This window comes from Eurypyga helias, unplaced genomic scaffold, assembly GCF_000690775.1.
Source record: "Eurypyga helias isolate BGI_N326 unplaced genomic scaffold, ASM69077v1 scaffold12490, whole genome shotgun sequence".
NCBI lineage: Eukaryota > Metazoa > Chordata > Aves > Eurypygiformes > Eurypygidae > Eurypyga > Eurypyga helias.
Genome location: NW_010223821.1, coordinates 1 through 71,882, shown reverse-complemented (window position 1 = coordinate 71,882; position 71,882 = coordinate 1). Strand labels below are relative to the sequence as shown.

The 71,882-nt window shown below is 42.5% G+C and overlaps 1 protein-coding gene across 1 annotated transcript; it reads left to right on the top strand.

The window, feature by feature from the left end:
* Nucleotides 1-15,358: 15,358 nt before the first annotated feature.
* LOC104511237 (neurexin-3-like) lies at nucleotides 15,359-64,452 on the top strand (the record flags this gene model as incomplete). Its single annotated transcript, XM_010153801.1, has 6 exons — nucleotides 15,359-15,660; nucleotides 22,665-22,826; nucleotides 55,348-55,415; nucleotides 56,523-56,802; nucleotides 58,541-58,979; nucleotides 64,003-64,452. Coding segments are annotated over 6 exons (1,673 nt in total), but the record flags the coding sequence as incomplete, so codon positions are not given.
* Nucleotides 64,453-71,882: the final 7,430 nt, after the last annotated feature.

The following is a 71,882-nucleotide window of genomic DNA, read 5'->3' as shown; positions in this document are numbered from 1 at the left end:
AATAACTGTGATCTTCTGTGGGCTGCAGGTGAGGGAGCTTAATGTTGTAAGTTGTCATGCAACCGTGCAAAAGCTTTCGGTATTGGTATGTACTATTTTCAGTGAGTTCTCTGGCTCTTTTGTTCTCCCAGAGTTGTTAAGTCATAGTTTCCTTTTGTTCATGTTGTTGAAGTATAGTTACAAGCAAGAAAAAGTTGTGTAAAATTGGGAAAAAGTATTTAATGGAGCTTCTTTTTTGAGTGCAGTTGCCTGAATGAAGGATAAAGCTGTACATGTAGATAGATCAATTATAAAAATTAATATGATTATATATAATATCCAGCCCTGTATTTTTTACCTCTGCAGAACAAACACAGTTCTGAGAAAATAAATTACACCTTGTTCTTGACATATGTATTAACAGAATAGTTTTTTAAAATGACAATGTCAAGGCCAAATTCTGCCAACAGTCCTCTCTTAGCAGCCCTGTAAGAGATCATGGCAGTACAAAGGTAAGAGTAGAACTTGGTCTGCCAAAATTCTGTTGCTGGAGATAGCATGCAAAAAGATCCGAGCTTTTCCGTGACTCCATACGGCAGTGTCTGACCTAGCAGTCACAGGGAAAAAACCCTCTTAGTTTTATTGGAACTGAGCACATTTGACCAGATAGCTGACAAGAAACAATTAACCTGGAGACTCTGGAGTTTGCTTTGGCAAAGTCTGTTTTCAGAATTGTCTTGTATTTTTAAAATAGATATCCTTTCCGCATAGCAGGGACTTCAGTGATCCCTCAGCCTGGCTGTGTAAAAGGATACACAAGATCCCTGTGGGTCTTGACCAAAACTGCCATCCTCCTTCCCAAAACCTCTGACCAACTTTCAGTTCCTGAATGGCAAGGCACCAGTGGCAGTGGAGTGATGAAGCTGTTCAAGTGTGGGGAACAGCTCGAAGAGGGACAACACATTGGTAAAACAGGGGTTGGAAAATACTTCAAAAGTATGTAAGTCCCCCTGGAATTTAGATTAAGACAAGAGTCTTTGCTACTTAAAGCAAAACAAACCCCAGAACACAAACCCACAGATATCAAGACCCTCCAGGAAAATAACAGCAGCACCTTTTTGAACTGAAAGAGAAACATACATTTTTCAGCAGTAGTTGCAACACGAGGGCTCAGTCGCATTTCCTGCAGGGGGATTTGAGAAGTCGCTTTTACAGCGGCTGGGCTTCACTTGTAAGAGTAAGCCTTACAGCAGTTCTCACCTTCTAGCAGCAGGCTTAGGAAGAACAACGTGAACACGGATACCACATGGCTGCTGTCTTACATCCAGCAGTACACCTTCACTGGTTACCCTAAAATTACTGATTTTTATCAGGGCCAGTGGCTACAGTTTGGCTTACAGCACTGAAGAGAAGCGCCGATTTGGCTAGTTCTTTTTTGTTTTTTTTTTTTAAAGTTGATATCCAGTGTTGATAACTTGTACACAGTTTTAATATGTTTGTGCTACCCAGTAGCTTGAAAAAATGAGAAGTGCTGGGCATATAATAGGTATATGTCAAAGTACCACATGGAAATGGCCAAGAAAAAATTACAGTCATGATACAACTTTGTTAGTTGAATGCAAAAAACAACTCCACCATAATGAAATATGTATTTTCAAGTTCTTTTTGGTTTTGTGAGGTTTGAAGAGATCTTGTATACTTTCAGTGATTAGCTGGAATACTTTTGCCTAAGTAACTTTTCTGTTCATCAGCCTCTTTACCAGATAGAGATGCTGAACTGAAACACTGCACAGCTGTTGAGCCTTCAGGTGACATTCTGTACCTCTTAACCCACGCCTGTTTCTCAGTCTTGTCTCGATTGCATGTAAAACCTTCAAAAGCATGCTTGGTTTTCCACAAGTGTGCAGATTAATTAGATGCAGTGTCCAGATGACTTGTGTTGGAACTTCTGGCAAACTTTTATTCTGTGAATTTCCTTGGTGTCATCTAGCTCCTATTCCGTACATATAGGGAGTTACCAAAGTGGAAGAGCATATCCCTTTTAGGGTCTCTTCATCTAGCTCCTATTCCGTACATATCTCTTTTAGGGTCTCCCTTACTGCAATGCAATAATAGTAAAAGGCCCAAACATTTGATAATAACAGGCTGTGCTTTTGCATATACAGGGAGATTAGTGCACAAAAGATTGATGTCTACTTTTTCAAATTAGCATGTGAATTCTGTGTGCCTAGGATATGCTCTTTAAATTTGAAATATGTTGGTCTTGATCTTCAGGCAGGTTGGTGGCATGCAGCTATTACAGAAAGTTATGCTAATGAAGAGAGATTTCAGAAAATGCAATGGGTATGACGTTCCCAAGTCTCACACTGAGCTGGCAGCAGAGCTGAGAACAGGCAGATTTTTGCTGAGCCTTTCCTGGGCAGCAAATCCTTTGGACAACTGACTACACCATCCACTTTATGTTTAGGTGTTTGTGCCTCCTGAGAGAGGCAGTTTCCTGCTCACTTGGAACTGGAGTTGCACTCTTTGTGGGATGAGCCTTGTCATTATTAGAAGAGACTATTTGATAGGGTTTTTTTAATTTTATTTTTGAGGTTCTTAACTCAGGTGTATGCAGTTTGGTCCTTTAATGAATGTATGTATCTGTGTACTGCTAGGAGCTAGTCCCCCCAACAGAAAAGATAGAGGATGGCAGGGTGATATTTGTTGCCTCTGCTCTGTGTGCTTTTGTTATACAGTAAGGAACTATGCTCCTTCTATCAGCTTTGTGTGTCATTTATACAGATATGTATTTATTTGTGCGTGGTCTTAATGTCATTATATACCTTACGGGGGTGTTCCCTGTCCTCTTTGTTTTCCTTTCTTCTTTAACATGAGCCTTGTTTTTGCTACAGCCAAGCTGTAGAGAAGGTAATAAAGTATGTGAGTGGCAAAATAAGATGGAATGACACCCTTGTATAGCTGCTCTCTGTCATTTTTATATGTATCACTCTCTCCCTTCTGTCTGTAGTTCTGTCTGCAGTGGTCTAGAGTCTTCCCTTCCTTCAGCTTTATGTTTTCAGCATTGTGTTAATTGTTTGTGGTGCATGGGTTTTTCAGCGGCGTGCAGTGGGAAAGGTCAGCTGTCAGAAATGGGCTTGTCCACAACTGATAAGGCATTCGAGAGATTGGATTTGACTCATTAAGCACCTTCCCTGTAGACATGGAGTCTGCTCTGCCGCAGAAAAAAACCTAAAGCGGGAAGGGAAAAAGCCCAGGCTGAAGTTGGAGCATGCGCCAGAAACACTGGCACGCCCTCCCTCTCACCCCCTCATGCACAGTGCCGGAGCTCGGTACGTTTCCACCACGCTTACATCCTCACGCACCGTGGGTGTCTGTGCTTACACCTCGAGAAGGTGTGTGTTCACTCTGGGTACCCCTGGTCAAGATGCGTATTCCTTTCTCTGCGCACACCCAAGTGTGTGTAAGTCTTCACGTGTGGGTGCCCTGAGGTTACATGGGTGAGATGTTTCATTCCTGCCTTCATGTACACGTACATTCTCCCACGTTTCACACACAGCCACTCCAAGCTGCTTTTGTGTATTTCTTGCTCTCTACCTCTCTTCACACTGACTGCTTCCTTTCATGCTCTAACAAAGGACACGTGTCCTCCCTACGTGTATATATTATGTTGGTACACATGCACTTTATCTGCCTTTCCACAGAAATACGCTGTGTAGCTGTACTGCCTATACCTGCGTGCATCCGTCCGCTGCCCTGGAAAACACACAGGAACTTGCCGCTGTGTAGACGTAGCAGAAGTGTAGCCTGTTTCTCATTGCATACAAATGCACACATTTTTGCCCCTAGGTAATTACTGGCCAAAGCTGCTCTGCCAGCTTGTAACGGTTCCTTGCCTGTGGCTTTGTTTTGAGAAGAATTGTTGTGCCTCAAATTGGATTTGGATACTGCTACTTCCATAAATGGTCTTAATGGTGCCTCACAACGAGCACAAATGAAGGGCAGCAGTAGTGTCTGGCAGTGTATTTTGATACCGTGGCAGCACTGGGATTCCACAAGTACACGCTCTCCAATAATACTGACGCTGTGAGGAGCTGACATGACGGCACTCTCTGTGGTACCGGTCTCGTGTGCTGCATCTCTCTTCCCTCTCCCTTTTGCTTTTCACCTTCCCTCGCATCTCCCCTTTCCCATGGGCATGGTGTTCTATGCCGCTCGCTGGTATCGAAAAGGATAATTTTGTGGATCATTATTGTGTTATTACAGTGATTAGCATTAACTATATTTCTATTCACACTTCACGCTGGAAGGATGCCCGAAGGGCTCCCTGCTCAGCAGCAAGCGTGATGCCCGCTGGGAGGCTGCTGCGGACACAAACACGTGTGCGTGTGCACAAGGGCATGCGCACACTCCTTGCAGAGCTGCCGACCTGCTCCTGTCCTTCCAGACCCTTTCTTGCAGAGCATCCAGTAGTTTTCTAAAATAGTGCCCTTCAGCCAAAGCAGGAGTTTCTCCTCCTGCTGGGCTCCTTAATGTACTTTTGTTCTGAATGTGCTTTTCAACTTTCTCTCAGTGTTGGCGTACATCTTTTTTGTCCATTCCTGCAGTCGGTGTTGGAAGACTCCCACCAACAGTCCCCATGCTTGTTCCCAAGCAGGACAAATCCTACCACACATGCAGGGAAGACTGCTATAGGTACCTAACGTTCTTCTCCCTGATGCTGTGGCTGTTTACTAAGGTCAGAAAATTTGGGGGAAACCTTGTCTTTCGGTACGATAAGGAACAAAAATGCCACAGGTGCATCCTGCTTTATTATGTTAGTGCTCTTGAATCTACACCCAGTAACAAACAGGTCTGAATACTTGGCATCAGGGTTAGTATTTGGTGTCTGACTGCTGTTTTTTAATAGGCTAGAAGTGTAAGGGTAGTGTGAAACTGGGGATTGCAACTGGATACAGATGGCTGCTGAAGAGTAGTAAATCTGTCTTAGGTGGTGAAATGTTACTTGTTGGCGTGCAAGTTGCTTCAGTTCTTTTAAAAAAGCACGGTCCGTGTAAAACAACAGCACTTTTGTTCAACAGAGCACATCAGGTAAAAAGCTGGTGAATTAAGAGCTTAGCTTTACCGTGCACGCTCGTGCCCTGCTGTGCTCTCGTGTATGTTCTACACGGAAGGGCAAGGAGCTGGCTAACAACGCGACAGTGGAGCTGTCTGTACGAGAGTGGGGCTGGTGGGTATGGTAAACCTTGGGTTTTACGTTCACAGTGCTGTGAGGCTCTCTCTTTGGTGAGTGAACCAGAAGAAATGCAGAGCAAAATAAAAACATAAGAAAAAGTAAACGTGGCAGCAATGGGAATTGTCCTAGCCCGTGCTCAGGTGTGAGGAGTCTGGAGGAGTTGTTATGCCAAGCACATCACTCCGATATCTTAGCTTTTGACAAAATTAGTAGCCACACCTTGCCTTTCCCACACCTTCTGGAGCTGGGAGTAAGGGTAACAAAATTGTTCAGAGAAATGGAAATAAAACAACATTCTTTATTCAAGCAAAACAAATGGCGGTTTTATATGAATATATTACATTGTTTCAGGCAAATTATTTTTTAAAGTTGAATTATTCGGCATCATTCATTCAAAAATAAACTTGTTTCATGCTTTTATTTTAAAGTGGAGCTCAAAGTTTTTTTTAGAAATGTATTTTTCAGGAATTGTAAATTAAAATTGTTGAATTTAATTTTTCGTTAATCAAGACACTGTCACAGCATTGTTTTCTGTTCCTTTGGACCGTCAATCAGAATATAAATCATGTACACAGATTGATACTTGGATTTTGTGGCTTCTTTGCAAATAGCAGACCATGCAACATCACGCACTGACAGCAAACAGTTGTCTGTACTTCGCAAACAATGGAAAACAGGAGAGAGAGGGATGCCCAGGATGCTCTGTCAAGTTCTTATTCTGTGGTGGACACGTGGCTTCTCCTCATGGCTGGGGAACATTTCTCCTCTTGCAGAGACGTTTCATTAAACTCCTAGCATGTTCTTTTCCCATAGGTCTCAAGGACTTAACCTATATTTTTGTTATCTTGGTAGTACAGATGGAGGCAGCTGAGGTTAATTAAGTGCCTCAGGTTGCACAGTAAATCAGTGGCAAAGTTGAGGATAAAATGCTCAGGTTCTGACTTCTACACCTGTAGTTTGTCATTTAGATCAATTTTGGTGGGCAATTTAAAAAGTGATGTTACCAGCCATATGCTGTAATCTTTTGTAGGCATATGCCATCGTATTTACTCATTTTCATTATTGTAGAACTTACACTTCTGTCACAAAAGCATTTTAGCTAAAAGATTTTATGAATGTGTTTTTCAGCTATTTTGTGTGAAATTGGACCAAATGATGCCGGTGGGTGGTTTCTGTAGTAAATGCTTCATTCACACAGATTCAGGTTCTTTTTCAGACCCTTCTGTTTTCTGCTTCCCTTCAGAAAAAGATGGTTTAGAGTGTCAGTAGGGGATCTGTGGGTCATATGATTAATGAACTGAGGTTTAGATAATCTCTCCTATGCAGAATATTCTGACGAACTAGACTTTCTGACGTGCATCTGAATTTTTTTTTTTCTTCTTAGAAGAGGTTTGATTGAAAGGACTGCAATATATTGTTGAGTGAAAAAGAGCCTTCCAGGGTTGAGAAGCAAAGTAGCCTTTCATTTGTGTGAATTTTCAGCTGTTTAGATGGTACTAACTTCAGCTGTACATTGAATAGGTGCGTTCTCCAGAAATGTAAAGCGGTCATCCTTCTATGGGACTGTTTAGCTCTACCGTTGGTACGTGGAAGTGATATATGGAAACTGCATTATCCATTTTCCATTAGACAGTACAACTGTTTGAGGATGAGGAGCATAGGTGATATTGCTCCTTTTTTTGGATTAAACATTCAGGCACTGTCATGCCTGTTCTCTCCTGTTACTCGCAGTCTTTGATGTGCAGTGGCCCCAACTCACCAGGAGAGCTAAGTTGCTTTGCAGGGCTGGTTGTGGACCTCTTAGGCATGGTTTGCAGCCCAGAGGTTCAGAGCCTCCTCTGTGTTGGAGTCAGCCCAAAGAGCATTGTCCAGGGATGAAGGCAGAAGCAAGTGGATACGGAACCTGTGGCTCTGGAGCTCTTGTGCCGTATTTTTAGAGAAAGCAGCTCTTCCTCCTGTTTTCATTAGAGCTTTGGAACCTAGAGAAGTAATAGAGGCATCTGGTTTGACAAAAAGATGAGCATTGATGGTATTTCCAAGCCTACTTGATCTCTTCTGGGCTGAAATTTGGGGACTTTAACAAGCATTTTCCTTTAGACTCGAAAGGTAACGTGTAAAGCAGCTGATAACGGAGGAGAGGACATGATTCATGCTAGGCACTTGGCATTCTGTGCTATAACATAATGCTTCCTTTGCTCTTACTGGTGAGATGAAAGAGCTTTTTGGGTAAGATCGGAGCTGCTACACTATGTGCAGAATTTGAGTTCAGCACTGAAAGAGTACTGACTGTTGAGTGCACCTCCCCGTTGCTTTGGCTCCTAGGCTAACATTGCTCTTCACATCTCCTGAACAGGATGAGAGACGTTGTCCTCCATTGATTCTTACCTACACAGTTTATGATTCTGTTGCTGTGTTTCTTTGCTTCCAAGTTACAAATTATATAGATACAGTAAGTGAGAATCAGGGTCCTGAGGAAACAATAAATGACACTATTTCTGGAAAAATGTAGAATGTTTTAAAGCTAGTAAGCATTTGGGAAACTACTCTTTTTATGGTAGGACTCTAGCTCAGCCCTTAATCTTCTCCTTTATAACCTCTTTCTGTGATTCTACAGATAATTTTTTTTTCCCAACAGCAAAAATTCTTTTACTTCTGAAAATTTATTCCCATAATTTCCGTGAAGTTACAAGTAATATTCTTTCTTATTCAGTTCAGTCAGCTCATTATGACGTGAAGATGATTTAGATCTTCTTACTTTCCGGTTTGTGGAGTATGGATGCAGTATGTATGACATGACTCTCAAAGTTTCCACACAGCAGTATCACTGTTGGTGATTCTTACAAGATGCTTCATGCATAAAGGAATGTTTTGCACACTTTTTTTTCCGTATCTAAATAAATAAACAAGCTCTGTAAGACTTCTGAAACAAATATTTGCTTTTCCTCTTGAGAGCACAGAAGTGTGTATGTGAGGGAGAGAGCAGGGGAGGATTTGATTAGTGGTGTCACCGATTCAGTCAGGTGGTATGAAGAATGATCAGACTGGAAAAACCAGAACTCTCGGGATGTATTACTTCTCCTGCGCACAGGCTAGGAAGGAGGAATGCAGTAAGAGGGTTTGGAGGGTTAATGGCGGATGCAGTAGACTGCTGTTCAGCTATTACTGGAGTCTGTCACCTTTAAAGCCACAGCCTGATTGTTACTAAACTATCCAGCTTTGTTTCAGTAACGTGAGTCTGGGTGAGCTGTTTTGACTGCTTCTGAGGGCTTTCATTAGGGTTTCAGCATTCAGTTGCTGGACAGCTCTTTCAGATGGCGTTGCGAGTTGCTCACTGCTTTTGTCCTTCAGAGGTGCTGTGGCTGACTTACGTTCTGTGACATTTGATGTACAGTTTCTCCTCCCCTAAACTCTGAGGGAACATCGGATACATGTGAAAGTAACTCACGGAACATAAATCATTTATTGTTCTGTAATGTGTTTGAGGATCATAGCTATTATAGGTGACTCAGGACAACACTTCTGTCCAGAACAGAATTACCTCCTAGCAGAGTTCATGGCGGGGTTTGCCAACTAATGTTCTGCCCCATCCTTCAGGAGGTGATGCCTTGATTTCTCATGGCTCATCATCTAGAACAGCTTCTATTTTCCCCTTAGTTCTCATGGTTTTCATGTAGAATTTATTCTTTCCTGACTTCCTTATGACTGAGGTCAAAAGATTACCTGCGCCTCAGTTAAAATTTTAAAACTTTAGGTCTGTTGTTTATGGTGTAAGAATTAGTATAGAAAGGAGGCCAAAGATGTATGTGCTGGCAGTAAGACATTCAGTCATGACCATACCCAGCTATACAGTGACAAAGCAGGAATATCTGTTATTTTCAGTAGTACAGGAAGAGTGCCACAAAATTTTTCTTGGAAACACAGAGTTCAGTTGTGCTTGCTAGGATCATCTTCTTAGCCAGTCATCCCACCAGAATTAAATTAGGTAGTTTCTTTGTGCTAAGTTTATTTGTGTTAAATGTCATGCTGCTGAAGGCATAGCTGGTGCCCAAGTACAGTAAGTCCATAGCCACTGTATACCATGGCCCTACTGTAGTACTCTGCTGATTCCATTAGCATTCCTCAGTTGAGGAAGACCCATCGCTCAAGCAGCGGGACCAATGCCAACAGTGAGAACTTCTGCCTTTTTTTACCTCCTCACACTTAAGCGTTCCACGTAGCTGAATTTTTTAATGCTGTGTTATGTCTTTATTGCATGGACCTAATTAACTAACCACAATACCTTTTGAGTACACTACTATTTTTTTCTTTTGTGTTCATGGTGAGATTGGTTGGTTTGACACTTTGTTTTTCTGTCATGGTGGATGGCAGACTTCTGCTTTAATAAGAGCGCTGTGGCTAGTTGCCAACTTTGGAAGCAATTCTCTCTCTGTAGGATTTTCTGAAGTTACAGATAACTGTTAAATAGTAGGGAAAAAAGGTTACTGTAAATACTATTTTCCTTGTTGACCTCTGTTCAACAGAAGGTCACGGGAGTACCTGGCTGTTCTGCTGCCTCCATCATTAATGTACTCTGCTTCGGCAGAGAAGCCTGACGCTTGACAGTATTAGACCATTCCTAGATTATCAGACAGCACCAGCTCTTCTGTGCAAAGCATAGCAAACCACACAGATAAGGTAAATCCCACCGAACGCTGGAGTGGTTATTAATTCTGAAGCAGTACAGAGAGTTTGCTTTTCTTAGTGACGGAAGACGTGCTCCAATATTGGCTGTAAACCAAACCCCAGTGAGATAGGGACTGTCTGAGAGTACACCTGTAATGCAGTGGGTTCTGACAGCAGGTAAGCAGGTGAGCCAGCTGACTTGTGTTTTTAAGAGAACTACTTGAAGTTTTGTTCGGGAGACTTCAGGAAAGTCACTCTCGATTTTATATTTTTTCTAAATATTTCCTAATTGTGTCTGAGGCTAGAAATCCTTTGACATTAGACGCTGCCTTGTGTTGAGTATTAAACTTCCTGTCCTTGGGCAGAATTGGTGCTTCTAGGATTTGTTGTTTTCAGCATCACAGACATGAAGTATTTAGTGTTATGCATTATCCAGAACTTCGGAGGCTCCTCTATTCCATGATGTTTTGCTGCATTGATTTCCTGACAGGACTCAAAAAAAAAAAACCCTGGGGGTTGGTTTTCCTCCCCAGATGTATGAGATCTTGTAGAATAAGCCCAGGATTGAGAGCTAAGAGCTCCTGAACTCCAATGCTTCCTCTACTATTCATTTTCTTGGTGGTCCTGAGTAAATCCATTAAAATGTCTCTGCATTGGTTTCCTCATAGGTAAATCAAAATGCCAATGTTTCTCTAGCTCCTAATGATGTTGTGAATTCTGAATATCTGAGAAGCCCTTTGTAGAAAGAGTTCTGACACAACACATAGCAACAACTTTGCACATAAAAACTGAAATTAAAATTACCATCTGGCTTTCCTGAATGGTTAGTACAGCCATATACAACATGGGAAGATGCCTAGTCTTTACTTGTCTTGGGAACCTGAGATTTGGCCAGCTCTGGGGTTTCTTCAGGGATGAGAAGAGCCAGGAACGTGGCTCAGGTAGTTGTTGGCTGTGCTTTTGTTTCTGTTCTTCTTATCAGTCTGCAGTATGTTCTGATAGCTGACTCGGGGTTTTGAACAGGTATAAGTGAGACTTGCAAAACAGGCTTTGCAGGGGGGTGGAGATGGCAAGTGCTTAATGTGCTAGCTGTGGCGGTTGGTGCTTAGTCAGAAAAGCATAACGTTCTCCTGCTTCTTGAAGTGAAGGAATGACTGTTCAAGGAAAAGGTCTGTGATGAGCACTTTGAAGATCCTGAGTTTCACTTCTACTCCGGTGATTTCTCTGAGGTTTTGAATACGTCAGGAGTTAAATCTCTGGAGTTCTGTACATGTCTCAGATCTCTGCAAATCCCAGCTGTTCTAGAGAAGTTAGTTATGTGAATGTGTTATACAATAAATAATGGGTTTAGAATAATATTAACAAGTGAAATTGAAGATCCAACTGTTTACATGTTTTAAGTAACCTACTTACAGATTTAGATTTTTTTAAATCTTACTATTAACTTAGTTAAAAATTAAATCTTGCAAATCATGTACAAATTAAGTTCCCAAACTGATTCTAAATGCTGATGTAAGTAAGCTTTATTTTATGCTGTTGCATTGCCACACTTGGACAGCTAGATTATAACTTCAAATTAGTATCACTTATATGCATGGTTTGATCTATTGCTCCGTGTGACATAAACCAAGGATTTCTAGTTGACTTGGAGTTGGTCCTTAAGTTTAGCTATTTTAGGTCAGTTGTGTTGCTATGTAGAAACTCCTTAGTACACTACCACTGTTTAAAGGATACAGAAGCCATAAACATCACAGTGCAATTTCTGGAGCCTTCAGAACTGTACAGCACAAGGGTCACCAGCTAACGAATAATAAGGGTTCACCACTCTCAGCTATTCCAGATGTCACCAGACTGTGCCTAAAAGCATATGGAAATACTGTTAGACCTGCAGCCTGTTCAGGGCTTTTTCTTTACTACATCATACATTGTGGAGAGAATCTGTATCCCTTATTCCTCTCCAAGCTCTCTGGTGATTCTCACATGCTTTGTGGTCGTAGCCATCACATCTGTCAGAGCGTCCTAACAGGCAGGCCAGCATGGAAAGGCTGTGCTTGGTAAGAAGCCTTTCATGTGACCTGACACAGGTGACTGTGTTGTAGCTTGGGGGGACACAGAGTCAAGCTCTTCAGTGATTGGAGGCTAATCTGCACACTAAAGACTTTAATGAGACTGACAAACCGGTCATCCACGTGGCCACTAGTAAACTGTTAAGGGATTAGTGGTTTGGAGAATATAGTTGCAGACAGAGTATGTTGACCTTGGGAGTTGTGCTTATGAAACATGGGGTGGACAGGGGTGAATTTGGATTGTCCATTGAACCCCAAAGAGATTTCACTGTGTGATGATCTGAAGATTGGAATGTATATCCAAAGCAGCAAGAGGAGGAAAGAAAAAACAACCAACCAAACAAACAAAACCAACCCAAAACCAAACAAACAAAACCACCAAAAAAATCCCAGACAACACCTGAAACAGAAATAGGTGACGTTGTTCCCAGAACAGGAGGGATACAAAGACGGATCAGGTCCAGAATCCTATCTAAGACAAGGGTCAGCAGCAGATGACTGGAAGAAACAGATGATGTAGTTGCATGCAGGGGCGGGTTGATAGCACCTTATATTAAAACTAGTGGTAAAAGTAAGAGTAAAATCTGTCTAAATTCTCTGTTCTGTCTTGGTAAGTCTACAGTGGTTGCCCTAAGTTACCGTTTGGATTTCTGATCTACTCTTTGCCTTCTCCTTTGGACTGAGAACACCAGTGAGATTTTGTCTAAGTGGTTGGGAAAGTGTAGATGAGCCCTATTAATATGTCTTGTACTGAGTGCACAGTCAAGCCCCTGTGCCCCCCTTCCCAAAGATGCCATATGTGTATTCAGTGCTTCCTACATCCACGGCTGTAGGAAAATGGCTCCGTCATCACGATCGTGTCTGACTCCTGCCCTCAGATGCCGGCTGCTTGATCGGCATTACCCACGGGTACATAGAGCGTGTGTCCAACTTGATTGTAACATGTTGCCTTCGAGTGGATCAGGCAGGGGAATTATCATGGTGGAGAGGGTTGTTAAGTGCTCAGCTTTGACTTCCAGAACTGCAATCAAGATCAGCCCTCTGTGCTTAAGCTGGTTGAACACCGACATAAGCATATGCGCTCCTTGATGCTAGTTAAATGTATTCGGAATAAAATCACAGAACCAAGTAATTTGGAAGGGACCTCCAGAGGCCATGTAGTCCAGCCACTATCTCAGAGCAGGTCCAGTTAGAACAGATTGCTCAGGGCTGTGCATAGTCAGTTTTTATTATTTCTGAGGATGGAGATATTGCAGCTTCTCTAGGCCCTTCCTAGTGTTTGACCATCTTCAGGATGAAACATTTTTTGGTATAGAAAGAGAATTCTTGTGTTTCAGCTGTCTGTGCCTCTCGTCCTCCTTCTGCACATCTCTGAGAAGAATTTAGCCCTGTCTGCTCTATGTTCTCCCACTAAGTAGTTGAAAAGAGCAATAAGGCTTCCATAGAGCCCTCTCTCCTTGAAGCCAGACAAGCCCAACTCTCACAGCCACCCCAGACACCAGCATCTTGAGCGTGGTAGTAGCTCTTTGCTGGGCTTGCTCCAGTATGTTGAGGCCATTTTTATCGTGGGGGAGCTCAATACTGGAGACAGTGCTCCAGATGTCATCTTGCAAGCGTCCATGACGGGAGGAATAGCTTCCCTTGGCCTGCTGGCTGTGTTCCTGCCAACACAATCCAGGATGTGGCTGGCCTTTGCTGAAAGGGCAGGCATGCCTGACTCATCCTCAGCTTGTCTGCTGGGACCCCCAGGTCTTTTTCTGTAGAGCTGCTTTTGAGCCAGTTGGCTCCCAACCTGTACCGTGGCATGGAGTAATTTGTCTTACTGTTTGCTCGCAGGGGTAGATAGGCACACAGTGCGCTTTCATAAGCACAAAACCACATTACTGCTGCCTTCAAAGTGCTCAGATTTTTTAATGAGTTCACTCTGTGATACCCTCAGTCGAGACTGCAAAAGTCTGCTTAAAGCAGACCTATCACTTGAGGATGATGTACGTTCATGTGGCAACGCGGTGCTGTTTTGTCACCACTGTTTCATGCTGTGAGGGCACAGACTTCACCACGTAGTTGTTTTTCAAGAACGGCTATGACAACAAGTATTTTGCCTTCAGTCTTGTAGTAACAAATTCTGGCTAATCTGTAAGAGGATTATTAAATGAGACAAAATGAACCAGAAAAATGCTGTTAATGTCAGTGGCAATAGCACCAGCACTTGCTTTATGTGGCGGATTGTAAGCAGTGATAGCTTGACTGCTTGGGCCATCAAGTTATTGTTCATGCTCAGACTTCCTTTCACAGGGGGGAGTCAGAAAGGTGCTACAAGACAGAGTGGGGAATGTCTGTCTATCTGTGTAGACTCCCTTGTAAGTACCATTTTCCTCCAGATTGCACTGGTAGGAATGGTCTCCAGACAGCCCTCCTACAAGCTTTACCATCACCACCCGGCCTGTATTCCTTTCACTGGGCAAAACTGGGATACAGAGCTGGCTCAAGCCATGTGAGCGCAGTGTGGGAGCAGAGCTGTCTCTGAGTGACTGTGGAAGCCCAGGTACTGTGAATCAGACTTCCAGCTCACACGGAGGATTGCTGTCGTATTCAAATGCTGCTCTCCAGTTGCTAAGAAGTTTGGTGGTTTTCCCTACTGTACGTAAGAGGGATATTTTCTTGATAAGGAAATGTTTCATGTCACTCCCCCATGTTGATTTTTGCATAGGAAAAGGGTATACTTGTGTAGTACAGATTTTTTGGATAAGGTGATCAAACAGCTAACATGGAGATGTGTTTAGCAGCAACATCACCTCTGTGAACAAAATGCTGAATGTGGACTTCCCTCGTGGTCTCAGAGAAGGAAACTATAAGACACTTCATGTGGGTCTCTTGTCTGCTTCGACTCTCACTCAGTTGAAAGAAAGGGGCAGCTCTGTCAGGATTATATTCTGATGCCTGTCTTAGATTGCCTGGCAGATGGGTTAAGATAAGTTCAGATGACATTAGTGACAAATCTAAATACTGATCTTTGGGAAATGTTGGTTTCTTATGGAACAACGTATATGTGATCGTCATGTTGTGACTAGTAGAATTTTCCATCATTCTCCCAAAAAGGATGTGAATTTTCTTATACCAGTGTCTTCAAATGTACTTTTTCTAGGCTCCACTGCATATTTTTGAACAGTCCCTATGGTGACAGTGCTGCAGTGAAACTGAAAACTCAGCGCTGAAATTCTTTGGTACCGAGGACCCTGCCGTTAATTCTCTTAATAGCCGTACTAGAAAAGGAGCTGCACAGGGATTAGCATGCCGTGACATATAGCTGTATAGAACACTAACAGTGCTGTGGGATTGCTCAACCATTTAATGATGATCTTGAATCTCTTCTTGGCTGACTGCTGAATTGTTCTTCTGTTTCCTTTTTTTCCAGCACGAGATGAGAATATGGCCACTTTCCGTGGTTCCGAATACCTTTGCTATGATCTGTCGCAAAATCCCATCCAGAGCAGCAGCGATGAGATCACTCTCTCCTTCAAGACGTGGCAACGCAACGGGCTCATCCTACACACCGGCAAGTCAGCTGATTACGTCAACCTGGCCCTGAAAGACGGTGCGGTCTCGTTGGTCATTAACCTGGGGTCTGGGGCCTTCGAGGCCATTGTGGAGCCCGTCAATGGCAAGTTCAATGACAACGCGTGGCACGACGTTAAGGTGACACGCAACCTGCGGCAGGTAATGGTGGAGGGGATAAAATCCTGGGTGAAATTTTGTTCTGTTTTATTGGGACAGACAGTTGGGAGACAGTAATGGAGATATGGGGATGCTCAATGGAATTGCTAGAGTTTCTCCATCTTTTCTGGATCTCGGTATCTAAAGGACAGTGGGAAAAAAAAAAAGAGTTGATGGGAATTTATCCCTCTTGCGATATCTTCATTTCCACTTCGTTAATTTTCTGTTTTTTTCCCAGTTTGATTTAATAATAAAAATTTGTGACATAACTTTACTTTCATCTCCCTTTTCCTTTTCTCTTCTTCTGTTCCCTTTTTATTTTTTGTTATTTCCTTAATTATAATTCTATCTTATCAGTAATATTCTTGTTGCATTTAATTACTGTGAAAACAGAGTCTTTTTCCAAGAGCCAGCATTCTACACCTCTCCTTTTCCTTTCAGTTTTGTTAATTGATTTAACCATTGCCATGATGTCATAATTCTAATTCTGGAATTCTTTTGTTTTTACCTTTACTTTTTCTTTTCTTTTGTGTGTGCATGTGATTGTGCAGGTACGCAGGCTGGTGGGTATGTGTGTAATTATTTTAAATTTATAGCTTTAGAATTAATTGGCTGGAGTCTTTCCGAGTCTTCTTGATTCTCTGTTCTTCTTTTCTTCTTTTTGATTTCTCCCCCTTCTTTCTATAATGAGATTCTACTTTATTTCTTGTGTCTCTACCTATGAGACTCTTCTGTTGACTCTGAGGACTGGAAAAGTGGAAGGATCAAAAAAGCCAAGCAAACCCAGGTCAATCCAACCCTACAATTCCACTTTGGAAAAGTTTTTCTGATTTTACCACTGTTATTTTGCACATCTGCAGGCTGCTTTTCTAAGCAGACAACTCTATCAGGTGATGTATTTGGTAGTAGGTTAGTGTTAAGATCCTGAAGTCTTCCTCATGAAATACAAATTAAGACATAAATAGATAAGATAAAATTACATAACCTTGCTCTGAAAGATGGTGAATATATCAAGCCACTAAGGCCCATCCACTGCATGATAAATGAGGTTGGCACTGTGAATAAGAGCTATTTGGTGTCTTTCTGATTGGTAGGGGCAGAAGAAAGAGCTTGTAAACAAAGATTTTAAAATCAATTTGTAAAAACAATGATTGGTTTGTTTGCTCATTAATGTCAATATTAACACAGCACTTATTAGTTTTATTTAAGTTTATACAGTATCATTTGCTGAGAAAACAGCTTTTGGGGTAACATTTTACAGTAGCTAAGATAAAATGTATGTGTGAGTTTAGGATAATCAGTGCCTGGGATTAGAAACAGTCTTTAGTAGATGTCAGTGGATAATTTATATATTATGGGGCTTTCACACCTTTTAAATATTTAGGTTTGGGGCTGAAGATACCTATTTGTCTTTCGCATGTGAATTCCTGTATTTCCACATGCTCAGTAAGTCTGAGTCTTTGATGACAGATTTGTCATCAAACTTACATGAGGCTGCAGGGTTCGTTCTTACAGCAACATGACTCTGTTTTCACTAGTCTATATACAGATGAAAATTCAATTTCTTGTGCAGTGGGTGGATCTTAATGAACTTATTTCATTCAGGTGTTCCCATCAGTCCCGTAGAGGGAGATGCACCAACTGGTTGAGGTTTGTCAGTCTGGAAGAGTCATAATATATAGCTTTACTTGATGCGATGGTTTCAGAATGCCTGGTCTCTGAATGTCTCAGTACAGCTTACTGGTCATTTTAGTTAATCATACTTTTTATTTTCATCAGAAATGGGTTTTCAATGGGAAAATGTGCCTGAAGCAAAATGCATCCTTGCTTCGTGCCAAGAAAGGTTTGGATCTGGAAGAAACAGAAGGCGAGAGTCACAGATGAAACTGTGGATAGGAAGCTCTTGCTTTCTTTTCCTAATCTTTCAGCTAGTGATGTTTAATTTACTTTCTGGGTCCACGTTTAAATGGAAATATGTCTATACATCTTTGTCTTTGATTAGACCAGGACAGTGTTTTGGCAAGTCTTAGAAAGCAGGTGAGTCCCTTCCCAGTTAAGCAGCAGCACAAATTTTTAATCCTCCTGATGTACTCATTATGGATTTTTTCAGGTGATCCTGATTTTTTTAAATGGTCCAACTTGACTTGGCAAGAAAGAGGATGTTTACATGAGATGGCTGTGCTCTTTCAAAGAAAGGCCAGTCTTAAAATCAAATTAAAAATCGGTAGCAGATGTGATTTGGGGTCCAGTTCTATAAATAGGAATGACAGAATGAGGTTTAACCAATGAATATCAATAAGAACAGAATTCTTCTGAGTAACCTGCTCCTTGGATGCTTTCCTTTTGACTTCTGATCAAGTTCAGTCTCAAAATTAAGACATTGACCCAGAACCTGAAAGTCCTCAGAAATTGGAACTGGTGAGGCCTCGAGGAGATGCAATCTTGCTGGTTCTGAAAGTTGCTATCTAAAAATTGTTGATAAGTTTAATGACAGTTTTCAATAAAAAGAAACCTTGAAGCAGCTTGCACCCTCCTTAGCACACCTCATGCATTTTTAATTTAATTGACATTACTAGGGAAGGAGGAGTCTTAAACCCATTCAATCTTCAGGGGAGAGAGTTTCAAAACTTGAATGACTGATAACTAATTAATCCCTGCTATGGACATTTTTAGGACACAGCTGAGCATGGACAGTCTATATCTTGATCTTAAGAATGCTTCATTTAACAAACAAACAAAAAAGATAAGGACACCTTTCTAAATAAAGCACTGGGTAAAGGAGTGGTAGTTGTGTGTACTTTTCCTCCATTTGGACAGCAACTTCCAGGTGGTTTGTATCCTGGTTTTGTGTGTGCGTGGGCATAAGAGAGTTTCTCTATCTGTAAAATACTTAACCATTTTTCAGATAGGCTATGAATCTGTGAAGTCCTTTGATATCTTCATATTGAAGATGTAATAAAGGACAGATTATTTACTGCTTATAAAATTATACATTTTGTCTTTTATTGCATCTAATATAATTTTGTATATCCTCAATGATTTTGTATGTACGAAAATATCTACTATGCATCCTTCCTGACATAAATTAACCTGTAATCTTGAAGTATAATATAGATCACATGGAAGTCTTGTTTCCAGCTTCACCCATCCAAAAAAAACCAAAAAACCCCACAAAAACAAAAAAACCCACCCACCCAACCAAAACAAACCCAACGAACAAAAAACATTCCTCTGAATATTGAGCCTTTATAAGAAAACAGTAAGCCCCTTCACAGTTGGTTGAAAACACTGTTAAGAAAACCCCTAAAACTTATAGGAATTCCAAGAATATGATCCAAAGCTAAAATAATTCCAGGTAAATGGGCTATCAGGAACTTCAGGATGCCAACTGGTCCTTTCCTCTGCACTTTTTGGGGTGGGATAAGTGTGAGGAGCATTTGCATAATTTTTTGGTTGTTCCTATAATTAGAGCAGAACTTTAAATAGCTGGACTTTTGCCCAGTTCTTTTTGGATTGTTGAGCGCTTTGTAGCAAACCTAGGAGAGCACTAAGTGCTACTTCTTTCTAAATCAAATGACTATCACAGCAGTTAATCTCCTTAGAGACAAATGAAGTGAACCCACGGATTCCCTTGAGTAGGGATTGTTAATGTCAAAGCAAATCTCCTTGTTTACTTATCTTATTATTTCATTTAAAACTAAGCCCTTTCTGCCTTGTGAGAAACCTTTACCAGAAATAGGATTGTGGCTGTATTTTACCAGGGCTTCCAGAGCATGTTGGGGGGCAGTGTGGTCTGGTGGGAGGAGGAGGAGTGAAGGAGACTGAAGGTCAGACTCGCCATGTCTGTCTTCAGGTCTACTGCTGATACTCAGTCTCATTTTTAGCAGGCTTCTCCCCCCTGTACCAACTTCTTTCTTTGTAAAAATTGATTTGCTAACACAACATGTCATTGAGAGTGAGTCTTCCTTGAGGAAGAATTCAGATGAGTTTGTGCTTTTTATACCCAGGTACAGAATATTATTACCTTATTCCCATAGACAAATAAAATGACCCTGCGACATCATGTTCAGCGACACGGAGTTTTTACAAACGTGTTTCCTTAGTCAGTGCACAACTCTGAAATTTGCAAGCAGATAGTTTTACATGAGGCAGCATAGATCTTGTTGTGTAATTTAGGACAGTTCTTGCCAGCTTCAGTCACGCTGGAACAAGGACTTGGAGCCTCCATGGGCTGCACTTCCCTGGTAACACTGAAGCTAGTCACCCTTCAGAATCTGCTCTAAAGACCTTGAGCTCCCCAGGTGCTGAGGAGCAAACAAGAAACCGTGTAGGTTTTAACAGCTGGCTTGTGCATGCCTTGGGAGGGGTTAACAGAGCATCTCCAAAGCTCTGCTAAACCCAACCAAGTGAACCGAGTGGTGAATTCTCCTAGCTCCTCTGTGATACAGATGCAGTATAACAGGAGAGACACTAAATCTTGTCAATCTTCAGTCTTCAGCCTTGATGCAAGCAACACAAGTCTTCCTACACAAGTCCTCAATGCATTTCTCCCTACAGTAGGAGGGTTCAACTCCTGTACTCTCAGATGACGTAAGTGAGCCTCAGCCAAACAGCCAAGCATGGGCATTTTTATGTGCTTCTCCTGAAAGTCACAGACTCACCTGCAGATGGGGAAACTGGGAAGAAAGACTCAGAGTCTTGGACTCATGTTTAACATGTCTGCGTCCTCCAGCCAAAGGGAATATTGGCCTGCTAGTGATGCTCTGCAACACTTGAGGGCAGGAATGTAGAGTATGATGCTGGGTAGAAGGAAATCATGTTCGGGTTTGTGCTGAAGGGGCGAACTGTGTACTGTGCAGGTACATCCCTGAGGGTAAGGTTCTTGTTTGGGGGAAGCACCTTGATGGGCATTCGGAGAGTAAGTATTGCACTGTTTTAGTCCTGGATAATGTATATGAGGGTTGAAGTTTAAGACTAATACCAGGGTGGGAAGACTAGGCAGCACCCTTCTTTACAGTCGAGATGGCATGGTTCCCCATAGAGTCCTGGTCATATTGTCCTCTTTCTCACTTTGTGTCTGTCAGGCGCCCCACGCCTTTTTTTGAAAGACTAACACTAGACCATTCATGCAATGTGTCATTTTTACTAACCAACTAATGTACTAACACCCTAACGACTCATCTTTGCTTTTAGTTATTTTAATTAACAATCGTTCTGTTCACGATTTTTTAATTTCCTTTCTTCCCCCTTTTCCGCAAAGCACTCAGGCATTGGACACGCTATGGTAAACAAACTACATTGTCTGGTAGATATCATTCTTATTGTCTCTTTTTTTGGGTTTGCCGTGTGTTACCTGCCTTTTCCTCCCCCTACCCTCTCTTTTTCCCCCCCTCCTTTATACTTCTTCCTTTAATTTAATTTCATTGAAGACACATTTTTTCTTTTTTTTTAATTTTTTTTTTTCCCTTTTTTAATGGAAAAAATGAGCAACCAAAGCTACTAACACAACTCTTCTGGAAACGGGGTTTGGACGTTTCTTTCATTGGTTTCTTCACTTCCCTCTTTAGTTCTTTTTTTCTGTTCCAGTGATAAATTGTTGGGTTTTTCCCCTTGCTTTTGAGTTTAGCTTTCCATTTTTTGCTTTGGCTTTTGTTTTGCTTTTTTCTCCTCTTTTGGTTTTTGTTTTTTACTCTGAAGGTTTCTAGATCAGAACCATTGCAGGGCCTCTAGTCCGTGGTGGTGAAGGCTCTCTTTTTCTCTCATCCTTTTGTTGTGGCAACGGCTGTTACAGGCAAACTGGCCGGAGTTGTCCTCTTTCTCCTAATTTTCCCCCACGTCCCTCCCTCCTTTTTCTCTCCTCCTCCTCCCTCTTGCTCTCTCTCTCACTTTCTCTCTCTGACCTCTACCTGCCGTGGCCAACAGGAGCTCAGCCAGTTGTTTGTTTCAGTACACACTCTGCATGGCATGTCCACGTCTGGTGACTTGCCCATCTCCTCCTGGCCTCGATCCGTTTCCTCCATCCTCCCTTTAAACCACTAACAACATCTAAGCAAATACATCAAACTCACTTGCTCCTCTCCCTCCCTCTCCTTCCGTCCCCTTTCACCCTCCATGTGTTTGGGGTTAGAGTTTCTGGGGATGTTTCTGTTTGGTTTTGAGTTTGTTTATTATTATGGGGTTTGTTTGGTATTTTTATTTTTGATTGCATGCAAGTGTGAAATAGTTTTCTCTCTTTCCTTCTCTCTCTCTCTTTACTTTTTTCCTGTCATCTTTCTGGGCTCCAGATATATTGGCATGACATGTCAAAGTGCAGCGTGCGCACGCTTTGTGTGTTTTTCTTTCTCATCTCTGCTTCTCTCACACTTGTTGGTGTGTGGTTGATTTATTTAGTTTTATTTTATTTTGATTTCTTTCCTATTTCTATTTGGCTTATGAGTTAGTTTGTAAATTTATTTTTTCTTAGTGGTGGGTGGTGGGTGTGTGTCCCTAGGTACATGGCATGCACATCCATAATGTATTGAAAGTGAGATCCCTTTCCCCCCTCCCTGAATGCATGATCGTCAGTGTGCCGTGGGCAAATGAAACATAAAAAATACCAACCTCGTCTTCATTAGTGCTTTTTTTTTTTTACTAACAACCATAACTAACTGTAATCATTAAAATAAATACTAATAATCATAAATCAGCTAATACGAGAAATCTCTTTCAAGGATAGTTCCATTTTCTGGCCTGAATTAGGTGGAAAGTAGCTCAGTGGGTAGACTGCAGGGTCAGCCTGACGGTTCTGATACACCAGAAAGGGGAGAAGCAGATGCTGGAGCATTTCCATTGTGGGTGAAGCAGACCAGAAAATGGAGCTTGGCTGAACTAAAAAAAATACATACCAAATCTCAACAAAATCCTTAATAAAACTGACATAAAAACGTAGGGGAGGTAACTTGTTCTGTTCAGGATTGTAAGGTCATTGCTGGGATTTTTTTTTTTTGTCCGTTGTGTCCCTCGAACAGGTGACAATCTCTGTGGATGGAATCCTTACCACCACGGGCTACACACAAGAGGACTACACCATGCTGGGCTCGGATGACTTCTTTTACGTGGGAGGGAGCCCCAGTACTGCTGATTTACCTGGCTCTCCAGTAAGCAACAACTTCATGGGCTGCCTCAAAGAGGTAACTATTTCAGATTAATTTTTCTTTCTGTGCTTTTGGTTTATCAAGTCATTGCTCTTCTCCTGCCTTTCATTAACAAGCTCAGTGTCTTTTCCTGATGCTGAATTTTACACCGATACTGCAACAGCTCTGTAAGGATAAATGTGATGTTCAGACAGACAGAAGGAATCAGCCGCTTCACCCATGAGCTTGTGGTCAGAATCAGACTTCTAGTGCTTGGACTACAGAAAACACACCCATCATAGTGGGACAAGTGCCTTCCGTCGGCTGTTAGCCGTTTAGAGGGAAGCATTGCAATCTTTTAGGCACTGAGGCAATAGTCTTTTAAAAAAGAGATAAATGGCTCTTGATTACTAAGTTGTGTTTTAGGGTTAAAAAAAATAGTCATGATCAGAAACATGTTTAGGGTCTTTTTAAGGTTCTGGGTTTCACCAGGGAATATAGGCAACTGTCATTTTACCTAGAAGATACAGAGGTAGAATCAGCTGGAAAAATAAGTTGAGGGTAGCATAAAATAGATGTACAAATTGGGTGAGAAGAATGTGACAGTAATGCAGTGTCTATACTCGAAGTGTGCTGCATTGGCAAGCCCATGTACCAGAACACTGCTGTATTGGTCCAGAAGAGCTAGATGGCTGGAGCACCTCTCCTATGGGGACAGGCTGAGAGAATTGGGCTTGTTCAGCCTGGGGAAGAGAAGGCTCCGGGGAGCCCTTATAGCACCTTCCAGTACCTGAAGGGAGCTACAAGGAAGCTGGGGGGGACTTTTTACAAGGGCCTGTAGTGACAGGACAAGGGTTAATGGGTTTAAACTGACAGAGGGCAGATTTAGATTGGACATCAGGAAGAAGTTGTTCTTGGAGAGGGTGGTGAAGCACTGGAACAGGTTGCCCAGAGAAGCTGTGGATGCCCCATCCCTGGAAGCGTTCAAGGCCAGGCTGGATGCGGCTTTGAGCAACCTGGTCTAGTGGAAGATGTCCCTGCCCATGGCAGGGGGGGTGGAACTAGATGATCTTTAAGGTCCCTTCCAACCCAAACCATTCTGTGATTCTATGTAGTTAATACATAATTTTGAGAAAATCCATACACAGATAACAGATTGGAATTCTTGGTTAGCAGCAGGAACCAGAATAATAGACTAGTGTTCCTTGAAAATAAAATTAATAAACAAATCCCATGAAAACTCTTCCCAAATCTGACACGTGGTGCAGTTATTATTGGGGCATTTTGCTCTGCAGTCAGCTTTTGTATTTCCTAACTCTTCTAAAACAACTTGTGATGATCACTGTCATTAGTGGTGATATACATATTGACACCCCCAAAATGTTTTATAGAAAGCTTGCTGAAAAACTGCCTTAAGTTTTCTGTCAGTCAGATTCCTAGCTAGTCTGGAATAAGAGTTTCTTGCAGGTTTTCTCCATAATGTTGTGGTTCTACTAATACTGTTTTTCACAGGGTCTGGCTTGGTGGGTGTCATTTTTTTTGCATCCAGGAGGTTTGTAACAATAGCCTCGTTGTATGAACATTTAATACCAGAGGAAAGACAGAGCTGAGTTTTTGTACAGGCGCCCTGGAAACAGCAGTGCTGAGGTCAATGCTGTTCTGCAGCTGTAACTGCCTGGCGAGTTACCATCCTACAGATGCTCGACTCGTGGTGTCAGGGGCTGTATGTTATGTGCCAGTCCTTTGATGCGAGTGATGGCTGTCAGAGTCTGGAGCTGCTCTCCTGCCTGACCTGTGGATTAGTTAAGGGGATGCACATATGCTGGCAAAGAGCACGTGAATATGTTACACAGGAAATGAAACTGCCCTACTGAATACAAACTGTCATACAGATATCAAATCCTTCTGTTTTCAACTATAGAGCCTTGGGCCTGATCTTCATCGGCACTGAGCATCCCAGTTTGATTGAAAACACGAGGAGATACAGCCTCTTAGTGTCTCTCTAAATCAGGATCTTAATTTTATTTATAGATGCTATGAACATAACACTTAGCAGAGGCCATTTTTATGTGTGCTTTAAGTCAAGCCAATGAAGCAGAGAAAGCAGTGACAAGAAAATCTTCAGCAGTTTTATTATTTATATAATCATTTGTATTCTATTAGCTTGCACAGTGTGCTAACAGCCACTTACATAGTGGTCCCAGGCTCATAATGCTCTGTGAGAAGAAAAACCCAAGCAACCACTTAAGAATGAGAGGAAGAGGGAGAAAACAGATAATAAGAATGTGCTTTGTAATCTTGACTAGGCAGTGACAGGAGAAGTGTATGAGCAGCTGTCTAGACTTAAAGGCAGGCTGGTGCTGGCTGGGTTTGAGCTATAGTCTGCTTAATAGCAACTGCTTTTAGTAGTGGCCTAATAATGCTTTCAGCTGCTGTGAAAATGTGCCCCAAATGAGCATTGCCTGTCCTCTGAGGATGAATACAGTGTACACTATTCACCAAACCTAACTGTAGTGGAGGGTTGTCGCAGGGAGACACCTGAAAATGGGATAAATGGAGAAAATGTAATATTTCAAAAGGAAAGCCTTGTTATTAATTACATGTCCAGTCCGTTGTTCTTCCAGACCCCTTAGGCCAAAAGGATGGGTTTATTGCAGGTTTCACTAGGAAGTGTAAGGAAGTTGAGTGTTGTGCTTTTCCTCAGTTCTAATTTTGGTAAGTGGAGGTGGCTGGGAGCTGCACTTCATGGAGAAAGAACAGCCCTAGACCACTGTCAGAATCCTGACAAAATCCAGAAATTCATCCTTAACACAGACAGCTACGTGGAGCAGGATCTGAACAGAATGGACAGCCTGTATAGGTGGAGAAGGGTTCTCATTGTGCATGCAGTGAGTTATTCTCAGACTTCAAAGCAGACAGTGCTTTCATTAAGTGGAGCTTTGGATGAGTTGAGCAGAAGATGGTTTGGCCTGTGAAATGCCTCCCCGAGTTGGTTTCCTCTTCTTTGCTTTGTGAGGGATGAAAATACTGATGGCAAAGGTAGCAGGATCAACCTCAGATCCACCCAGAATTAGGGGATGGTTCTTTTGAGTTTTCCTTGTTTGCTTCTGAAATGCCAGGGCATATCTGTGCAATGTGATACCGTACGGCATGAAAGAAGCCTCAGCTGGCTTGAGAAAACCAGAATGCCTGTGGGGATCAGCATGTCCCCCTGCGGCAGCCAGCTTTGATCCTTGAAGAGGCAGAACTGGGTTAGTGCAGCGCTTGTGTGCCTGTAACATTTCTGGTTCCAGAACTGGCTACAGGGAACCTCACTGGGCGCTGTGTGTTGCATGGCAGTGAATTTCACAAGTCTGTCCCTATCAGTTATGTTTTAAAATCTTCCTGTGAAGCCAAGAAGGATGCTTATTTTCTCATCAGCCAGAACTGGAGTAGCTTGAGTTTTTAAGAAAAATATTGCAGGCGAAGAAAGTTGGAAAAAGGAGTAGGCTAGACCATAGTAGCAAATAGTGTTCTTTTCAGTTTATGCTTTCTGGTAGGGCAAGGCTCTTTTTTCCCACCAAAGTCTTAGCTATGTAATCACTTCTTCTCAGAGACATAGCACATCCCGAGGGGACTGCACGGTTGTTTGTAATGGTGAAGAGCATCCTGCCAAGCCCTGTACTGATGTCTTGAAGTTGTTAAGGCAGGAGGGTTTATTCCAACTTTTCTGTGTTCATTGAAGACTTCTAGGGATTTTTCACTTTCCTAGGAATCCAGAGGGATTGATGTAGGCTTTGGGATGAAACTGTCTGCCTTCACCCTGTAATCTCTCTGATTTCATCTGGGCTGCATCAGCCTCATAGTACAGCAGCCAAACCATGCACACGGGGACTGAGAGGGCTCCTTGAGCAGTGCATTGCCTGCCCACTTCCTCTGAGATGACATGCAGGTGCTGAAGTGCAGTGGGGCAGAGTGCCTAATGACCCTCTCTGCCCCCCTGCAGCTGGGAAGCACTTCTCCACTCAGCTGGGGTTGGTGGCAGGGGGAGGGGCAGCTCTGGCAGGGTAGGCACTTCATGTGGTCAAAACCTAAGCTTTGACTAGGAGGAATTAGAGAACCTAAGACTGTTCCTGGCAAGGAACTAGGGGGCTCAAGGCTCCTCTACTGCACTGTCTAATTAACCTGTGGAGAAGGTAACCATGTTTTCTTTGAATTGTATGAGCCAATTATTCCTCCTTTCACCACAGAATAGGTCCTCCTGCCTCTTCTTTTCCTTGTGGCTACAGGTTCTGATTGAAGAGATTCCACTAGGTTGCTAGCAGTAATATACCTAAATCATAAATCCGAGTGTGGAGTGTGTAGTTCCAGTTGGGCTGTTTTCCCCAGTGTCATCAGAAATAAAGATGTCCCAGTGTCTGGTAGCACTGTTCGGTTGACATTTCTCTGTAACCATCCTGGCAGTGTTGTAGTGTACCTCACATCGTAATAAGGGAGCAGGATTGGAAACTAGAAGTCACTTTTTTCCTGAAAACATTAAAAGGCAGAATATGCAAATAGGGCAGTACACAGACATCAAAGACGGGCATTGCATTGTATTTGCATAAGTTCTAAAGCTTTCTGGACCTTCAGTCTTCAGATAAATTGTTTTAGAGGAATCCTGTGGGGAGAATGGTGTATTTCCTATCATGGATGAAGCGAGAAATAGAGGTGGGATAGGAGGAGGTACAGAAGCACATCTGAGGCAAGTGGGCAGAAATGTTTTTCATGGGTGTCACAGAAGGAGTGATGGTGCTTTAAGGGTCAGTGAATGGATAAACAGGGAGAAGCACTGTCTGAAGGTGGAAAGAGAGAAGAATCCATTCATAGTTTTTAGACACCCATATGGACAGAAGGAGGTAGGACAAGAAAGGCAATTGCAGACGGTTATGTGTTGCATGTGCTGGAGAGGTATGTACAGGGAAGAGGTTTCAGTAATCAGAGTTGGAGATGGATGGTGGCTGGGTGAGAAGTATAGATGTGTAGGCGAAGAGGGAAAACTGGATTTCAATCTTCAATCACTAGGGAAGGGAGAGAATCAGAATATTTCCTGGACTGTGTTAGGGAGCCAGCCATTCAGGCTCGATTTACTTAGAGCAGTCCTTAGATGGTACAGATGGAGGTGCTTTAGAAAAGCCTAAGGTGGTCCCTAGAGAATGGTTGTGCATGAGAGAATTTATGAAATCTTGACATTTTCCTATCAGTGCTTTATTAAAATTTCAATTCTGAAAAATGTTGATTGGTACTAACAGCTTGATGGAAGCAGTGAGGTTTGCATATGGGTGGAATGTGGCAGAAATGATTGCAGGGGTCAGGCACCATCTGGCCGTGATGGGCAAAAGCTGTGAAAGCTTAGATCATTTCTGTCTGCGATTTAACTGCTAGGAGCCAGATTTCCAAATGGTCATGAGTGTGCCCAGTTGCTGTATGTACATCTCAGGATGTCTTTGCAAGCCAGGTCTTTTTTCAGGCCTATTTGCATGTGTGATGTTAATGTGATTTCTGTCTGGGGATGAGTGTTTCTGCTTGGAGTGTCACAGTGGAGAGGAGGCTGAAGGTGCAGATAGAAGAAGGCCTAAAACACAGAGGCAGAGGAAAAAAAGCCGGAGGGTGAAGAGGGCAGATGAAGCAAGCTGTAGCTGTAAGAGCCCCTCCCTAACAGGGAGACCAGATAGGCCAAAAACACTTGGGTGCCCAGGATCCCATCCCAGAGCCCCGATTTAACAGATGCACAAGAGAAGAGTCAGGAATCAACAGTGTGGAGAATTCCACTGATGCACTTCAGAGGAAGCTACCACGTGAATGGCATTAATTGCCCACACAAACTGGTCTGACACTGCTGCTCCAGCTGCTGTGTTGTGTTTGGACCAGTCTGTTTCCTGTCTGTATTACTTAGAGAATTGAATATTTGAAAAAGAAAGGGAGGAGTTAGTGGTACTGCATAGAAGCAGACAAAACACGGCCAAAGGCTGAACATGATTCCTGTCATCAAAACATGTCTTGTTCTTCAACTTGGTCTACCATTACTGTTCTCTGACAGAGCATCCTGAATAGCCCTGATGAGGAACATCCTGTTTCCTAAATTTCCAGATCCAGAGGCCTGTCAAGTTTTTGGTTGCCCTTCAGCCTTTAATTTCCAATTGCGTTACTGCCTGCAGCTCTAGGCTGTGTGTATTGAGAGTCAAGAATACCTGTGCATTTTCTGTGTGGATCAGCAGAGCGTCCAGTACAAGGCCTTCATTATGGTTTTGAGTGCTCTTCTAGAAACCTAACATCACAGTGGCTTGGGAGACATAACACTGGCCAACTTTTCAAGCAACTCCTGCTGCAACTGTAGAAGGGAGTAAGAAAAGGTGTATTTCTGGAAAGATTGAATTTGGAGGTGGGAATGGAGGCACTTGGAAACTGAGACCAATGTGATACAAAGCAAGATGCTGAGAGAGTCATGAATAAGCAAATAGACAGGGAGGGGAAGACGATAGTGTTTTCTCATTAAGTAATGCTTAGAAGCCTTGTTCCTGGGCTGGTTTGCATTTGGTATTTCTATATTAGCTCAGAGTCAAACAGGTATATAGTTGTTTATTTGGGCAACAGAGTATTTCCTAGGCTACCTGGTGGTTGCCAACACATGTTGGATGCTTGGACATGAATCCTGCAAGACTTTCTGTGGAGTGCAGTAAAGAATCATCTTGTGCTTTTTGGTATGAGTGTGGGGCGTGACATGAAGCCAAGGGTGAGCAAGAGGCTCTCTGAACAGAGTTTCTGTGAGCTGAAGTGCCATGCCTATCTGCCTTTGGGCTTTTTGACAGCACTGAAAAAGAAGCAACATTTTGAGGAGGATTATTTTAAACATTTTCTTTGCTTCTGTATGTAGTTTCTGGTGGATTTAAGTCCAAGATATTAGGAACTCCATCCTAAGTGCTGTGTATCGTAGGAGACACCTTCCATGTCTGACCAGAATGGGAAATAATCTTCCAGTTATGGATCCAGTTAAAACTTCTACTGGATTTCAGGAGACTGTTTAATGAAGTACCAGTTGCTCTGCACATTGCAGAGGTTAATGTTTCACTTTCTCATGGTCTCATGTTTTTAGTTAAGGGTTAATGGCCTGGCCCATAGGAACTAAAATCATTAGTCTTGTGTCTAGTGTGCTGCCAGTGCTGCAGCTTTGCTCTAGCTAGGGGGCTATTCAAAGCCTCTTTTCCCTACTCAGGTTAGGCCTTGCCTACCCTGCAGAAGAAAGGCTTCTGGTAGTGTTACTGCCTTGCCCCATGCATGGCACAGGCAAGGCAAGACAAACTTTGTCACTTTGGCTTATTTGCATCCATAGCAGAAGTTTTACTGGCATAATGATATTAGATGAGGGTTTGTTGCAAAATAGCAACAGTTATTGATCAGTCTCTTTCATCAGATATTTCTTACCCCATAGAAAATGGAAGAGGGATGTACTAATAATATGTCCATAGAAAGTGTACTCATGACCTGCCCATACATCTATGGAACATATTACTGTTAAGCAGGAAAATAATTTGAAATTACTCCATGAATTTAGTTCTTAGTGAAGGTATTTAAGTATGAAAATGAAGTGCTAGAGTTACTTTACGATTAATTAAACATAGGCGATCTAAAGATGGAAGCTGAAGTTTCAGCTGTGGGAAGGTGGAGGAGATATTAGCATCTGTGTACTGAAACAATCACAGGGCTCCTAAGACTTTCTTGTTTAATGAAATGTATATAGCAAAGGCTCTAGAATCCTGCAGCCATAAGGAACCTAGAAGTACAAACTGTTTGGGGCTTTTTTTCATAGCTGTGTCCGCAAATAAAACAAATGCAGGTTCTTGTTGGGATTTCATTTATTACAATATAGTATCTTGCCCTCTGGAACTCTTATCAGTAGGCAGACAGTGGCTTGCAGGCATTTTGTTGGTGGATTAATTTAAAGGATAATTCACGTATCAACAGTGCAGTGGCATTGAACTCCCAAAGTTAATGCACTCTTAGAAAGTTTGCAAAAGTAATTAATGGCCAAAGTCTGATTAATAAAGTATATATGTAGATTGAGCATACATTTTAAAGATACTGACTGCATAGATACTGACACTTTCTATGCAGAAGGTGTAAGGCATCTTTTTGCAGGGCTGTTTGAATTATGTGCTGCCACCATGCTCCTAAGCTAAAGAGAATCCACAGAGCTAGAACAAAGCATGGTCCAATCCATTCTAACTCTCCAGCTGTCACTGGGACAAGTAGGTAGAGAGAAAACCAGCAGCAGGGGTTGGTGTTACCACTGGGCAGTGTAGCCAGCAGCGAGGATGATGTGTTGGACCAGTGATAGCGCACTCCACTGAAGCTGGACTGAGCTGTCTGCGCGTGACCCTCAGCCCTGGTGCTGCGGCCATCTGTGCTTGCTTTGCAGCAGGACCTTCAGGAGCGGGCTTCTCTTTCCTGCATGATAACCTGACTCCTGCCGAGCTGCGGTATCTGCAAGGGTTGTGCCATGTGCTGCTCTTTGGAAAATGAGTGTTTACAGGTCTCTAGGTGTTTTCATATAGGCAAATTCAGAAGCTGGAATGGGGATTGGAGCAATATAGCCTGTGCTTTCGGGGTATAATAAAGGTAATTCGTAACCCAGGCCCTAAAGAATGGAGATGCTAAAGCAATAAACCTTGCACACCTTCGTAATCTAATCCATCTCTATTCAAGAATGGGTAAATAAAGACAGGATACAGAATATTGATGGACAAACATAGCTGAGTCCAAAGTCAGCAGCAGAGCAGTGCTACTGCTCAGGGAGGTTACTGTGGAAAAGATTTCTGGCTGTCTTTTTCTTATTTTGTTTGCCAAATGTAGTCCCATCCTAATGGACAGCAGTGTTGAGCTGCTGTGATCTTAAGCTGTCCAGAGCCTGATGTTCTCAGCTTATGATGAAAGTAAATGATCATCTTTTGCTTTGCTTGGCTTTGTAGTTCATTGAGCTTAGTAAACTCTTTGTTTGGGTGAATATTCAGGAAAAAATAGGATATATACTTTTATTTGTCACTCCTTGTGCTGCATTAAAGAGATTGCTAAGGATCAATCTTACACTGTCAGGTAGAAGTACAGACAAGGGTAGTTGTGGAGAGTCAGGACTTACAACATGCTAATGTTCAGGCTCAGCTGAAAATTATATGAGATAAGCTGCAAAACTGTGCTGTTTATGTACATGTGTATAAAATAAGCACTTCCAGCCTAGGGGTAAGTGGAATGTTTGTCACCAAGGAAGGTGAAGAGAGAATGTATCTTCTTGGCATGTAGGGTTTGAAAGCTCAGCAGGCAGAGAGTTAATAACATGGAGCATGCAGAGCTTAATGCATTCTCCAGTGCTGTAGCAGTGATGAGAAGCACCTTTCCTTCTGTGTTTGAGTACCTGCTCCAAGCTTAAGAATTCAGAGGACTCTGATCCCTATGTAACAGTGTCCCCCAGTGCACTTCCTTTTGATGAAACGAGTTATGCTTCTTTTGAAAATATTTGCTACCTGTACCAGCGGAAACAGGCACCACTGTTCGAGGTTAGAACTTCTTCTAACTTAACCTCATTTCAGTCTGACTTTGGGGACCATTAGCAAATCCTCCGCCTTCTCATTAGTTAGTTTTTCTTCTCTTAGTAAGTTGATTTGACTGTAATCTTCAAATATGGAGGTGCACAGCAGTGAGTATTATACTACAGCTGTGCTTACGGGTAGGCTGTTGTCATTCAATCGTGGTATGCAAGGGTTGATTCTAGGATTTTAGAGCTTTAATTAGAGGGTGGGGTTTTTTTTGGCTGTAGTAGCCTTTTCCCCACTTGACAAGTGTTGTCTCTTGGGGAGCAGCAATCACTATATAAATCTTTTCGCCTTACCCTGAAGGCTGGACTATGGCTATGAAGTGCCCATGTATTGTGAGCAACCGGGAAAGGCTGAGCTGCTGCTGTCCACCACAAACGACAGGCTGCTGCAGCTGCCAACAAGGGAGGCAAGAGAGGATGGTGAGGTTTGAATGTTGAGCAGGTGGGCAGGACAGCTCCTCCCAGGTCCACTGCTGCTCCCTAGCAGTGAGCCAGCTAGCTGTCAAGTGCGAGTAGGACAGGAGGAAGCAGGCAACTGATGGGCAGCACTTGTTACTTGACCCACATGGAAAAGGCAGAGGGTTCGATATGTTACAACCAGATTTTCTACTGTCTGTGATTTCCTTTCTGTTGTAATTCTTGGTCCTTGCTGCTCTCTGGCTTTGCTGTACTCCTGTTGATGATGTATGGTGCACTGAGTATCTGGGCTTTGTTTTTTCTCCCTCCTCCCTTTAAATGGCACAGACAGAATTCTTTCAGTTCAGAATTGATGGTGGATCAATCCAGATCCCTAAGCAATGCAGTGGGCATAATGTAGGTATATGGAAAGATGGAATTTAAGCTCTGAACTGCTTGTCACGGGGTTTGACCTCTTTGAGCTGCCGTTCCGTAAGTGGGGTGCTAGCAATGGTAATATCAGAGCTCAAAGATGAGCTAGGGTCTGGCGCCTGGTTCCTGTAAGTAGCTAGACAGATGTAGTAGCGCAGTGGGGCAAATGTGTTTATTGTAACAGGTCTTAGGGGAACATCCGGAGGATTGCCATGTTGTGTAGTGTGGCTACTGGTGACTTCACATCACCAGAAGGGAGAAAACTCAAATGCTCCTACTACATAAGCACGAAATCTTGGCACTTGAGGGAGCATTATTTATCTGCAAACTACGTGGGGCTGATGACACACAACTGAGCAGCAACAATTGCATCCAGGAATGCAGTCATGAGTAGTGTGCGAGTCACTGAGCTCATCTGGCCGGAGTGGAAGTGACTGAGAGGTGGTGGCTCAGTAGCTGTCAGTGATGCCAGCAGAGCTTTCTTACTGTGCCACTGTTAGCAAGCAGAGGGGACACAGGGGTTTGGGTGCGGTGGCAGAGATGAAAAATGTCGTTTAGAAATGGGGCTTGGGAATGGGATAATCATTCCTGTTAAATCTATGCCTTTTTTTCTGATTATTAGCCATTTTAAGTGGAATGGGTTTTGCATCTAGAACAAGTCTCTGAACAGATGATTAATGGTTTTATCTGTAATAACTTTACATTTTATAGAACCCTGCTAGGAGTCTGCATCTGGTGAGCCAAGCTATTTAAAGCTGTGTTAATTCTGTTAATTGCTCTACGTTTATTTGGATTGCTGGCACCTGCGGACTTTAGGATAATGTGTGTGGGGGATATATTCTCTCCCTCTTTCTAGCTGAGGAAAATGGAGAGGACCATTTCCTCAGCTAGAAACAGCAACCTTGGCAGAACATCCTGGCTGGATTGGTTGTCCTTGAGATTTCCGTCTTTTACTACAGCTGCATGCAGTGAGATGGCAGCCAGAGGCAAGATGTTCCCGTGATTGGGGCAGGAGGTAGGCAGACAATCTGCTTTTGCATGCACTTGCCATCATCAATCAGGCAGTAGCAGCAACCGGAATGAAGCCAGTGGTTTTCAGAAGGCTGATCAGGTCCATCCCATTCTGATCCTGCCTTTCAGCTTCCTGCCAGTATTTGGCTTTGAGTCTGGTTTTGGTTATGAAGTGCCCCCATAGGTTTCAAGCCCTGAACAGATGTGAAGGTAAGTATGCTGATGATTTCTGAACCATTGTTGGTGAAAAGATCTGGGAGAAGAAGTGAAATTCAGAATGCTTGAGGTGACTAAAACATTGCTGTGAAATCGTAGGAAAACAGTGCGGTTGTTTGCATGTTTGCAGCTGGATTGGACAAACCACTGGAACAGTCCAGACCTGGCTGTGATGAAAACCTTTTTCCCCAGTCTTGGTTTATATACCTCTGGGAACATTCTCACATGGGCTGGAAAAAGGGGAAGCAAAGGGTTTCACTTACAAGTGCGGCAGATCCTGAAAGGCTTGGTACTTGGAGACTTCTAGCTCACATGAGCTCAATATGGCTGTTACCTGAGTGGGTAAAAGAGGAGATGGCTATTTTGGGTTATGGAGGTACTAGTTCTTTCTGACCTCTGATACAGGTTTTAGTCTAGGCATCAACTTTAGCAATGCTAGGACATCTTCCCAACACATCAGATGATTAGCAAAGATCTGTTCATGCTCTGTTACTGTTTTATGCATGTCTTCAAAACTGCGTTTTTCTTGAAGATCAGTGAGATGCTAGGGTGAAATCTTTCCTCCTGGTACTGATGATGTGACCACAGTTGGGTTTCAGCAGTTGCCCTATAACTCTTCATGGCCACTGACTAAATGGGATGTTGGTTGCAGCCTCGCAAAGGCTCAACACATCACCCATCTCAAAGGTGTAAACTCTGTAAAGACAACCACCTCTATCACAGGGGAAAGCTTTCTCAAGACTTTGACAAACCATGATCTTTGTGACTTGTCACTTCTGGACAAGACTGCTGTGTTGGTCATCACTGTCAAGTAGAAGCTGTTTGTGGGGATATCCAGTTAATTTATTCTACCTAAGTAGTAGTTGAACCTTCAACTGAAATATTAAAATTGGTTCCAAAGCAAAGCTCAAGATAAGTATATGCTGTTCTCATATTTAAAAATGGGTTCTTCCTCTGCAACTTCAGTGTTCAGCTAACCAGGCAAGCTGTCAGCTGAACACTTCTCTCCATTTCCCTGGTTTGTATTCCAGGGCTGATGTGTCCTGCAGTTGGCTTCCCCTGAGGTAACGAGAACACTGAATGCTTCCATTCTCCTTTACCTGAGCTGGATGTGTCTGCTTCTCTCTCCTTGTCTGAGCTTGCTTCCTGGTATTCTTGACAGCACAGGAGGACATCACATAAAATGAAGCATTGTCACTTCCTCTCTCTTCCATTTTTTTTCTTAATATGTATTTCTACTATGTTATCTTAATTAACATATGTTTAGCTCTTCTGGCTTCAGGCTAGTTTTCCTGTTTACAACCTCTGTGACACATTTTGTTAGAACTTCACAGATCATGTATCACAGGAAAAATTAATTATGCATGTAACTTATTAGATTACTAACTTTCATGTCACTGTGAGCTTCACATAAAGTCTATATGTTACACATTAATAATTCAGATGACAGCTTTGACATTGAGTGCGTTTTCTAAATCATGTCTTCTATCCCTTCTTAGAAGTTTTGGGTGGAAACCACAACTGGTTTTCATACAGGTTTTTTTTAAAACTTCATTCCAGCTCTGTTTTCCCATTTCTCTTGGAGGCTGCATTTGCCAGTGCATCCAGCAGAGGAGGGCAAGTGAGTGTTGGTGTCCCCTCTGGTTTGCAGTTGGGGCTTATGAAAAAGACTTGGTTTGTATAAGGACACCTTTTGCTAAGAAGTGCAGAAGATGAGCTTTGATGGTGTTGCCAGGGACTTGTGGCTAGTATTGGCATTGTATTTTAATTGTGGCAACCAGGAGCTTCTTTGGGTTTGTTGAAGACATTAGTAAGAGTGCAGACAGGAGGAGTGTTTTGGTAAATGTAGCCTGCCTTTTGAAAGTCCTTGGAAAGTCTTTCGGTGAGGTGTCTCCCCAAAAGGCTTTTCAAGAATTAAAAAAAAACCCCTACAATGGGCAAAGAAAGAAGGTCCCTGCAGAGAGGAAGGACTGGTTGGCACGTAAGAAACAGAAAGTCTAAACAGGCATTTTTCCTGTGGGAAGGCCCCAGTGGAGAAGACCTTTACAATCCATGAGGATGTCTGAAGATTCATTACTGGAATATATGGAAAGGGATGTGGACAGGGAAGGCATACATTTTGCTGAGAATATGACAGTGTTTAGGTGAGGACTGTCTGCAGAACTGCAGAGGACAACCTAGTAATGCTGAATGACAGCACCAAAAAATGGCAGGTTAAATTAAATGTATGTAAAGACAAATTTAAATATATAATTGGGAGGGAGGGAGGGAGAAGAATCCAAATTTTCCCTATGCACTTACAGACTTAGAATTGATTCTGATGTTTGAGTAAAGAATTCTTTGAAAATATTTGCTTGATGATAAATATGGATCAAATAAGCACATCTGATGTTAGAAATTATTAAGAAAAGAATAGGGAACGATACATAATATATAATGATGTTGTTGAATAAAATCACAGTGGAAATTGCTATTTTGTCCTTTTAATCTCAGAAAGGGAAGGAGAAGAACAAAGATCATGAAAGGTCAGGAGGGAGACTTTTTTACAAGGAATGGCCAAGCAGACTATGACTCTTCATAACAGAATTGACTGAAAATAGGTAGTGGGACTTAAAATCATGTGTTATACAGGAGAGTAACCGAAGGGAACTGTCTTTCAGTTTCTTTGCAAACCGAGGGAGTAAGTGCCATCAAATGACAAAAGTAGGGCAAGCTTCAGAACAAACAAAAAGTAGTATGACAGCAATTAAGTCATGGAAATCCTTGCCGTGGGATGTTACTGTAACCGAAAAAACTCACAGAAGAAAAATCCTTGATGGTATATAAAATATGAAGATATCTGCTTCCACATGCAGACTTTTCCAGCCCCAAGTTAGTGGTTTCTGTGAAATGGTTTTTGGGGAGTATTGCTATACAGCTGTTGTTGGGATTGCCCGGGTATTTGAGGAGGCTGTTTTCAGATATAGGATGCTGATCCAAAGTAACATGGAGTATGCTAGGTTTAAATATTTCCTGCTGTGGCCACACCACTTCTAGGCTCCCTGTAGTACCTTCAAGTAGATAGTCCATTTGCTTTGCCTTATCTTAACTACGACGTGCCACAACCCCTCAGAGGCCACGATACACATAACACCTTCCCTGCAAGTATTGCGTTGCAAAGTCATGTTCTGAAGGCTTGCACGCAACTGAGCAGTGGGATATCGGAGGAGCAGAGTCAACTTGGTATAAGGACTGATATATACAGGTTTGTGCAAAATTAGGCAGTCATATGTAGATGTGGAAGTGAGATATGTGTGTAGGAAGAGCTGGAGAAACAGGGAGAGAAGGGTTCAGAGAAGGCTGGTGTGCTACGTGTTGATCGGAGGTATGATGATGCCCGTTTGCACTAAAACAATTGTTCGTGTGTCAGGCAGGCTACATTTGAGGAAGCTGCTTTACATGAAAATAGCAATAAGGAGGGTTGGATGAATCCTGGATGTTTGCAGAGAAATACAAGCTGTTTGGCTTATTGCACCATTTGCAATTATTAAGGACCGCAAAACAGTCAATCCAAAATGAGGGTATTAATAAGCAGAGCTGTAAAACTGCCTCCGAGCTGCATTGCAAAGGCATCTGCATTTCTATACTGAGTGATATTTCCATGTATGGAATTGGGAATTTTGTGAAGGCTTGAAGGGAGATTTATTTCCAGTAAGGAAATCTCTCCAGATTAGTATGCGGGGCAGTAGCAGCAGACAGGAAGCTCTCAGGCTTTAAATTGGGCTTGGGACTCTTTCCATCCAAGGTGAATGTTCATGTTGTGATTATGTGTATTTCTTTCCCTGTGGTTGTAACTGTGGAAGTAACTGTTAAGAAGGGTTATTACTGCCCAACTGGGCCTTTTTTCCGAGTGCTGAATCTACGTGGGGTTGTCTTTTACAGGAGACTTAAAAACCAAGGAGGGGTTTTTTTTACTGCCTCAGGAAGGTGGACTGGTGCTTTGTAAAAAAAGGGATGAAAAGAGACTACCATACTGGGACAAACTCCAGGAATCATAGATATTAGAAATAGTAAACACCTACCAGGTCACCTTGTCCCTGTTCTCCTGCCAGGAGTGCCATTGTTCCCTTCAGTGTATTAACTCGGAAGCATTTCTACAAAGAGCCAGTCACCATGGGACTGTGCTTGTCGTGTTCTGTGTTCAGTTTGCTGCCACTAGAGATGTCTTAAGGACAAGTAAAACTTCTGGAAACCGGCTTCTTTGAATTGTGGGCAATGCAGACTTAACAATAAAAATAAATAAAAAGCAACTAAAAAGCAAAGAACTATTATTTGGAGGATGAGATGTCTTAGTGCTATTTAGTTAATTACTGACTTCTTCTCATGATCTCTTAGTTGGGGAACTGTCAAAAGTTGTCCAACAGACAAGTGGCAGGATAAGGAATGAGAAATCAGGAGCCATAAGTCCTGATGTTTTGCTCAACTTAGTAGCAAACAAATACCTGCTACTCAAAATGAATCCGTGGTCATCTGTCCTGTTGCCACCCGAGTGATCTGTGGCATGTAAGGGTTTCACAGAGTCAGAGGCTTTTAGTACCAAAAGAACCATCATACCCAGCTAGCTCAGCCTTTTATCAGTTACCTAATTCTCTCTGCTCACGCATAGTTTGAGTGTTCGTAAGCAAGAAACATCAAGGCTAAATTTCTCTTACTTTCCCTCACATTAAATATAACAGATTTGGGCCTCTTTTGGGGAATTGTGTTTTAACCTGCCTTGATGTGAAGTCATTAAAAGACAATCTATTGCTTTCCTTGGTAAGTTGTTGTGGTGTTTAATTGCCTCCTACTTTTAAAGAAAATTGACCCTTGTTTACCATTTAGAGCTCGTCTGACAATAGCTCCCAAATGCTGATTCTTGTGATGGCTTTCTACTGGAACAAAGATGCTTCAGAAATCCAATGGTTTTCCCTTATTCACTATAATCAAGTCCCTTCTTATCTATCTTTTGAAAAAAATGAACAGATGGAGTTCCTTGTCTTTTACTGTAAGGCATTTATTCTAGATCTCAAACCATGCTGAAGCTGCTTCATGTGTATTTTGCAACTTTTTAGAGTCCTTTCTTTAAAAAGAAAAAAAGTAGACATTATAATTATCCCTAGGGTTTAAGTGCATATTGTACCAATGCTACATGGACATGTAACAACCCATTCCTTTTATTGCTTACTGTAATCATATATTTTCAGACTGAACTGCTCCTTTTGGCCATAGTGCTTTACTGGAAGCTCATGCTTTCTCCTCCAATGTTTCCTAAGCTGTTTCTGAAGTGGCTGCTTCGCAGAGTGTAGCTCCCTTGCACCTTGCCCTTCCTGGGTCTGTCGTTCATGGCCTGTCTTACATCTTCTGACGTTTTAGTGTTCAACTGTTTTAAAATTTGTTTGGATTGCAAGAGCCTGGGCTTCCATGCTCTGTGAATCACTCTGTATGACTGCTCTCTCTTTAAAGTCATTTAGTGCTCTTCCCAACTTGGTGTTACCTTCAAGTGTTTGCTTCAGTGCTTTTTGTATTTACTTCTAGGTAATTGATAAAACGTTTAGTACTTCTGCACCGAATGTGGATCCATATGGTGCATTAGAAATGCCTCTTTTCAGTAATCATACCACACTGACACCTACTTTTTTGAAATTTATCAGCTGAGGACTGACTGTCTACCTATCTAATATGCCCTGTTTTGTTCTTCTATGCTTAAGCAGAGCTGTCTTCTGGTGTTGTCAATTGGCTTTGAAACAAAAGTTTCATCTGTGACTTTACCATTGTCATTCAAATAATACCAGGTTTATTTGACAGGAACTCTTCTTACATAGGAATGTCTAATGACATTAAGTATTGTATTGCTATCCTTTAATGTTTTTATTAAGCATTTCATATAGAAGCTTTTGTGCTGTTTCCTCCAGGGTTGATGTTTCCTGCAGGCTAAACCCTTCTACAGTTAGACATCTTGTCCTGTTTGGCTTTTTAAAACATTCACACAACATTAACATTCTTTTATTCTTCTTTTATCTTCATGTTATTCCAAGATTAAAAATAAACCTCAGTGGATCAGAAATCTCCTCATTCAGATCTTTTAAGACTTTAGAGCGAGTGACCCAGGTCTGTGAAATTAAAAACAAAGCATATTTATTCCTGGTAGCTGATCAACATCCTCTTTTGTTCTCATGGCTTGCAAAATACTTTGTCATCCTCTTGTGATGTATAAGCACTTAAGTTCTTCATGTATTTATATCTGACAGAGAAAAAAATGTTTGTTACATACTTAATAAATTTTATAAGCTAAAGCTTTTAAACAAACTATTGCCTTCTTGGGGTCTTGATGGACTTCTGTATCAAGATATAACTTTTTTTTTTATGATTAATGCATCCTGTCATGATCTAAAGACTTCATTGGTGATTTATATCACTAGGAAGCATTGCACATTCCTTCTGGACTGAATAGCGGCAATTTGGCTAGCCACCTTATACGATTATGATCGTCTCTTAAATTAACAGAGACCAACTCTGTAGAAGAGTTCTCCCCATGCATATTCCTGTAGCATATAGGTTTGGATCATTCTAGCTTGTTACCTGCCTTTGGGTGAAGTAGATGGAATTTGTTGTCTGGCTCACCTAGCATAGTATAAGACTGAGACTTGAAATCACTGGAGTACTTTTCTGTGCTCTTCCAAGTTTAACATCTTTTAAAAAGCATAGACAAGATAACGGGCCACAGCGTTATTAAATGGTTTCACTGAAACTATATGTGGCGTCAGTGTCTTTTCTCTGTACTTTCTTGGTAGTTTCCTAGTTAGACACTGAAGAATCACATTAGCCCTCTTAGCAACTGCTTTACAAAGGCATTTCATGTTCAATTGGTTATGCACCAAGACACACGCGCTCTTTTCATAGTTGGTATTTGCAAGGCTTAGATACGGTTCCCATTGTGTGAGAGTTACTTACAGTCTTTGATCCTAAATCTATAATCTAGCACTGGGCTGAACTGAAATGAGAATCTGTCTGAGTATGTATTATTATATGCATGTCAAAGCGATAAGTAAACTGAATTTTAGATAGCTTTTTGTCCTTTCCCAGAACTCACCTTGGGTCTCAAGACTGCATTCCAGTCTCTGGAAGTTGCTGAATGGCTGTAATTCAGCCATGCTAGGACTGAAACTTTGGGCATTAGCCCTTTCCCTGGTGTGCTGCCTTATTCTGTTTCTCTCTGGCACCTGGAAAGCTTTATTAATAAAGCTTCTTCCATAAAAGCAGAAACAAGGCTTAAAGCAAAATATGCCTGATTGCGTATTTCCTCTTGGTGCCCTTATTTTTTTTCCTGGAAGCGATCCTTGTAGAATGGCTTGATTCTCCATTCCTGAGTTTTTGAAAGGTGCTACAGAATGATCCTTCTCTGTGTCAGAGAAATACCTTCAACTGCTACTTGTTACCTTCCCTCCATTCCTGAGTTTTTGAAAGGTGGTACAGAATGATCCTTACGCTTCTCTGTGTCAGTGAAATCCCTTCAACTGTTACTTGCTACCTTCTAGTTTCCCTGACCACACCAGTGTCTTCAGCACGTAATACACAATAGTAACAGTAGTAGTAATAATAATGTAATAGTAACGTTTCATTACTGGCAGAGATTTTATGTCCAGCCTGGGAAAACGAAATTGTTTTTAGACAGCAGTGACTGTGTCTCTTATACCTCTTACAGGAACACACAGGCAAACTTTGCAGGGTGCAGTTATCCCAAGGGGGGTTATTCTCTTGCTTCAAGCTAATTTGTGTTTAACTTTCTGGAGTATAATACTTCTACACAAGCAAGGAAGAATGTAGCAAGAAGCGATGATCTTCCTGTAAGATGCATGCTAGCCTAGGTAGGACAAAGCTAGTTGGTAGCACAATGTAGAAATAGCAGTTCATGACTTTTGGCTTCTCTGTGGCTTTGTGAGGCACTGTCAGGACCTCGGACAAGATGTCTGCAACCCATCTTTCCTTTTGGAAGAACTTGGGAAAGAATTCTTACCCTTAGTAATACCTGTTGATATACCAGCATGCAGCTGATGGGTTTGGAGGGTGAAGTGTCAGGCTTCTGGATGCCACACCAGTATGAAGTACTTGCACTTTCAAAGGAATTGTATTGCAAAACCATATAGATCTTATTGACAGTGTGACTGAGGAGTTAGGGAAATAATTTGCCTGTTTTGTTTACTATTTATATTGCTCCTAAAGCAAGTGGGAAGTGTGGGCTAGATGAAAAATCTAGCCCTTTAAGTCCAGTACTCTAGGGGAAGAAAGAGGAAGAAAAGAGCCTGGTACCCATATAAAAAAGAGCAGCACTTAAAGTATGTTGTAATCATCATCACTAATCCTCTCCTTCTGTGAGTGCCTTATGTATGAAAGACATACACAGCTGAAAAGTTCCACTAACTTTTCCTTCAGCAGCCAATGCACTACACAGTCAAGGTTTCCTGGTATGTTAGAAAAGGAATGGCTGACTGATTTCCATGTATTTTGTGATTTTTTTGTTTGTTTGGTTGGTTTTGTTTTTTTTGTTTCGGACAGCACTTGCTCTGTGCAAGGAGAACAAAACTGCCATAGAGGAGAAACACTTGGTTCTTTGAGTGTCACATGGATGAAACGATCATTTCTGCCGTTCTGGTCAATGGGGTCTGGGTAATAAGAAAAGCAGGGCCCCTTTCCCACTCCCTGTCCTGCAAGGAAGGTTACCCCAGAAATGTAAGTTCATTGTGTTCTGAGACTGTTTGCTACTGCCACAGTCATGTTTCCGTACTCGGTAAGAGCATGGGAAGGTGGTTGGGACTTGACCAACAGAAGTGAATGGGCAGTCCTGTTGACCAGAAAGGATGAAAATATTTAAATGGAGAATTCTTGCCAAACAGTGGCTAAAGCAGATTTTGTTTGTGCCTGTTTGTGTTTGAACAATGTAAGCTCTATATATATGCTTAAGAAATTAAGAACCAGGTTAGTACTGAAGAAAACACAAAATGTAAGGTAATATTGTAAATTAGGCTTGTATCAAATAAGCTTTTAGGTGTGAGATCAGTTTCCCTTATATGTAAAACTGAGCTCCACACAGAGGGGATGGGAACCCTGTGCTTGGATGCATTCAAGTGGCATTGTAGGAAAAGTAAATAAGCTGAGGGAAGAGTTTATTGCCATCTCATATTTGTGTTCTTGAATTTCAAAGCTGAAAGAGGTCAGCACATTATTTACACTGATCTGTGTCACCAAAACATTTCCTCCAGCTATTCCTTAGGCACAAGGTGGTTATTAGGAATAAGAAACATTCTTTCTGACCATCTATTGGCTTGTTGTATGAGTTCCTCAAGAATACTCTTTTCCTCTGCTTTGCTTTCTCTTCCTGCTCTTGCTGCCCTGATTGCACGCCCCACCTGCCTTGAGCAGCAGGTGTAATCTAGTGCTGAATGGGGTGCTTAGGCCCTCATCTCTCTCCAGTTTCTGCTCTTGTCTTAGTGCTTCGGGTGGAAAATATCACCCGTTTTTTGCTATTGTTTCTTTCTCCTTTTGCGTGCTTTCTTTAACACTGGCGTGATGCAACAGCAGCAGCGTTCTGGATGTGCTGACTGCTTCCCCCCCCCCCCCCCCATCTTATCCCCCAGGAGCAGCTGGAGTTCTGCTCCATGCACACAGCTTCCAGGTCAAAGCAAGTGGTGAGGGTTCAGTTTTACTGCCAGCCCTGATGGGCTCTGGCAGGGCCATGGAGCTCTCTGCAGTGTTATAATACTATGCCCCAGTAAGGCTGTAAGGTGGGTGGAGGGTAGGAAAAGAGTTTTGTCAATAAGGGTTGCTCTGGAGGCCAGGGGAGACCATATGAGCAGGTGAGGGGAAGCTGTCCCATCCACAGCCTCCCCTTATTGCTCTGACAGTGTTGCACTGTGCACTAAATCTGTGGCTGGTGTAGCTGGGTGGCTTCTGAATAGATGGAGTAGGTGTTTTGGCATCGTGGTAACCGGGACTTGGTTCACTGCTCTGAACAGTGACAGCATCCTGCTACCATGACACCACTTTGTTTGTGGACTAAGTCTACACAGTGCTGAATCTGCCAAATAATCCATCGCTCTAATTGTACCGTTACTTGAGCAATGCTCACTTTTAAGCATGTGCTCTCCCATATGTAATGGCAAATGTTTTTGATTTGTTTTTTTGCTGGACTAGTGACAAAAACACAGAGAAGACTAGTGTGGTTGGCACAACATCCTAACACATTGGAGGCCTAGGCAGTGAGACTAATTCTTGACTCTGGCATATGGAGACTGAACTACCTTCTTCTACCTGCCAGGGATATTCTTGTGAAGCAAGCTCAAGGCATATTGGCTGAGGAAGATAGGTGGTGGGGAAAAACTGCATGCCTGTAAGTGTACAATATCTATTCCCTATTTTCACAGAAGACTTTAAACACTCGTGTTCTCGTTAAAACACATTTTGTCTCTGAAATGAAAAGCTGAGTGAAATGAAGTTTCTGTCCCAAAGGAAGTTCCTCCAGCCCACATTTGTTTTCATTGCTGCTGGTAAGATTCTTCTTTTTAAATGGAAATCCCTCAGAACTTCAGAATTGAATTAGTATGTAACATTATGATATTTCCTTAATCAAATTATTTCATATTTATTGTTGAGCTGACCCCAAATACTCTGAAGCCAGTTTCACAAGAAGTACATCTTCCTGTCCCGTGCAGCTCCATGTGGTAGCTGTACTGTAGGGCCCATGTGTCCATTCTCCAGTAGGGACCAGAGTATTTGGTCAAGCTGCTTTTTGGTAAAACTAGTCACAGAATCACAGAACGGTTTAGGTGGGAAGGGACCTTAAAGACCATCTAGTTCCAACCCCCCTGCCATGGGCAGGGACACCTTCCACTAGACCAGGTTGCTCAAAGCCTCATCCAGCCTGGCCTTGAACACTTCCAGGGATGGGGCATCCACAGCTTCTCTGGGCAACCTGTTCCAGTGCCTCACCACCCTCTCCGGGAAGCATTTCTTCCTGATGTCTAATCTAAATCTGCCCTCTTTCAGTTTAAAGCCATTACCCCTTGTCCTATCACAACATCTATGAACTCCGCCCCCAGCTTCCTTATAGCCCCTTTCAGGTCCTGGAAGGCTGCAATAAGGTCTCCCTGGAGCCTTCTCTTCTCCAGGCTGAACAAGCCCAACTCTCTCAGCCTGTCTTCATAGCAGAGGTGCTCCAGCCCTCTGAGCATCTTCGTGGCCTCCTCTGGACTTGCTCCAACCAATCCATGTCCTTCTTATGTTGGGGGCCCCATAGCTGAAGGTATATCTCCAGATGGGGTTTCATGAGAGCAGAGTAGAGGTGGAGAATCATCTCCCTCGACCTGCTGGCCACACTTCTTTTAATGCAGCTCAGGGTGTGATTGCTTTTGTGGGCTGTAAGCACACACTGCCAGGTCATGTTGAGCTTCTCATCACCCAACATCCCCAAGACCACCTCCTCAGGGCTGCTCTCAATCTCTTCATCACCCAGCCTGTATACATGTATGGGATTGCCACAAGCCATCTGCAGGGCCTTTACACTTGGCCTTGTTGAAACTCATGAGGTTTGCGTGGGTCAATCTCTCTAGCATGTGAGGGTCCATCTGGATGGCATCCCTTCCCCCCAGGTTATCAATCACACCATTCAGCTTGGTGATAACCACAAAACTGCTAAGAGTGCACCCAATCCCAATGTCCATGTGGGACAAAGACTTTAGTGAATGCTGGTCCCAATAGGGATGTCGTCTGTTTCTTGTGATGCCAGGTAGGACACTGACATTGTGTCATGTGAAAGTGTTTCCCTAGAAAGTGCAAACCAGAGGTAAAAGTTGGGACTACTTTTGAAGGTACATGGAATGCTTGTAAAATGCAATTTTCTGTTATGGTAAGTTCATTCGAAAGATTTTCTGTGAAGTTTGATTAAACTAAACATGCCATTTTGGGTTGCAGTAGTTTGAAGCGAAGCATTTAATTGCTAATTCACTGTTAGGAAAATGGAATTCATAGAATCATGGAATGTTTTGGGTTAGAAGGGACCTTACAGATTGTCTCGTTCCAACCTAGTTCTAAAATCTCTGTTAGAAAGTGATCCTGAAGGAAACATTCACTCAGTAGTACTAAACAGATCTGTTTCCTGAGGTGGGTCTCTTTCACTTGTACAGTCTTGGGTGAATTTGAAGTAAAATGAAATTGCTAAGTGGAGTGTTTATTTGCTAAGTCATTGTCTGGTACAGTTTTCAGTGTCTTGTGTAATAAGATTCAAGCTGTAAATGATCAATGGCCCATCCTAAAATAATTCCTCTCTGCCTTTCAGATGAAATCCTTAAGACACTTGACAGTAATCATTTCCTCATATACTCATCACTGAAGCAAGCTAGACAGATTTAGCTTTTGCTAGCTAGACAAATCTGAGATCTCAGGATGCATATCGGGGGAGCAGAGCGTTCCTTAACTGGTGAATGTCTATATAAACTCAGTACAGAACTGAATGTAACTGAAGTCAACTACTCTGTGCTGGTAAATAAGCTTCTGTGATGATGATATCTTTTTCTAATTTTATTTTTAATTTTAACTCTGAAAAAGCTGTCAAACTTTAATTAGCTAGGAAGTTAATTTGAAAATATAAGCTCTTCACATTTGTGATCTATAAACGGTGTTAATATAAGGTTTATTGTTCCTTTCTGTGTACTGAACACTAGGAAAATCTTTAGCTACATAGTCATTTCCCTTTTCTCACCTCTGCCCCCACCCTAAACACAGGCTGATATAAAATAAAACTGGAATGGACCTTGAGAGTTTATTTAGTCCTTTCTGCTTCCACTGTCCCAAGACAAAATTGATTACATCTATTTGAGTCTTGAAGGTGATTTTTTTTAAGCGGTGTTAAAGGTCTCCAGTGGTGGTTGCTTCTCAGGCAATCTCTTCCAGTGCTTCGCTGATGTTAAGAAAAGCTTTTTTTTTTAAATTTAAGATCAGCTCTAACACTTCCTTGCTGTAATTTTTGCCTATTATTTCTTGTCCTTTTCAGCATAGATACAAAGAACAAGATTGTTCCTTTCTGCTTTGTAGAAGTCTTTTTGTATTTGAACAGTTATAATGTTTCCTTGCAGTTTTCTTTATGTTAAAAAGAAGCAATACTTTCAGTCTTTCTTCTGTCTTGGAGACCTATGGTTATTCTCATCTCTCTCCTCAGGACTCTTTCCAGTAGTCCCAGTCCTTTCTTGAAGTGCAGTTCTCCAAACTGAACATGATCTCCAGCAGAGTACAGCACTGCCTCCTCCTATGTCTCCACACATGTTAGCATGCTTTGTTCAATCTACCCAATGAATGATTTTCTCTGTGTAGTTAAGTGTTTCTTTCTGATGGCTTTTTTTATCATCTGCATCATCTCTACAGGTGCAGTGTAGAACACAGGATTTACTCATTATTATATATTCATGAATATTTGTAAGATGCTGACATACCTCCTCTATGCCCTTCCTGTATCCAGAGGCATGTCCGAGGTAGGAGTAGATAGTTTTGCAGGGGTAGCCTGAGGTATGCCTGTGTCTGTGGCACAAGTAAAGAGCATCACAGCTGGCTGTCTTGGCTTCCCTGTCTTGCAGCTTTTATTCTTCTCCGTTACTAGGCTGAATGGCGATTGAATAGAACGTGAAGGAGAGAAGTTCACATTTGTGTACCTGAATCCAAAGTCTTCACCTCTGTGTCATGGCAAAGTGTTTAAGTCTACTACTGTCAGTTACTTTTTCACCTAAATCCTTGTTAGTACAAGGATCAGCTAGATTTTAGGAACAAACTGAGAAATCTAATTTTTCAGAGCATTTCTTTTAGCTTTAGCAGTAAAGTTGGAATCTAAATTAACACTTCTGCAAAACCAATTCCATCACCTCAAGTTGGCCACCATGATAAAAGGAATATATTTCTGAAAATATCAGGGGTTTGATGGCTTTCTCACCATTGCTTAGTCTGGGGAAAGGTGGTATTTAAAGTGCAGAAACCATAACTTATGTCCTGTGATCCCTTTCTTAACTCATTCCAGAACTTCAAGTCTCTCAACAAGGAAAGAAGTTGACTTGTCACTTCCAACACAAAAGAGCATTCATCCTCAAATCATGGTCTGTGCTACAACCGATTCTACTTACTGCTATACCACAACCAGTTCTGTCTGATTGCTGCCTACGCTGTGCCTTTTGGTAGATGAGGAAATTACTTTTGTCTTTGAGGCTAATACAGAATCCTTCAGCAGCATTTTTCTTGAAACTATGAAGGCTTCTTCCCCCTGTATACAGTTTCATGTATTTCTCCTAAATGAATATATGTAATTTCTAATGTTCACGTTTGTCTCAACATGCAGTTGTGGAGTCTGCTCTTCTCTTTGGAATCAAGATTTCTACATCAGTAGACCAAATGAATTAGCAGTCAGTGTATCCCAGCATGGAGGATGCAGAAATCCACTCATGTGATAAAACAGATTCTACCTTTATCGCTACCTATTAAAAGGAAGGAATCCAAGTAGGTCGTTTCACAACCCTGCTTTTCTGTAGTTTGAATGCTGCAATGCAACATCAAGCATCAGTAAGGCTGTGGAGCATTTGACATGTTATTCAGTTAGCAATCCTCACAGCTAACTCCAGAAGCAAGGAGGCTCAGTATACGCAAAAATATTGTGCAGCTCTAGACACATATTAGAACTTCAAAAAAAGCTATAAAGAAACTACTTTCCCAATAAAGTGTTGGGTTTTGTTGTTCTTTCATTACGGGTTTGGAATCTTTCTCATTTGGATGGTTGTAAGGCAAAAAATCTTAGGTCTTATTCCAAGAAGGCATAGATAGAAATGTTTGGTCTTTATCTTGGTATATTACAAGGTGAAAGATAAGGTGGCAAGATGGTCTGCCTTAATCTGTTTAAGCTTGCTCTGGGATGCCCTGTGAAGGAGTTGTGTTGGTATTGATGCTACAGTAACTGTGAACACGCTCCGATGTCCTGAATTCTCATGAAAAGCAGGGGCTTATTTTTTGACTTACAGAACAGTTGTGACTGCACTGAAATATTGGGTCCTCTGTCCTCAGTGTCTGTTAAGGAAATGTTATTTTGAAGACTAAGTCTCTTTCTGAATGATTATTTTTACTCTTTTCTCACTAGACCAGTTGAAGAAATTCCACTCTGCCTTTTTTTAGTTCTTTTTTACTGGAACTCTAAATCCCTTTTCTTTCTTTATATCCTACTTCAGGGAGTACTTCTCTTTATCTTCTTGTAATTCCTCTGAAACGAAATCAATCTCTCCTGTTCTGGAGTTTTCTACAAAACATGCAGTTATTCAGATCCAGTAATTGATTGAGGTGGAAAATTTTTTATAGTGAAGCTTGAAATAGTTCTGCTCTATTGTTTAAGTATTCTGATAGCCATATTCCTATTTTCAGCTGGGAAAACACATGTTATTTATTAAACATAATTCAAATTAAATGTAGGATTGTATTATGTTAGCAAACATAACACGAATCATATTTGAGTCTTATTTCATAGAATCATAGAATGGTTTGGGTTGAAAGGGACCATAAAGACCATCTAGTTCCAACCCCCCTGCCATGGGCAGGGGCACCTTCCACTAGACCAGGTTGCTCCAAGCCTCATCCAGCCTGGCCTTGAACACTTCCAGGGATGGGGCATCCACAGCTTCTCTGGGCAACCTGTTCCAGTGCCTCACCACCCTCTCCATGAAGAACTTCTTGATAACTTAGATAAGTCTACCTTCTTTCAGTTTAAACCTGTTACCCCTTTGTCCTTTCACTGCAGGCCCTTGTAAAAAGCCCCCTCCCAGCACCCTTGGAGGCCCCTTCAGGTACTGGAAGGCTGCAATAAGGTCTCCCTGGAGCCTTCTCTTCTCCAGGCTGAACAAGCCCATCTCTCAGCCTGTCTCCACAGAAGAAGGTGCTCCAGCCCTCTGATCATCTTTGTGTCCTACTCTGGACTAGCTCCAACTGGTTGATATCCTTCTTATGTTGAGGGCCCCAGAGATGGATTCGGTATTCCAGGCAGGGTCTCATGAGAGTGGAGAAGAGGGGGAGAGTCCCCTCCCTTGACCTGTTGGCCACACTTCTTTTAGTGAAGCCCAGGATACGGTTGGCTTTCTGGGCTGCAGGTGCAAATTACCAGATGATGCTGAGCTTCTCATCACCCAACACCCCCAAGTCCTGCTCCTCAGGGCTGTGCTCAGTCCATTTTCTGTCCAGCCTGTACTTGTGCTTGGGACACTTCAGGACCTTGCGCTTGGCCTTGTTGACCTTGATGAGGTTTGCATGGGCCCACCTCTCAAGTCTGTCAGGGTATCTCTGATGGCATCTCTTCCCTCCAGTGTGTCGACTGCACAACACAGCTTGGTGTTGTTGGCAAACTTGCTGAGGGTGCACTTGATCCCACTATCCGTCTTTCCACCAAAGATGTTAAATAGCACAATTCCCAATACCGACCCCTAAGGAATGTCACTTGTCACTAGTCACCATTTGGAAATTGAGTCGTTGACTGCAACTTTGTGAGTGTGACCACCCAGCTAATTCCTTATCCACCAAGTGGTCCACCCATCAAATCTCTACCTCTCCAATTTAGAACAAGGATGTCATGTGGACAATGTCAAATGCTTTGCACAAGTCCAGGTGGATGATGTTGGTTGCTCTTCCCTTACCTACCAACACTCTAACTCTGTCATAGAAGGCCACCAAATTTGTCATGCACAATTTTCCCTTAGTGAAGCCATGTTGGCTGTCACCAAACATCTCTTTATTTTCCATATGCCTTAGCATAGTTTCTAGGAGGATCCAAATGCCCTGTAGTTCCTCAGGTCTTCCTTTTTTCATTTCTTTAAAAATGGGTGTTATGTTTCCCCTTTTCTAGTCAGTAGGAACTTCACCGGCCTGCAGCGACTTCTCAAATATGTTTGATAGTGGCTTAGCAACTTCATCTGCCATTTCCCTCAGATCCTGTGGATGCATCTCATCAGGTCCTGTGGAGTTGTGCACTTTCATGTTCCTTAGATGGTGTTGCACCTGATCTTCTCCTACAGTGGGTGGTTCCTTGTTCTCCTAGTCCTTGCCTTTACCTTTTGTGACTTGGGTGTGTGGCTTGAGCAGTTGCTGGTAAAGACTGAGGCAGAAGAGTAGTTGAGTACCTTGGCCTTCTTCATATCTCAGGTAACCAGGTCTCCTGTTTACTTCTGGAGAAGGCCCACATTTTCCCTAGTCTTCCTTTTGTCACCAACCAACATAGAGAAGCTTTTCTTGTTGCCCTTGCCATCCCTGGCCAGATTTAATTCTACCAGGGCTTTAGCTTTCCTCACCTGATCCCTGGCTGCTTGGACGATTCCTCCTAGGCCACTTGTCCTTGCTTCCACCCTCTGTAGGCTTCTTTTTTTGTATGTTTGAGATTGTCCAGGAGCTCTTTGTTCATGCATTTGTTTGGTTTCACTTGCTTCCATCAGTGGTTTGTATTGTTTTTCTTGACAGGTAAATTAACTCCTGCAGTATGGTGAATGGTGATCATGTTTATGTAAATACCTGAACACGGTTGTTACCCAGTGAACCATCAAATATGTTTAGACCAGGTATGCACAGCACACATGCAGTTCTTTAAATAAGTATAGCAGCTTTAGTTACCCGTCACTGAAGCCTTGGATCGCTGCCTACATGGTAAAGCATTGTTAGCTGGTGTGGGTTTTTTTCTTCTTGCTGGTCAGGGCAGGCTCGAAACATACAGTTGTGGTAAACCAGTTGATAAGCTGTAATTTATTAGCTGCAGAGCTTGTCTTGTTTGGTGCAGGTGCCTTTAAGGAAGTGTTAGGCTCTAGGCTGAGCGTCTCACAGTGCGTTGCCCTTAGAAGCAATATAGGCAGTTGGTGAAGGGGGAAGCCTGTGACAGAAAAAAAGCAGTTGGTGATACATAGGATGCAGTAGGTGAGCAACCTGACTGAACTTCAGAGGTGCTTTTACGAGTTAGCTAAACTTAGGGAGCCTTCAGGTTATTGCTCTTTTTCATGATGGTTCATGAAAAATTCTAATTCACTAGGCTACCAGCGGCCTTTCCCCTTTGAAGCATGACTGTGACCAGCCTGCACCAAAAGCCATGTTTCCTGCTTGATAGCACCAACTTGGAGATAAATTTTTTTATTGGCTACTGGCCAAGTCTAGCACATCATTTTTCCTCACTTTTGTTGCTCCCTCTCTATCTGTATCTTCACTTGATTGCAGAGAGACGCTTTTCATCATTTTGAAAAGCCATCTGATTAGAGCTCTCATTAACCCGTGAGTGAAGCTTCTTGTAAGTTTAGCTGGAGAAATTCCTTGAATGTTTCAGAACTGCAAAGTTACCATTTTTAAGGAACCTCAAAACTAGATTGCCAATTTGTTTTAGCTCAGCTTAAAACAAACTCTTCTTTCTCAGCAGATTTAAAGGAAACCTAAATTACTGTCTATCTCTTTATCCCCCCAGATGTCTCAGATGTCAAGGAATTGTACTGCTGATTATCAGAGACTCTGTGTATCTGGACTACCCCAACCCTGACCATACATTTATACCGGTCCAATTCATTAACGACAGATTGAACAGTAAAAATATTCCTCTGTTAAAGCGCATTCAGAAGCAGTCCTCATTGAAAAGGAAAAATGCTTTTGTTACTCCAATCTCATTTTTGGAGTATTAAGATTGGAAGCATGAAGTTTACTTTCGGATGGCTTTTGCTAGTCATTTTCTTCCTCTTTGTCTCTTCTGCCTTCCTTCCAAGGATAACTGTAAAGTAGATGTTTGTGTTGCCCCCAGGAATTGCTTCCTTGACTCTCTAAGCATCTTGACCCTCTCTGATATAGATATCAGATATGGGACGAAATTAAGCTGGTCTCTGCTTGAGCAGGCAAGATCAGCTTTAATCAGAAAGCCCTCAGATAAAAATGGACAAAATCATGGGCACTTTTTTCATCGATTAGCTTGTGTGTTGTTATGGAAGCCGTGTCCCAGAGTGGCACTAGAAGGCTATGTCGTAGTGAGGGGACAGCTCTCCTAGTCATGGGCTCATTTGGAGTTAAAGAGGTGTGGGTTTCAGTCAGTATTTTGATCTCTCCTGAAAAGCCCTCAACTTCAGAGTTTGCTGGTAAAATGAGAAGACAAGGTAGGAACTGTTAGGCAGATGATAGGTTAATTCTACTGGTAGAGGTTTCTCATGAACATTTTCCTTCTCTGGCTTGCAGCATATGACTCTCTGAGAAACTAGTTCTTGAATCTCATGTATTCAGAGATACAGAATCAAGTTGCTTGTTGAGGCTTTCTACTTGCATTCCTTTCTAATGGTAGGCTGCAAGGTAGGATCACAAAAGTATAAAAAAGCCTCAGTGAGAGCACTGATGGCAAGTCACACACAAGCATCTTCTCCTTTACCGGGCAGTTTTAACATTTGGGAAGGATATGTTTCATCTGTCCTGGAAAATTGCACTGAAGCATCTGTTGATTTCATTAAAACACAAAGATTCATAGGTTATGAGGCCAGAAAGCGCCATTATGATAATCTAGACTGATTTGCTATATAATTAATTCCTGTCTCGCTATGTCTTTTAGAGAAAACAAGATACTACTTTAATTTAAAGTTTGCCAGTAGCAGAGAACACACCATAACCTGTAGTAAATTATTTCAGTAGCAAATTACCCTCCTGTAAAAAATAAGTCATAATATTTTAAAATGTGAATTTCTCTAACTTCAGTTTCTAGCCCCTGGATCCCATTATTTCCTTTGTCACATGGATTGAAGAGCCCTCTATTGCCAAATTCCATTTTCTGCACAGGTACTCATAGATTGTATCGAATCACCTTTTACCCTCTACCTATTAAACAGACTGAATTTGAATGTTTTTCACTATGGGACATGCATTCCAGTCCTTTAATTACATTCTCTTTTCTCATTCTTGAACCCTTGGTTTAACAGTTGAACTGCAGATATCAGAAGCTGTAAGGCAGTGTTTCATGCTCAAGCCAGAGATGCTGTTGTCTCTCTGTTCCTGCTCAGGATTCACCTGAGTTTACACCCAAGGGTTATCTTTATCCTTTGGTGTATAGTAATGAGAGTTCTGGTGCATCTGATTATATATCAAGGTCTTGATGTCCAGGTATGGCTGTCAGTGATATCTCAAGTCCATTATGTGAACAGGCTTGCACTTTTTCCTTCAACACAGGTGGTTTTTTAAATTTCTCAAGTTAGGTTGTGGGTTTGGGGTTTTTTATAAGAAAATTATGCAGAATGGCAAACACTTCAGTAAGAGAGATTCAGATCAGGGTGGATCCGTTTCTTTGGAAAGATCAAAGTTGTTGCTCTTGTCATCCTTGTATATATTTAACACCCTTTTTCCTCTCTTCTCCAAGTCTTCCTTTGTGCCTTCATTGTTGGTCCTTTCTTCCAAACTTGCTCTCAGATCGACCATTGTTAGTGACTTTCAGGGTTGCAACTAAGTCCATATAATTTTCTCTAGTTCCTTTGAAAGTCTTCTGTCTCAAGGATTCTCCAGCTGTGGTACTGGTATGACTAATGAAATAAAAGGCAGTCTGCAGCAAGCCCCAAATAAATCCAGAGGCAGCCCATCTGTGTTTCCCAGAAGAAATAGGAATTGTTATGCAAGTAGAAAATACATGAAAAAGAGAGGTGTAGTCTGTATGTGGCTCATCTGAGAGCTGGAAGCTGCTTATGTGTATGTGAGCCTATTCCTTCTGCCAACAACCTGCAGAGGTTGCTGAAAAAAGGTTGAGTTGTAGACATCACCCAGCGCTGAAGTTGTGCCAGTCAGAGGGTCCCATATCTAAGTACTGTCAAAAGGACTCTGCAACCTATTTCCAATTTTTCCAACTATCCTCTTTTCCAGGCTGCCCCTGAAGTGGGAGAAGGAGTAGACTGCGCACAACCTACTACACACATAGGTTCATTAAGAACGTAAGAAAAACCGTGGTGGGCCTGAAAAACTCAATCCATTTACCCAGTATTCTGCCTCCATTAGCTGTAGTTGCAGGTTCTATGTAGGGAGAACATGTGTGCATGACTACTGTCAGTGGTGCATCCCCTCTTTTACTCCCACAGTATCAACTGCTCTTTTGAGACCCCACCTGGGGTGCTGCGTCCAGCTGTGGAGCCCTCAACATCAGAAGGTTATAGACCAGTTGGAGCGAGTCCAGAGGAGGCCACGAAGATGCTCCGAGGGCTGGAGCCCCTCTGCTATGGGGACAGGCTGAGAGAGTTGGGCTTGTTCAGCCTGGAGAAGAGAAGGCTCCGGGGAGACCTTATAGCACCTTCCAGGACCTGAAGGGGGCTACAAGGAAGCTGGGGGGGACTTTTTACAAGGGCCTGTAGTGACAGGGCAAGGGGTAATGGGTTTAAACTGAAAGTGAGGAGGTTTAGATTAGATCTCAGGAAGAAGTTCTTCCCAGGGAGGGTGGTGAGGCCCTGGAACAGGTTGCCCAGAGAAGCTGTGGATGCCCCATCCCTGGAAGTGTTCAAGGCCAGGCGGGATGAGGCTTTGAGCAACCTGGTCTAGTGGAAGGTGTCCCTGCCCATGGCAGGGGGGTTGGAACTAGATGATCTTTAAGGGCCCTTCCAACCCAAACCAGTCTGTGATTCTATGACTGCTTTTGGATTAGGATTATTAGAAGGTCTGTCCCTTCCTTTTCCCTTTAAATCCAGTTTGTGGATCTGTTCTCTGTTTATCTTTCTGTTTCTTTTTGAGCCTGCAGATGCTCTCTATCTCCACAACTCCTGTGGTAGCAAGTCCTAGAAGTTCACTACCCTCTGTGTAAATAAATACCTCTAAACATCCATTCTAAACAGATGTCCTACAAGTTTCAATGAGTGCCTTTAATTCTTTTATTGCTGGATTTGGAAAAGAGCAGTTCTACATTGACCTTCTCCACCATCTTCTGTGAACTTCGATCATATTCTTCCTCAGTCCTCTCCAAAATAGAAGAGCACTGGCCTTTTCATGCTATCCTCGTAAAACATCCTGCTCTATCCTCCTGTTGTTCTATTTCTTTTCCTGTTCATCTTCAGCTACTCTGTTCAGATGCGGAAACAGGACTGCATGCCATGCTTCGAGGTAGTGTTTGTGGAGAGCACTGGGCTTGTTGCACACACAAAGTACGTGCAGAAGTCTTGGGCAGTGCGGGTGGCTGCAGAGTACACGTGCCTGGAGTACCTCTCACGCTTCTTGCCTTCCCTGGACACGGCTGTAGCTGCTGCTTGTCTCTGCTGTCTGCCTGAGCTGCCCCTCGTTGGCTGGCAAGAGGGGGAGGCTGCAATAGACGGCCCTGCTGAGTCACAGGAAGGACGTGTATGGTCTGTTTAGTGAGAGCGTTTGATGTGGTTAATCCATAGTATGAGACTACTACAGTCCCACAAATTGAAAATGTATTTTATTTTGGTTGCAGATATTAATAGACTTGGTATTTGTGAAGTCTGTGCGAGGGCAGAGCGCTTTGTTGGGAATTGGAGCAAAACGAGCTATTGTGGGTCAATACTGTCCTCTGCTGGAACTACAGCTTTGTGCCGGGGCTCTAAATGGGAATTAACAGTTGGAGTCTCCTTTCACTCTGATGTAGGGTGCTAAGTGTTTGCAGCAGGAAGATCTTATGCTCTCCTGGCTGCACTGGGGAAGTTCTCCTTCAGTGCTTAGCAAAAGCTGGAAATTCTGTGCTTGCTACAAATGTGTTGGCTTGTACTTTGCTTTGTTTTTCATCCTGAGGTCACCTACTTCAGAAACTTACCCTCGTTCTCTTCATGGTTTGCCTTTTCATATTTACTGCAGATTCATTTTTCTGACTTGCTTGTCCTATTTGTAGAATTAACAGTGCATATCTCCTTCCTCCTCCCTTTTCATAGCAAGTTGCTGACGACTCATCCTGCCAGCATTCTGAAAGCAGATACTGAACGCGTGCGTGCATATATGCTGTATGCAATAGACACAAAGCATTTTAAAATAACTCCTCAGAAGAAATCAGAGCCTTCAATAGTGTTGCAGAACGTGAATTCAGACAAAACTGTGCTAGCTGCAGAAAGACTTTTGCTGACCTTACGTGCCAATTCTGGGTTTAGGAAGTGCGGAAGGTGGTCGCCAGAAAGCAGAGTTTACAAATATTTCAGTTCTGTGCCTTCCCTAGTCCCTGCCTCTGTGAGAATGGCACAGGGCAAAGAGGAGTCCTCTTTGCAAAGATTCATTATGTACCAGTGAAAAGGAGAAGGGCAGCAAGCCAGGCATGCTCAGAAGTGCTTGCCAGTTTGGGACTGTTCACTTGGCTAATTTCCATCCATGTAGTGACACAGAGTCCAGTTCTGGTCCTGAACCCAGAGAGTGTAAGAGTCCAGGCACTGACCGTGTACAGGCTTTTGTATGTTAACACAGAGAGCTTAGGTTTTTTTTGAAGCAAGGGTAAGCTATGCAGATATCTCCACAGCAACTTTGTGCCTGTAGTGTTCTAAGATTTCTCTGTCAGAGACATTTTAAGCCTTTGTTTACTGTTTCTTGTAGCCCCTTAGGAGCCACAGGGCAATCACCAACAGTTCCCAGCAACTTGCTTATATTTTTTTTTTGCATCTCTTTCCTAGTAGTTAAGCGGGCTTATAGGAATAATAGAGAAATGACAGTGGTGTTGCAGAGTTCCCTGCTGTGGCTAGCAGAGACAGATAGGGAGTTTACGTTTTGTTATGTATTTTGTATGGTATTTATGCAAATATAACAGCATGACACCAGGCACGCACTGTATTTTATGTACAAAAGCTTTTACAGCAGAGTGGGCCTGTGGTAGAGTTAATTGTTCTCACTGTCCTTCAGTTAAATGTTCTCCTCTGCCTGCTTATCTGATCTATAATCATCGCAAAGTACCCACTCTTGTCATTTCTATACACACTCCTGGACTGCTCTCTCCCTCTGTCATCATGTCAGACTCTCGCACGGTCTCCTTTCTGCTCCCCGCTGCCTTTTGGGAGAAGTTTATCTCCCATGGCTGAAAGTAATTGGGGTATTTGTACTGTATGCAGGATTGATGTATGATATTTTTCCTTGTGTCTGGCAGGTTGTTTATAAGAATAATGACATTCGTCTGGAGCTGTCTCGCTTGGCACGGATTGGTGATACTAAGATGAAGATCTACGGGGAAGTTAAATTCGTATGTGAGAACGTGGCTACACTGGATCCCATCAGCTTTGAGACACCTGAGGCCTATATTAGTCTGCCTAAATGGAATACCAAAAGGATGGGCTCCATCTCATTTGATTTCCGAACCACTGAACCTAATGGACTGATCCTTTTCACCCATGGCAAACCTCAAGAGAGGAAAGATGTCAGGAGCCAGAAAAATACAAAGGTAGATTTCTTTGCAGTTGAGCTTCTAGATGGAAACCTCTACTTGCTGCTGGACATGGGCTCTGGGACCATTAAAGTCAAGGCCACCCAGAAGAAGGCCAATGATGGAGAGTGGTATCACGTGGATATTCAACGAGACGGAAGATCAGGTAGAGTGAGGGCTTACTCTTTAAGTAGATTCATCATTTGGATCTAGATCTAGGGTTGTGTATTGGTTCTCAGAACCTTCAAAACCTGCTAGATATGAGTCATCGTCTTACAAGACTTAGTGTTACTCCAGTGATATTTATCCAGCAAAGCCAAATTGTGAATGATTAGGTTTTCATTAAATGTTTAGTGTGATCTCTGGATAGCACACAGCACAGGCAGTTTACTAAGATTTTATTCACAATATGCAGGTATTCTGGACCTGTCTTTGCAGTTGCATACATAATTGTAATGATAAATTCTCTGTAAGCCATGGTAAGGTTTAAGATCCTTCAGGACCATTATTACTTCATTCTTGATTTGAGAAATTCTCTCTGATCTACTTTAGGTTTCTGTTCAAAAAGGAACTTGGTAGAACCCAAATGAGAACTTATTGTTGTGACCTAATATTATCATTTTTCTCCTGGATCTTGTGTCTCTATAAAGCACAGTGGGTTTAGGTCTTTTCATGAGGGAAATAAAATTAATGGGTTCAGCCAGGAACAAAATTATGGTGACAAATCATCTTCCGATTCCTTTAACATCTTGCAGTTTTCGGTTTGATTTCTTTACTCTCAGCTTGGATGCTGAATTCTGGTCTAAATATCTGAGTCAGCATTCAGTGGATGTTCAGTTTTTCCTCACAGCTTCTCATTTTCAAAAATGTGTTATAATTTATTTCCAATAATATACTTACCCTGCAATTACCAAGAGGTATTTTGTTTCTAGTGCTGGATATCAAGCTAACATGCTTCTGATGCACTCTGAAATAGTGCAAGGAAACAAAATAATCACATGCTCTAACTTGATCTTGAGAATCTGTGAACAATTATATTTTAATTTTTCCTCAACTGTTGGGATCTCAAAGTCTTGCCGTATGTCCCTTCAAAGGGAATTTTGCTTACATTTGCCGGTGGATTTGGGATTTGTTTGGTGAACTCCAGATGATAACGTTAGGTCCCTAATTTTATGTTTCCAGTTGCAGAATGCCCTCAGTAGAGAGAATGCAGTGCTAGGATTTGCTTCCCTTGAGTTTTCAAAAGAGCTGACTTTCAGATAGCATGCAAAGCCTAGCTCTTTGAACAGGTCTTTGCCTGAAGCTAGTTTTCTCTTTGAGTGAGGAGTTGCTTTGTATTTGGAATAGTGCTTTACTAGGGCCTAATATGTGTGGTTATATATTGCTATCTCCTAAAGACATCGATTTTATAACATTTTATAAAGGAAGCTATAAATAAATAAATGGAGCTTTGATTTCTTTAGAATTGCTGAAATTTAATTAACTTCCAAGGATAAACTCAATTAGTTGCATTCAGAACGGCCTTCAGTTTTGCTTGCTCTTTTGGGGACTGTCTAGTCCCTGGAGAGGCAGCTGCAGAAGGAGAGAGAAACAGAAATGACACTAAGCTCTTTGCTAAGGAAGCTCGTAAAAATCCAGGAAGAGGGACACACATTCGTTTGGACTAGGAGGATGTGACAGGCGGCATTGCTACTTGGCGGATGAGACTGTAGGACTGACTTGTTCGTTGCTCAACAGGGAGGTTTGTGATGACCTGGACACTAATTAGAAATCACAGATTTTGAATTAAAAGCACTTTGCTCAAAAAGAATGAACAGATTTGTATGTTCTTGTCGTCTTTTTTTTAATTGTATTTTCTGCTGCCAAGTGTTGGGTTAACGGTCTTGGTGACTGATGTCTCCACAGATAACCAGGGTACTGACACTGATTCCTTTACACCTTCCCTTTAGCAAGCGTCAACCAATCTTATGCAGTGGTACTTCCGGTAGGTGTGAGGAGTTTCAGGATTCCTTCTTCTTTAGTCTTCAGCTTTTCTCCCACGTGCAGATCAGAGAATAGTTATACCTTGAGGATTTTTAAATTATTTTAGATGCAGATGCCCGTCATCTCGAGACTGAACTGAAATGATGAATTTACGTAATGTAAGCCACAAAATAGCCATTTGGGTTTAATGAGCTAGTGACCTAGGGGTTCTGATTCTCATTACTAAAGCAGCCAGGCCTTTATTAGGTGTCATCTCTCCCCTTATTCCCTTACCTGAAATAGTCTAAAACTCCAGGCTCTGCTGATCTTAGTAAAATAGCCTAAAACCCCAAATATTCGCTACGGCGAGGTACTAAGGCAGGAGCACAAATGCTGGGGAAGCACGGTGCTCGAGCTCACGTCACCTGTGGCACCTCTAGTTCCCTCAGGCTTTGTCTATGCTTTGGTCGGTGCTGGCTTCCAGAGCAACAGAAGCTGCTTTCCTCTGCACTTGGGCAGAAGCTGACAGGCATGGACATGGACACTCAGCATCCTGTAACCTTTCAGTCCTTGGGGAAAGCTCCTGCAGGGCGTCTGCAAAACCTGTCACGGTTTCGAGGTGGGGAACGCTGAGTGCATTACGCAAGACAGCGTTTTCAGCTGGTCATCAGCTGCCGGAGACCCATGTTGTCCCACCCAGTCGGTCGCTAAAAATCTTACTGGAAGGTTTGGTCTACAGTTGCATCAGTGGACTGCTTTGTGTACCAGCTCTTCCCAAAATGCTCTGGGGATTTTGGGTCTGTTTGTTCTTTAGCCTTGCACAAACTACCTAAGGGATTGGAAAGAAGGTGCTTAAAGGCTTCTGATTTTGCAAAATGGGATTTGGTCTAACTAAACATCGTTGCAAACATGGGATTTGGGAGGAAAAGAAAAAAGGCAGATCATGTGACCGCTCCTTGGCTGGGACAATTCAGAATTTTCCCATCTCAGCAGCTCAGTCTTTAGAAGTGCTGTGAATCCAACTGGTACCATTCCCTGGCAGGGATACTTGCAGGGTACAAAACACCGGCAGAAAGCTTAGGCTGCTGTCTAGCCTATTTCCTTTCATCGCCTCACTCCTTCTCCAGGTCTTACACTTCCTCTTGGTATCCAGTATTTCTTCTCTTTTTTGGAGTTTCTTTACCTTTGAGGCTTTTGTAGGTGGTGTTTGTTTTCTCCATAGTAGTAGCTCTCTGGAGCTCAGACCTCCAGTATTTTGGTGTTTCTATTTTTTTGAGTAATATGTACTCCACATGCTGCTTTTGAGGAGTAGCAGCAGAGATGCTGGAAGGGGGGCTGTGATCCTCTGGCTCAGTGACACACTGCCTTTACTACTGTAGGTGTATTGTCACATCTTCTCTTTTCTCACTTTGTAAAAGGGAAAGTGTCTGTGTTCCTGCAGCTTGTTTTTACAAAATGATTCATCAAATAACCCTGGGTCTCTTTGAGCCTTTAATTTGTAACGCCTCTGTTGCTTCTGACACTCTGCTGCTGCTGACATCCCTAAATTATTACTGAATGTCACACACATGAAATACCTTGTCTCTGTGTCATACGTGCTGTTCTCTAAGACGACACCTTTTAAGACTGAAGAAGGAGCACGCGTACACAACGGTGCTGTTTTGCAGAGACACAAAATAGAGCTAACTCCATTAACTAAGCGTTCTCACCTTATCATAAGGGTGTATGACAAAAAAGCAGTGATGTGGACTTAATCTTGAAGCTTAATAGTAGTCTGAGAGGACAGACTATCTTAATGACGAGGCAGTTGGGTGCCATGATTTATAGCTAGGGACGGTGAATTTGTAGCTGAGTGCCTGGTGGGCTGGTGTCCCTGCTGCAAAAGCTGCTGAATGCTCTTCTGAAGAGTACGCTGCTCTGGGATGCGAGACCTGCAGTACGTTCTTTTTTCGATGCGCTGTCTGACCTTAAACATGGCACTTGGCTTCTCTGCACCTGCTTCATGACTTCTGATATATTTCTGGTTTATATGTTCTCATTATGTTTTCTACTTGGACAATTTCTTGAAATACGTAGGAATGGCTTCAGTGCAGTATGACTGCATCTTGCTTAGAGCATAGGGAAGTTACTACAGTTTTAATAACTGTTCTTCAGAGAGAACCTGTGTCTTCAACTGCGTCAGTTGTCCTATTTGTAAAATGAAAGTTAGAATATTTAGCTGTCTTGTAAAACTATAAAATAATTTATTTTGCAACAGACCTCTGGAGATTTCTAGTCCAAACTCTGCCAAAATCAGGTTTTCTTCAGGGCTGTGTCCAGTTTTGGTCTGAATACCTTCAAGGATGGTGATTCCACAGCCTCTCTGAGGTTCCTGTTCCCATGTTTGACCACGCTCATGGTGAAAATTGTTCCTTTCTATGGAGGTGGAATTTCCCCTGCTGCAGGTGTGATCACCCTCTCTTGTCATTGCAAGTGACCGTTGCTGGCTCACGTTCAATTTGTTGTCTGCCATATCCCCAGGTCCTTTTCTGCAGAGTTGCTTCTTAGCCCAGTTGGTTTCCAGCCTGTACTCATATGTGATGTTATTCTGCCCCAGGTGTAAGACTCTGTATTTATTGTGGTTGTTTTACATCAAACATTTCTAGCAATCCTTTGCTCCACCTTGTAAAGGTTTCTCTGAATGGTAGCCCTGTCCTTCCTCCAGTGCATCAATCTTTCTCCCCAATTTGATGTCATGTAGAAACTTGAAGAGGGTCAATTTAGTCCCATCATCTAGGTCTAGCTTTGGATGTACTGATGAAGTGGTTTTTGTAAGAGCATTGCGGTGTGAATTAATTCTCTTACCTTTTCGTCTCCAGTCCTGATACCATTCAAACCCCTATATGTTCTCAGTAAGTCTTTGCCTTGCTGGATGAATGCCATTGAGTAATGCTAAGTTTTGATTTGTTATTTAGCCATTGTGGTGTTATGCTTGCGACTGTATTATGCAGGATGGGGTGCAGACACATGATGGTCCAGTCACTGCATGGAAGCACTCATGGCCTGTGGTTCAAGAGGAGGGGGGAAACTGTATGGGAGACACAGATTCGGTTAGGAGTGTATTGGAGCAGGGAAGAAACTTCACTCTCCTGCACTGAACCTTAAACCTCAAGCAGTTGTTGGAAAAAATGGACTAGGCTGAGGCTGTAAGTGAAAGTGTTGATTGATATCCTCTTCTCCTCATTTAGGTACTATATCGGTGAACAGCAGACGCACCCCATTCACCGCTAGTGGGGAGAGCGAGATTCTAGATCTGGAAGGGGACATGTACCTCGGTGGCCTGCCCGAGAACCGGGCAGGACTCATCCTGCCCACAGAGCTCTGGACAGCAATGCTGAACTATGGCTACGTCGGCTGCATCCGAGACTTGTTCATTGATGGACGAAGCAAGAACATTCGGCAGCTGGCAGAGGCGCAGAATGCGGCAGGAGTCAAGTCTTCCTGCTCCCGCCTCAGCACCAAGCAGTGCGACAGCTACCCGTGCAAGAACAACGCCGTCTGCAAGGATGGCTGGAACCGCTTCATTTGTGACTGCACTGGCACTGGCTATTGGGGCAGAACATGTGAGCGAGGTAAGCTACGTTTTCTGACCTCAGTTACACAGAGCTGAAGGTGTGTGGGAACAAAATCCAATGTTTCTCTGAGACCTTCCCCACCCTTCTTGGTCTTCCCAATGCTAAGTTCCACTCCCCGCACCAGGAAAGCTTTCTTCTCTGGTGGTTTCATTCCAGTCTTTTCCACCTTTATTTCACAAGCTTACCTTCTTCATCTGTCACTTCCCTCCCTAAGCTTTCGAAATTCCTGGTCTTCAGGTTCCAGAGTTTCTTTGGTTTTCTCCTGAGGCATAAAATGCTACTGCATGTGAGAAGTCTCAGGCAAATTACTGGAAACAGTAGCAAGTGTGAATTGGAGTTACTGGGATTTTTTCTTCCATGGGACAGATGATGTATCCCAGTTCTGTCTAGTCTTCCTCTATTTTGCATGGTAGGATTTTCTTGATGGCTGTTTATGTGGAAAGCCCGCTAATGGGGTAGTGTTAACAGCAACATGTCTCCAAGTTCACCGCTGCTAGGGCAAATCTGTAGGAGATGGTGGGAGATTCTCTGTGTCTTACTCTTGCTCTGACTAGTGATTTAGAGACATGTGATTAGAGATAGGAGGCACAAGGAATGCTGGTACAGGTAGGAAAAACATAGATGATTTAGGCCACATGGAAAGGAGTTCACTAATGTAAGATATCTGAGCTATACATTTCTCAAATACCAGTTGTTTCCATCAATTTTTGTTTTCTTTAGTGTGCTGTTGCTAACCTCAGAATGAGGTAGGTGAGTGTTTTTTTTTAAAAAAAAAAGATGGGGCTGAGCTTACTTAGAAAAGAAAATACTCCTTTAAGGGTTTTTTTTTTATATTGAAATCAATCTTATGTTAATATTTGGCCATTAGCACTGCATTCTGACTGAACTGCACTTGTTGTAAACCTAAGAATTAGCTAAAACCCATTAGCAGAGTCTTAGGGCTTTCCACCCCTTCTTTATATTACTTCGCTTGGCATGGTGTCGTAACGGTTATAGCGTGTGTCTTAGAATTGGAAATTTAGGTATTTTTGAGTTTCTGCCATAAATATTTGAGAACCTCCTTTCCCACTCAGTGTCCTCCCTATGCGTTTTGTAATATTGATCATAGTACCATACCACTTACGAGAGAGAATGTGAAAGTTAGGTACTGTATATAAAATGTTAGGCAGACTTGAGATTTGCAATTCATTTGTTCTCCAGAGGATTTTCTCATTTGCAGAAACTTCTTGTTAATGACCAGAATTCTTCCTATAGACAGGAAGGGGGTTTTAGGCTTTATAGCACGATATCTGTGATAATTCATAAAGCTGCTCACAGCCAGCAATTTGTAGCGTGCTGCCCTAAGCAGTGATGGTAGCTAATTGCCAGCGGTCCTTAAAACAGCCAAAGCATCAACAGTGCCATCCATGCTGGGAGGACATGGGTGAAAATGTAAGATTCATGGGCACTGTCAGCTCAGCAGTTCTCTCTTATACACTACATTGGATTAGAAAATTGTGGAAAACATCAGAGATCATCTCAACCACAGCCTTGGGAATTGTTTTGGGCAGTTGTTGTGTGATTAGGTTTTGGACAGATGTGATAAAAAGAAGCGCTACCATAAATACATTGTTGCTCACAAAACTGCAGTTATTCTTGCCCTTGGTCTTTATTTAACATTAGGAGTGACCAGCTCTGTGATTCAGGACATTCTGGACTCTGCCTCATGGCCGTCTCCTGGACCTAACTCTCAGAAGAGACTCCAAACCTAACCAGTGATGTAAAGCATTCATCTCATGTACCTTTAGATATCTATGGTGTTGCCTTTTACTCCTTTTATTATCAGTGAAAAGAAACCAGTAGGTTAAGGGCATGTCAGCATTTTAATTTAGGGGAAATGAATCTCAAGTTTGGCCTGAGATCCATGACTTGGCGATGCTGTGGTCAGCATCAGTTACAAGTAAGACAGGTACGTGTATGAATGCATGTCTACCAGTGAGGGAACTTGAGGTTCTAATAAATCTGTGTTATAATCAGGGCATTTTTAAGGTTAATAAAACAATGATATAGTAGTTCAAGACCACTCACAAGGTGTATGCAGAGGTCCTCATCCTGAGAAACTCATTCTGTCTATAATTAGACCACAGGCCTCTTGCTGGTTTAGGCTCGGTGTCTGGGGAAACGTGGCTTTCATGACGGGGTTTCCTTAGAACAGGAGAAGCAGCTCATTGGGAATAAATGTTTGTCAACTGGATACATGAAAGAAGTTGTGCAGATTGAAGTGTGATTCCACAACACTTACTGTGGTGTTACATATCAGCCTCATGCCCCTCTGATACTTGGTATCAGGCGACTGCACTGGGGCACAGTGATTTTTCCCTCCACGAACAACGACAGTGATATTTGTGATATTTTACAGTGATATTTTACAGTGATATTTTACATTCTCATGGTCTGACACCCAGGGATTATTGCAAGTTCTGGCTTCAGCTGGCCCAAGGAGAAGAGCTGAGATGGAGGCTGGGAAGGGAGTCAGTGAGAGATGCTGCAGTGTCACTTCTGCGTAGTGACTAGAGAGCTGCCACAAGACTGTGGGGAGACAGGCTGGTGCATAAGGGAAGGAATGAAGAAGGAGCGGGCTATCTCTTTTAATAAGCTACTGACCCACTTCTCCAGTCTGCCATCTGTTGTCTGAGAAGGGCTGTCTCACTGTATTGAGTTCTTAGCCTTCTGTCCTCTTACAAGAGATGAGTGTAACTCTTGGAAGGGGTTTTCAGCCCAAGATTTAGCATAAAGGGTTAAGGGGCAGGGTAGCTTAGGGTGAAGAATCTTCTATGCCTATTGGCTACCAGAAAAATCACCCTCTATCACAAAGCCAAGCACATACTTAACATTTAGTTAAGGTACGAAAAGTGCAAAAGACATATGTACAACTCCAGGGAGCGAAGCAGATGATTCATTTATTGCAGATGGTAAAATCCGATCTCCCACATTCCAGGTATAGCATTTCTACATTTATAATGCTGTATTTCTTGTATGTTTTGTATTTTGCCATATGAAGGACTGTTATACATTTAAAAGGGACTTGAAAAGGAAATTAAATGTGTCACAGTTATAAAAGAGGGTTTGGTTCTTTTTATTTATGATGAAACAGTGCAAGTAAGTGGTACTCAATGTGTCACCTCTATCTAAAGCCAGCGGGAGGTTGCCCTGTCAGTGAAATAACACCTCTGTATATTCAACAAGTTACACTGAATGCAACATGGACTTTGGTTGCAGTGGTCTGCTCAGACAGTACTTCTGTGCAGATGGAGAAAACTTGCTATGGCTGCAGCTCGGCGAGGCACAGAATGGAGAACTGCTGCCGAGGCCTCAAATGCTTTCTTACAATTTCAGGACGTAATCAGTCATTCAGTATTTGCAATAATGTAAGCAGACAAAGGTGTTTTCAGTCTGAAAGTATCATAGTCTGTAAGAGTAATGTAGTCCCTCCTTGGGGTAATTGAAATTGCACGGAAGAGATGGTGTGAGACATGGCAAAGATCTGTTCATGCCTAAGATGCCCAAGGTGGGGTTATGTCAAGGAGTTGAATGTGCTGGTAGGTTACTTTGGTTCTTTTGGTAACCATGTTTTTCCTGTACTCACGACTTTAGGAACTAGCTTGGAAATAATATTCTAGTGGGACAAATCCTAAAGCCTCTCTTTAGGATTTGGACATCGCTGTTTGATCCTCAGAAATGCTGAGACAAAGTATTTTACCTGAACAAGACTTGCTTAAGTCTTCATAGATTTCACTTGATCTGCTTGTGAGCTTGTCTTTCTCTCCAGCTCTCTAGCCGTGGCAGGTGACACAGAAGGGAGGGGAGTTGGAAGTGCAGCGGGATTGATGGGCCGAAGTGCGAAGTGCCAGGCTATGAGGCTAAGCGAAGGCAGCAGCCAGTGCTGACAATTAATAGATGTGGTCCCCATTTCACACTTTGCACCAGAGCCTGTGCTGACCTGGGAACACATCCCTATTTTCTTAAATCCTTGAGCTTCCCGTTCTCTGTCATCTTTCCATAATGCTTCCTACTACCTAGTCTAACTCAGTGTGGCAATCTTGGTCATCATATGTGAGAAAGAGCCTCTTTGAGCCACTTGAAATTAAGGACCTACCATAAATATGGCAGCATTTGGATGAGAGTCTGAAATCTTAGAGATTCCACAGTAGCTGTTGGAAGGAAATGGTGGTGTGGCTGTCCACCAAGCTAGGAAATAAAACTGCTGGCTTGGCACGTGGCATGAAATCAATTGAAGTATTATCCTGATCTTCTTTAGTGCCTCAGATAAGTGTTCTAAGATTAAAAACGTAGAGGCCTGGCTCTGAGGAACTGTGCTACGTGCCCAAGTTGCCTGTGCAGTCAGTGGAGGGGGGGTTGTTTCTTCTCAGGAGAAATTCGAAGCAATACTGTGATCTGCTTGCCTCATTTTGTTGATTTGACAGTCTCCTTTTATTGATTATGTGGAGATTTTGGCCTGATAATTCAGTATTGCTGCACTCCAGAAGGTAACTGTCTGCTGCAGAGGAACTGATAGTGCCAAACTGCCAAGGCCACCAGACTGACAAAAAAGAGGATATCTTGTTTAGGATGGGGGCATAAAGCAAAGAAAATAGAAAAGAAACAAATAGACAGGACACAATCCCTCCCGTAAGTGAAGGTCTGAGTGCCTTGTAAAGTGGTAACTGTCTTCTCGCCTCCCCTGCCCTTTAGCCTTCCTGCATTTCTCTTGGACCTGATTAGAGCATGTATGGTGGAGAGCAAGATTTAATCATGGCAGAAAGGCTCCTAAACCAAAAGGCATTTTTTTGTGGTCTCTGACATGAATGACAGACACAGTGAAGTTGGATTTGTGATGGAGGTTATGGTCTTGGGTGGTGGTGTGTCAGGCATTAGGGAAAAAAAAATCAAAAATTTGGAGCCTGTGCTCTTGGTAGTGTTTAGTCATTCCTGCATCCTTGGGTTTTCGGAAGGATTATCACAGAACAGCAGCTGCAGTGCAGCCTTTATGTTCTAGAGTACTTTGTTCTAACGGCTCTGGGTTTGTGCTAGGGAGTTTGAAATAAAAGACACACAATACCTGAAAACCCAGGGGCTGCTTCCCAAATACTTTCCAGTCATCAGACGTAGGGCAGGCTTCAGGAGAACTGACAGGAAGGATTCTCCAATATAACAGGTAGCACATTTCCTCCTGTTGATGTGAACTACCTTCTCATACTGTATCCAGTAAAAATTAGGGTGAGTTGCAAGTCTCGACAGCAACGCTCTGGAGGACTGTTACAGCCATGCAGGAGAGTGGAAAGGGCAAGCTGGTACAGCTGTTGTGAAGGAGCTTTAGTGCTTTTTAGTTACTTCATGTCTTCTGTACCCTTGGGTTTCTAATTTGTTAGTGTTTGTCTTCAGTTGTGACATCAGGCCACTGCAGCCCTCTGTTAATTGCACTTAAGGGTGGGAGGTGGGATCTGGCTCGTGGAGGATGATGGAATGTTTTGCTGTGATAACAAAGTCCTCCCTCACAACCTGTGGAGTTGTCTGTGAAGGACCCCAAAGCCCTGGCATTAAACAAGCAGGAGAAGGGGAATGTGTGTGGGTATTCACAACAGCTATTTTCTGTAGCTGCAGGGAAAAGGTCGTGGGTTCGGGAAGGTGCACGAGGTCTGTTCTGCTGCGAGAGGGACTGCAGAGTGCACAAGCCCAGGAAAGACGCAAAGCAAAAGACAACTAAAAATCAGATTGGTGTAGGCCAATTAAAATCAAATATTGTTAAGTCACTTTTTAATGCTTTCTCCTGCTTAATTGTCTTGACTGCAGGTTTTTTCATTAAGAGGTATATACTGATAAGATTAGGAAATGCACGTTGGTATGAGACTGCTGGCCATTTAAGAATTAAATAGAAGACACTGAGGTTTAGATTTGAAACCTTTGAAGTCAATTGCTCAGAGCTGAGCCTGAGTTCTTTCCAGGTAAGAAAAAAAGAATTCTTGTTCTAGCCTTTTCCTTTTGCTGAGCTGCACCCAGTGTTCATTGTGACAGGAGAGAGATATCCCACTCCAGTTCTCCTCCCAAGGGCTGGATTCAGTGTTCCTTTCTGTTTGGGTTTGCTCACAGATGGGCAATTAACATCCTGAGGAAGCCACGATTTTTCTGTGCTTTGCGGCATACCGTTTGTGAACAGCAACGTACCTGCTGCTGGCAACGCTGGTGCTGAGCGTAGGGCTACGCATTTTATTATCTGCCAAGTACCGTTATGGCAGCGTTCACTAAGGACAGTTTAATGACAACACACATCTGCCCATTATGTGTGCAATAAACGGAGATGCTGTAGAATTACTGGTAATAAGAAATGCTACAAAATCACTTAGTACATGGTTTAAGTGCTGCATGTTTTGCTGTCTCAAGCGCAGGTAGCAACATAGATTTCTTTTTTATTGAAGATGTTTGATGATGATTATGTATTTTAAGGTTTGTTTAAAAAAAACCTTGAATGTGTTCATGCTTTTTGGACTGTCCAGACTTCCCGAGTCTGCAGTGTAATGCTAGATAACTGCTGAGATTAGATTTTCTTATAGAACTGATGGTTCCCAGGGGTGCTGGACATATTTGGAGAAAAGCCTTTGCTGCAGTGTTTTAATGCTTTTAATCCCTGCTGGATCTTGAATATTCAAAAACTTTAGGAAACTCAAAACATCAGAATAATTTTTAGGATTTCATGAGACAAAGTGAAAGATGTTAGAAATCAGCCTAGAGCTCATCTGCACATGGACTTGCTAGTACCGGATAGGTCCCTATGTACGGTTTCCCAAAATGTCTCCAAACTGCAGACACAAAGTTTCCATCTGAATTTGGGAAGAGTTCACACAGTCTATTCACACCCATTTTAATTTGTTCCTCACTAATTTTATAGAAAAGTTTCCACTGGACCTTATCTGAAGCGTGTTAGCGTTTGCTCAGGACATTTGTGTGAGAAGTTCGCTTGGCCACTTGCCGTCAATCCATTTACAACTCCTCTGGCTGTTCCTTCTCCGGCTGGCCCAAGCAACTACTACTCTGACATATCCCGTACACAATTCTTCTGCTTAAGAAATACCATCCTCTGCTTAGCTCCCTTGTCTCTCCCTAATGACAGGCAGAGGAGAAAGCTACTGTTAGGTTGCATACGTGCTAGATTATACTACGGTATTAGGCGTTTCTGTATCTTCCATCCCTGCATTTTTTCCTTGCCTTCCAAGGCAAGGAAGCTTCTGTTCCTTCTTTTCTGTAACTTCTGTTCTGTCATCCAGACAATTCCCAAGATGCTCATGAGATGTTGTGCTAGCTCCAATAAGGACAGCGCAGCCAAGGTGGGGCTTCTAAGGGAACAGAAACTATAAAGGCACGGTTTCAGTCTCAGTTCTGTAGATTTGTGTTGTCATCCTTTCCACCCGCCATAACGTTATTGTCCACAGATGTGTATCCTTGTCTCGAAACTGGAGAGA